The following is a 72,089-nucleotide window of genomic DNA, read 5'->3' as shown; positions in this document are numbered from 1 at the left end:
TGATTGGGCTTTGTGATTGCAATTTTAAATGCTGTGATTCTGTCAGCCTTTTAATGTCTCCAGGTGTAATGATATCACCTGCTTAGTACTTGCACGAACAGTCAGACTGCTCATTAAGACTGTGAACATATGGCTTGTCGCTGATTACAGGAAGCACAGAAATTTCCTGCATACATAAAAAACTTGAAGAAAATAAAAAAATAAAATAAATGTTGGAGGAAGATTTCCCATTATCACAGTCCCACTTTAATACATTCATTGTTTTGGTCAGCGTGCACTTTAATCAGTTAGTAGCACTTTATGTGCACCTTTATTTTCTTTCATATTCTCTATAAAACTGAAGAAGTTCTTTGTACGGCTCCACAATAATCTCCTTTCAAGGAACATAAAAATGGAGATAACAAGGCCTGGCTATTGCCATAAATCATCTGCAGTTCTTTTCCTGTCTGTGGTTGTGGCTGTGAATGTCATAACAGTATTTGCATGAAAATGGTAAACAATGAAATCAACTTGCAAACTGAAAATAGTTCTTTCTTTATTATAATACTTTGACTCTGACCCTTTATTACCAAATGTCACCAGAAAAACTGTATTTGTTAAAGAGAGCATATTGGATTAGAATGTATTGTCATGTCTTTCTTGTCATCTGTCTCAAAACCAATTTGGTTCCCACTGACCATCAAAAAAGTGCAAACAGAGAGCAAGGATTTCCATGTCAACTGCAAATGAAAGAAAGCAATCATCTTAACTCATATGTGCATACATTTCCTTTCAGCGCCCTCTGAGGGAACGGATCTATGCAAGCGTTGCTGTTATTGCTACTTTGTGCATGTGCTTGCGTATTGACCTCATAAATGCCCAATGGATTCGGGTATCTTGGGAAATTTCCTCCAAATTGCACTTTAAGCGGACATGAGGGTGCTTAATGAGGTGTTGATCAGGCACTGGCGCCCTAAGAAACAGGGGAGTGAAATAGTTTTCCAGCGTGGACAATATTTACACACAGAATTATTCTGCCCTGGTCTTGGTTTGCCATGGTGATAAAGAGGTCAGGTCCCCTGTGAGGTGAAAAATGAGACTTTGCCATGTTATGGATTGTGGGCAATTATAGCTCAAGATACTCGATTTGTGATCAAGATGTCACACTAATTGTAAATTGTGTGTCAAAACATCTGCTGTTTTCTGTTTCTATTCATGATTAAATCAACGTTGCTTACATTTAAACATAACAAATGTGCTTGAGGTCAGGGGCTTCTGTTAAAATCCAGTACAACATGCTCTCCACACCAATAGGAATAAGGTGGCGCCTGTACATCCATGTTGCTATGATTCTGGAATGTTTGTGCTTCTGCAATAATTTCTGCCATGCAGGTTTTCTCCATCAGGCACAGTCAGACGGTCCATCAGGCACAGTCAGCGATCACACATTACGGCAATCTTCTCATCAGTCTGCTGCGGGATAAAGAAAGACTCTAGATGACCATTCTTTGCCTGGAGATCAACCTTTGAGGGACAGTTAAGCATCAAGAAAATATTTACCTCTGAGAAACTTCGCCAGACGGAGCCTTCTGAAAAGTACGACGCTTGTTTTTATATTTTTTGGGGGGAAAAAAGGAACTAATTACTGAAAGCGTTCCAGTGAAGCGCATTCTTCTTCAGCGGCATCTATTGACTCAAAGTATGAAGAGCAGCTTGATTGGATGTTTTGAAATGAGCTGCTTCATTCTGATTGCACTCGCCACAGAGCTGCTTAGTTGTCATGTGACTCCTCTGTTTGATATTAAGCTATCTTCATGGTGCTTTGGATGTGTGAGTTTTTATAAGGGGAAAAAAAATATTGTATTTTATTTTGATTAATAACACTTTCTTTCTTGAACATCCTCTATGGTGTAATCTAGAAAACAATCTTGGGATTATGAGGTTCCGGCTTCCATGTGTTTCTGTGGTCAACCAATGGACAGACATATTGTTAATATTTTATATATTTTATATATATATCAATTAAATAAGTACAGCACGCAGTTCAAATTATTTAAAGGAATAAAGCCTTCCAAACCCACCTGATCCCATGTGGAAAATGTCATGGTCATCCTTTATAAATGCCAAATAAATTATGACAAGCACTTTTTCAGTTCAGTACTACTAATGGCCTGTAGAATCAAAAAGTTTAAAAACAAAACAAAACAAAACAACAAAAAAAACACCTGCCAATAGATTCAAACGTCTGGGACATTTAATCAGGGCAGAAATGCAAAAACAGCAAAGAAAATCTATAAAGTAGCAAGTCTTTTTCACCTTAATGTTCATTAGAAACAGCCTGATTTAAAATGTACTTTAAACTGTTCTTTCAGCACAACATTTAAAACAAATACTTATTCAGTGAGTACAATCACTGCCTACAAAAAATGTTGTTTTTTTTTGTTTTGTTTTTTTTCCATGGTTATTTGGAAACTTCAAGGGGGACATTAGAGTTGCCAAAGCCATATTTTACTCCTTAGGGATTGAGATTCCATTCACTAATATTTAATCACGGATTCTGGCAAGCGATCCTTTGATCTGTTATTTTTGCTCCGACAAAGAAATATTGTCAGCATTCAGTAAAAGTGGCGAGGGACGGCATTAGCCTAGAAGTGAACCAGACTTCAGAGGCCCAGACGGCCTGTCTTGACCACTCGATCATACAGGAAAAATTGTCCGCATCAAATATAAGGGTGTCAGATGCCTTTTTTTTCCTTCCATCAAAGTCCTAACATTCATTTTGACTCAATTTATGCCACTTTCTTTACTTTTTTTCTCTCCTTTTTCTGTTGTGCATTAAAGTCATTAAAGTCACTCTGTCTCCGGTCTCTCAAAGACAGTTGTTTGCTACAATCCGAGACTCTCCTCAGTCTCCAAGATGAAATGGGAAACAAAATGTTCCCAATTTTCTTCTTTCACCTATCCTGTTTCCCTTTCTTCCTTAGATTTTCGTCATATATGTCCATCTCCTTCATGCAAGGACATGAATTTTAACATGCCAGGAAACATTCTCACTTCTTTGTGCGAGGAGATGGTGTTGCTAACTCCATTGGAAATTGTGAAATGATTTATGCTTACAATAATTATGGTTTTAATCAGATGAGAATGTCTTAAAATATGGAGGCCTTGCAAATGAGTTTGCAGTCGATGCAAAAACAAACTTTGATGTGTTTTATGGGGATGATACAAAATGCATCAAAGAAACGTAGGATGAATATGACGTGCAAGACAAATCAGAGTTTAGACACCTTAATGCAACATGATGGAACCAGTTGATCCAGGAATAGCTCTTGAATGGCCCAGTCAACGTTCAGATATTTATTTTGCAGAGGATCTGTAAAACTTGACACACATATTCTCACGCCAATTTGACTTATCTTGAGTTTTCTCAATAAAGAGAGTTTCAGTTTCTAGATGCAAATGGAGATAAAAGTGATCCAAATTCATGCCACACTTTCTAGATTTTTAAGCACAAAAAAGGATTTCAATCATACCTTTTTATTCCACTGATATCTACTTTGTCCAATACATAATATTAATAAAACACACCAATGTGACAAAATGCAGAAAAAAATTCCAAGGAATTGGAATACTTTAGTAACCCACTGTATGAAATCTACATAAAACGACACTGCGAATGCAACACACAGGTTCAGGTTCAGGCATTTCCTCATGCAAAGTACGATCCAAAAGTACCAGAATGGATTTCTACACCGACAACTCACTCTGGAAGCCCAACAATTAGTTTGGCTGCAGCTCAACAATCCATTATGCATAGACCGACCCGGGGGCTGAAGTGCCCTTTTTTTTCTGTTTTTTCCCTCCTCAGTAGTGGGGCTGTTTCCCACTGCCTGAGCTGAACGAGGAAGCTGCAAGACTTCACAGAGGAGAAAAAAGTGACTTCAAAGGTTGGGGATGATTGGCTAAGATCTATACAGAGTGTGTCACAGCGACACACACGAGGCGCACGTTTGTGGGTTTAGATCTTCCACACCATGGGGTGGACGAAGGAAATGCAGATAGTCTTAATTTATTTTTAGATGATTATGGATTACATCTCTGAATATTACAGATGTGTGTTTAAAAAACGCCCTGAATGCTTATGTCTCTAAGGAGAAAAAAGGTGGTCATTGTCTAAAATAATCTTTTAAAAAAGTACATTTGCCAACTCCTCACAGAAAAGCTTCCACATGTTTAATAAATGAATATCAGAGTTTCCAGGTTCTTTGGGTGAAAAGGAGGCCCAGGTGTGACTTCTAAGTGTATTTGTTTATTGCAAATTCAAAGTAAGTCTCATCTGTTTCAGTACTAGTCAGATCCAGGCAGACTCGTGTTTACATTTGTGATGGTAGGACATGAACAAATTTTGTATGATTCAGTTACGGGGGCTGAATATCCAAAGGCGTTGCACAAATTGAGGCACATAGAACAAGCACACAAACTTAAACCTTTCAACTTAATGTTATGAGGAAATGACCCGACACACTGTTATGTTCACGCTTTAAAATAAAGTGGCTACAGCTGCGATAAAGTCAATCATGCAAATCATTTGAATAGTGAGATGAGTCCAGCAAAGCAGAAAAGCCGTTAAGGATGCTTTTCTTTCTAACTTACAGCTTGTGCATCTTTTCTCCTGTGGTTTAGCTCAAGGTTTGAGCTGTTAGAGATTACCGGGAAACATTGGAAAGCAGATAATCCAAAGAGTTTGTTCTATTTTTAAAAAATCTGTGGATAAGTGCTAATCTCCTGAGAGAAAGCAATTTCACAGAAAAATATTTATAGACGCTACAGGGCCTCGCAGGATCCAATACCTCTCATTTTTATAAAGCATTTTATCAGATTACAACCACAAATTTCAATGTATGTGTGCATGACTTTACCTGTTGCACCAACACAGAGCGCGACATTTTGCAGAGGAAGGAGGTCGCACACGAATTTCATATTGTTCTGCAAATTAAAATCGAAAAATTGTTGTCTGAATCATTCATACTTATAAATATTCTTTGACTTACTTTTTTAGGCTTTTCTTTAACTTCCCACCACCCCCGAGCCTCTTATCTGTTGCTAAGGAAGTAAAAAGTCCCCACAACATGATGCGGCTACCTCCGTGTTTCAATTTGTGGTTGAAAAAAAGTTTTAAAAAGATATGGTAAACGTGATCTGTGAGACTCTAACGTTGTTTTGAACAGGCAACGCTAAAACCAAATGTGTGCAAAAGTAAAACTTCTCAACATGTGGAAATAAATTTTCCCTGATGTATGAGACCATTAAGAATCCATTTCTCTGTCTTGATGTTTTATTTGACTAAAGTTGAAGAGGGCAGGTATACCTTAGCAAAACACGGCAGCAAGAATATCAGCCAATGTGCTCCTTTCTTTTCCTGGATTGCTGTAAAGACTTTTAAGCAGCGTTTCTACTGCTTCCTGTCACCGTTTTGTTCAAGCTCGCCTTGGAGTCCTTTCAGAATCATTTGTTGCAGTCTCTTTGTATATTTTCTTTCTTTTTCTGCGATATTTGAACCTTGGCACTGTGTTTTTGCTGAAAGCTGCTGATTGTTCTTCGCACGGGGTCACGGAGGTAAATCACACAAGAAGCAGAATTACATTATAGCTTATTTGGAGGCCACAAGGTTTCACGGGAGCCATCCATCAAATGTTTGAGGGGCTTTTGGAGCCCATGAGGAGAAGCGATTCTGCAAACACTGCATACCGCACCCCAGGTAAACCCGCTGAGCAAATCAGGAATGGATCACAAACGCTCACCTCTCTGGAAACGGACATGGCCAGAAGGCAGGGAAGGTGGATAAAATAATCCAACCTTTTTATTTATTTTTTTATTTATTTTTTCCCCTTAAGATGCAAGTGCAGCTTTTTGACATAAACGAACAAAACTTAGAAAGCATTTTTTCATAACACTGAAAGGTCCAAAATTAGATATTGAAAGTATTTTTTGTGAGTTTTTGAGCTTGTGAGTGGAAATGCTTATTTTAAAAGGAAAGTTTCACTCTTTTTAGCTGATTATTATGAAAGTTACAGAAAATCAATCTTCCCTCTCTTGGGTGGCTTTCAAAGCTGGCACATTTAAAGGAATAGTTTACATTTTTTAAGTTTTGTCTGTAAGAAAAATATATCTTTGTGTTAAAGTGAATAGACCATGGTTTGTTCACCACACAGCGATGACAGATTAACAGTAGACTACCTTTAATATAATTACGTAAAAAGTAGATGATCTATTAGTTGACATTTAATCACTACAAACTCACGACTTCTTTGTTGCTGTTTTGCAATGATAGGCAATTAAAAAGTTGTCACAACTTTGCATTTCTCTGAAAAACATTCAAATGTTGGAATTTGAACAGCAGCTAACGTATTTAATAAACTGATTGGATTTGCTTAACAAACCATTCAAGGCTTTACAGATCCCTTTTCAATTTTGCACTTTTTTCTTTGTGTAACAGTTTATCCTTCCACTTAACTCTCTAATATGCTCCTATCCCTCTATGTGTGATTTATATAGTCAAAATTTAACTTTAACTATCTAAATGAATTACATTTTTGATGACATTTTGATTTATTGTTTTTATTGACACAATCTAAGCTTCAATCATCTTTAGGTGTAATTTTTTTTTAACACAAAAGTATGGAAAATAGAAGCATGATATTTGTGTCCTTAATTTGTTTGTGTTTTTTTTTTTTTTGGTTATGTTTTACTTTTCTGTTAATGTTGATTTCTAAGCCCTTCAATATCATATTCTCTGTTCTGTAACATCAGCATTTTTCACAAGTGCTTAATTGCAGTGGCACAAACGTCTTGGCACACGCTACCTTATTAGATTTGCATGGGCTGGCGACCTGCATGTCCATTACCTTTTAAAAGTTATGAAGACAGGCTTTTAGAGAGCCGTAACCCGGGCGGAAACAGGGGAGCCTTGTGTGTGTGTTGGGGGGGTAGTGGCTTGTTAATTACAAGGTTTGTCCTCGACTGCACTCGCCTTTCCAGACGCCGTATGAGCCATCCGCCCTGGCAGGCCCAGTCATGAGTGACCTAATGGCACCGCATGATACATGACACAGGAGTCGGCATGCATTTCACACTTTGGGCTGCTTTATGCCTCCGGATGGTTTAGCGTTTGTTATCACGTCCGGGTGCGAGGCGCCACGTTTAGCACATTTACAACTATTATCCCGTTCATCTCAATAAAAGTTTCAATTACGAGACGTAGATGGGATCTGATAAATGGGCCGTGCTGCTGAAATACTGTACTCATATACAGGCAACGGGAAGGAGGGCGCAGAGGGCAAAGCAGGGAAAGTGTTTCACGTTGAATCAGGACACAATGATGAGTGCGAGTTAGACTTTGTTCATTAGGCGTATTGCTGCTAGCATTGAGACACGTGTGGGCTAAAACCACCTGAAATATTGAAGAAATATTATATAAGTCAGGTAGGATTTTGTGTTATGTGTGTTAGCTCGGGCAGATTCTCATCACCAATGTTGGAGAAAAAAAATGACATAACTATATATTTCTGATAAGTTATTCATTTTATTTTTTTTATGATAAGGTAAGAAATTGGGGATAATATACTATGACTATAATATACTTGTTACTGCTATAACAACTGCCCAGGTCTTATTTAGTCACGTGTTTTTAGTGTCTTATTTGTGATAAATCAGCAGGTGTGTCATTAAATTATAAACTACAAGTTTTCAAAGGCTGTTGTGCCATAAATAAAGCCAGGAATGTTTGGTACCCGCTTCCACTCAGTCCCTCTGAGCATCCCCACAGCATGACGGTGCCACCACCATGTTTCACAATGGGGATGGTGCGCTTAAGGCGATGTTGAGTGTTTTGCAAACCGTACAAAAAGTAGATTTTTTTATCTTATTTGGCATTTCCTTCAACAGTGGATAAATCAATTCAGGTTCTCTGAATGATGCTTTAATTACAGTTTTCCTGTACCTTAAAAAAAAAGCAACACTTTGTATAAATATATCACTTAAAATACAAGTACGTTACACTGAAATTGCTTTAAAAAAAGTACTGAAAACCTGGCAAGGCATTGGAAGCACATATTGAACAACCACAGATAGGATTTGGTCGTCTTGCAGATGCCTCTTTTCCCCAGAGATATGGAGGAGTGATATTTGATCTGAAGGAGGGATGTGAGCCAGGAGTAAACTTTAAAGAGCGTTGGCAAATGAGAATTTTGTGTCAACATGGTTTCCTTAGATAGAACTTCGGATGCTGGTGTTCAGCACTTCAGCAGCAAAAAAGGAATCAAACACAGATGTTTATTCTGATATTATAATGTTGTCAGTCTCCTGTGATTTACAGATGCACATATTTAAAACTAGAATTTCTTTGACTGAAAGAAAAGAATGGCAATAAAAATAATTTTAACATCGAGACTCAATTCGTAGGTCGAGACAGTAATGCATCTTTTTATTCATCATTCCTGCACCATTGTGTCACACTTTCTGTTCACAAATGAGTAAGATGTCATGAATGCCAAACGACGGGCAAAAGAAAAGAGCAGGAATCGGGTTGACAGGATCATTGGAAGAAGACGTTCTATAAACTCTGTCAACTTTTTGATGGGACCAAACTGCCTTCCTATGAACCCCTTTGTCGCGTCCTTTCACAGCTTTTCCCTCTTTTGAGCAAGTAGCCGCGCACTTCCAGCTTAGCTTCCTGCCATCATGCAACATGCACCAAACTCTTCCATGAGCGAGACGACAATTGTGGCATTATGAAAAGATGTTCACCCCGCGTTCACAGTGATGCAAATTATTTGTACAGCTCCCAAGCACAGAGACGTCCCTGTAGTCTTAATTCAAACAGAGAATATCAACAAGTTAGGGCTGGCCTTTAAAGAAAGGGAGATGATGAGGTAAAAAAAAATAAAATAATGTAGCTTAAGGGAGGCTGGGGAGTTCAATCAGACGATATTTTAGGGTAAAACAGTTTTAAAACCTTAGCTTAACTTTTATAGGCTAAAAAACAACACTTTGGGGGCCTTTCAGCGAGTCTGTTTGGTTTATTGCAAACAAAACACAATGCAGAATCTTCACACAGCCCTATAAAAGTGATTATACTCCTAAGACGTTTTCTGATCTTGTTGGCCTCAGTCAAAGTCTATGGAGAGCAATATATTTTTTTAAGGTTTTGCCATACCTCTCGATTTGACTGGGCCACCCTACCATATGAATATACCTGAATCCAAACAACTCAATTTTCGCTTTGGCTGTATGTTTATACACCTCTTCCTGGTTCAATCTTTGTGAATTCGCCAATTCATGGACCACTCTCTTTTGAATCTTACTCCAAATTATTTCTGGGAAATTCACTTTTTTGTACATCTTTGTTCATTAGAAGATCAACTCCCTCAATTCATATCATGCTTGATCATCAGGTAGTAGTGATCCAGCGGCACATGATGCTGCTTAATGCGCCACACGTGTCTAGTCAAAGTCTATTTTCCCATCTTCGCCACTGTTTAGCTTTCCGCACAACTGTGCTGCAAACAGCCTTTGATGTATGAAATTTATTTAAGATAAACTCAACCAGACGTGCAATTTGGCCTTATATATGAGCAGCGGGAAAATTCAGAGAAGACGCCTCATTGATGCTTGCGTCAACCGCTCACACACGAGCAGCAGCCGGATGCCTGCATGTTATATTTACACTGACTGCTGAAAATCGGAGCTGATGAGCACATTATCTAAATGTGAAAGATAGAACATGAGGTGCGTGTGCCTGTGCAAATGTGTGTGTGGGTGCGTTGAGGGGGTTGCTTTTGCAGCCGTGCCCATGCGGTTCGCAGATAAAATTATTCGGCGCGAGTTGTTGATGTCTGCGATAATTGCACGTTGCCGTGGCGACGGAGCCGCTGAGTAGTATGTGGCCTTCTCTCCGAGTGGACATGGGAGAGATGGGAGACGGCGGAGGTGAGATTAGAGCACAGGAGGACTCTGGGAAAACTTTCCACAGCTGTCCCTGTGATTGCACGCTATCAGGGTCGCTGCCTTCGGACAAACAACCATGCAATGTGTGACTTTGAGATTGCACATTATTTCTTTCTTGCTTGGATGCGCTGTGCATCACATGCTGAAACGTGGGACACAGAGTACGATTTACCCTCATAATGAGGGTACAGTAGCGGGGAGGAGAGAACAGAAACAAGCAGCTGCCAGTGTCTGACTACCTTCATTTGACATAGAGCTGAGTTGTATCCAATTGAATTGGATTGTATTAAATTTGATAGAATTCTGATGCTAAATTTGACACGAATTCAATTTGTGGCTTCGTGGAAAATTTGAAAGAACAGCAAGAAATCAGTTTGAGACTTCTAGAAGTCTGACTCAACCTTGGGTACAATTTCCAGAAATCTCAGTCACAATAGCTCTGTCAGTGGGAGGAAGGACAAAATCCATTTTGACCTGAAATTGATAATACTTGATGACATAAATAAAATTGCTTTCTGGTTTATAAGGTGGTAAAACCTCTATTGTGGGTAATATTTGGTTAAATGACTAGATAATTTCTCTTCGTGTTTTGTTTTTTTTTCCAAGTTTGACATGTTTTATGTCTGTAAATCGCCTCATCACACTGGAATATTGAAAAAGTACAAATAGAATCAGAGATCTTTTTTTTTTGATTGTAAGAAAAAAACAACAACTGTTAGGTCTGACATTGGCAGCGGCTGTGAGCTCTTTGTGCCATCAAAGTGAAGATTATTTCCAAAGAGCTATTGTGATAGTTTGAATGTGGAACATGGAGAGCACAAAGGATTACCTTGAGTTCAGACAGAACAGCCCACGAGAGTACCGAGATCTGACCTGTGGAAATTAATAATTATTGCCTCATGAACAAAACCCTTTAAAAAACACAACTCGGATATTATTACGTGTGCAAAGGAAGAAAAAGCAGGTGGGCAACTGAAGGTTTAAAAATAGCAGTGTAGTCAGAAACTGCATGTGGTATTTGTTTCAGAATAGTTTACTGTCGCTTTCTTTATATATCCAACATCACTATTTTGTTTTATACTTATAGCCTTATTTCTAACCTTAAGGCATATGTCCTTTTCATTTCCACTCACTTTCCTGCTGATTCACAGAATTTCCTTAGAAGGCGTGCAAAAATGTTTACGTACATGTGTTACCAGTGAAACGGTTTCCAATGTTAAGAGACAAATGTAAATCCTTGGACTCCCAATCCCAAAGACGAAGACAGAGAAGATTCAGAAAGCTTCACAGCCTAAAAATGCTATTTGAACAAATACCACTAAAAAGTATGAAAAGGACATGATAGTCAAATGATATGGGAAGGTTGTTTTTGCTTTAGAAATTGTGGGAAGCCTTGTGGAGTGTGATTCATCCCAGAGCAACTTGGAGATGGAATATTCTCCAAATAATAAAATAGATTTAATAAGCAGACCAATGTTTAAGGTGGTACTCTACTTTTCTTATCTATGTAAATGTAACAATGCAATTTTTTTTTTCGTTGTATTTTTCTTCCCCTTCTTGTTTTCTTTTTGATTGTTCTTTTATTATTTTATGTTTGGCTAAATTACATTTGAAACCAATGGATATTTCCATTGTTGTAATTGACTAGTTGTGTAAATCTTAGAGTTATTTCTCCCTTTTTCTAACACTTTTCTGAGTGGATAACACGTAGCTGCCATTGACATCAAAATCCTTGATCATTTATTTCACCCAAAGAAGTAAAAGACTCAGCACTGAATGGAACATGAGTTTTAAATAAAATAAAATAAAGTGACAAAGAATAGGAAGGGCAGAGGAATACGTCTCTGAGTGCAGTTGTTAGTTCAGAATGCATCAATGGACTCTTCTTTGACTCTGGCAGTAAATTAGAGGGAAAGGCCCATTTTCCTCAGTGGGAGCCTTAACAGGAAAGCTCTCATGCATGGATCTGAGAGTCCTGATGGGGTTTTCAGCCTCAAACTGTCAAAACATTGAGCCGTGGCAGACCTGGAGGGGGTAACTTTTATTGGTGCGTTGTAAATTGAACCAGGAAGAAACGTGCAGTACACATGAACATCTCTTAGGAAAATTTTGATTTTGTGTGGTTTTTGGATGCTTCCTCTTAAACTGTGGGGACATTGCTTACATTGTTTCAATGAAATGTTTTACGATATGATATGACCGACTCCAAAATTCTTTTTTTTTTTTTAGACGAATGGAGATTTCACACAAAATTGTCTGCGTCTCCCACGGCGTCCGGTGGCTGTGGATTTCTCCATCAGCTGGAGGACTGGAGACGAAAACCGGCGAGGACTCATTTGGGTGGAATATCAATTCAATGCTCAAATGCATTTCTGAAAGTGGAGGCAATTAACGGGCTAATTATCAGCACCGTGGAGAACATTTTAATCACCAGAAAAAAAGCTTAAGTGAAATAATGTCGTCAACACAGGCTGAGCGGTGAGCAGTGGAGGGAAAACTTTACCCTGCTGCAACCAGGACATGACCTTTATCTGAAACTTGAGGTGTTTTAGGTGGATTTTTATGTCTCATCGTGACATAAATAAAGAGTAACTTATTCATCTATTCGGTCCTAAAAGTCACAAATTATGTGGACGATGTATCGCACAATTATAGCACAAAAGGTAATAAATAACGGTTTCTACTTTTGATCAAATCTGATCTTGGTGGTGATTACCATTTAGTTTATGGACCTGCAGCAACAGCACCCAGCGTCTCTCATTAACTGCGCCCATCTCTTTTGATCTTCCACCAGACGATACTGAGGCAAGGTGAAAAGTTTACTTGAGGGAGGAGACTGCATCTATTAGGGCTTTAATGAAAACACTTGACCATTTCTGGGAGAAAACCAGCAGCAAACAGAATAAAATAATATATACCTGAAGGGAAAATGGAAAGTTTTACTTCCCTGTAGGATTAGTTCCGGTTCAAGGCTATGGAATATATGCAGAGGTCTTATGCAAATTGGTCTCATGAGGACAAACGATGAATTATTGCTTGTTTCAAGCCTGAAGCAATGCAGTTAAGTATTTGTATATCTCGTTCGTTAAGCAGCTGCGTTGGTATGGCTACACAGGGAGATATTTACCAAGCTCTTGGCAGTATCCCATCCCATTCCACTGTAAATTGAGTTAAGTTTGGAAGACTTGATTGTTTTTTTTTTCTTTTTTACCATAATAAACCCTGAAGAAATGGTTAAACCTGAGCCCCGGTTTCACTACAGGGTGTCGTCCATGTTCATTTCGGTTTCCGAACATGAATAGCTACAAATCAGATGTAAGCATGCATCTCCATATTATCGCATTATAAACCCTGTGTGAGTGACTCACTGCAGTTTCTCCAGATTCCATTAACTGCTCAAACATAATGTACATCGTTTAATGTGTTGGACGATTGAGACTTATGTCAAATGTTGGAGCAGTTCAGCACATAATCTACCACTGAATCAACAGGGACAACAATCTTCAGGCATGTTTAATGGAATTTCCTGCTAACTGCAGGCATAACTTCTCATAAGTAGGATAGCATGACATCAGTTTTTGTGACAATGTCTAGATTGGGCTGGTGAGATGGTAAAGCATTACACACAGCAACAAAAAAAAAGACTAAAGAGATTCCAAGGTTGTGTAAAATGTATGTTAATTGGTAAAGAGTGCTTTACAAAAATATAAATTGTCCTTAAGTGTTTCCACATTTTGTCATCTGAATATACAAGACTAATGTATATTCTTAGCATTTTATGTGGTACACCAACATCCTGTCCTTGATGTAAGAAGAAAAGGCTTATCATGAGGATCTTGCTACCCAGCTGCATTGGGCGAAATACTCATCTTAAATTATTTGATTAGTAGCATCACTAACACACTGGATTGATTTCTTCTTGCAATTTAATATTTGGTACCTTCCTTATCTATCAGTTTCATATCACCGACAAACCGCAGCAATAATGTACGACTCCTCCTGCCCAAACCCTTCATTCCCTCTTCTGACAGATTTAGGCTTCATCTTCTTACAAATTTTGCAGATAATTAAGCACTGGGGACACAATTATGTAGACAGGTACATGAGTGCCTTTGAGTTAATTGACTGATTCAGAGAGGGGTAAGGGTACAGAATGATGTTATTTGCTTGGTTACCCATACTTGGTAGTGGAAGATGTCCACCAGGGGAACATCATTTATCTTTTGACAGCACATGCGCTGACCTGTTGGGGTGCAGATAAGTAAACAAAAGTTAGAAACATTGAAGAAAACAGACATTAAACATCAGATTAAAAAATAAAAAATAAAAATTATTGTCAACTCAGAAACCAATTAAATATCCATTATTTATTCTTTGGTCTGTGTCAAGTTGTGTTTCCATGTGACTTAATTTTACAAGACATCTTAACCTTTTGTTTAAGATTGTCTTATACACAGTAAAAAAAAAAAAAAATTCTCAAAAGGGACCATGCATTTCAATTGGCAGCATCTACATTTTTTAAAGTAATTTTTGCTGGAAAGTAAGTGTAGGTCTTCTCGGAATAATGCACTCTAGGCTGCTTTAGCACGGACAGACCTTGGATCATTATTTACTGCATGTCACTGATTATTCTGTAATGCCCACGTGGACAGAGTCCTGATGTGTTTTGTTCTGAATATAGAATCGCATTTTAGTGGCATACCCTGTGATAAAGTACTTTCCCTTGTCGGGATCGATAAAATTATGCCAATAAATCTCACAGATGAAATATGTCTACTTTTCCTTATGATTTTATTATAAATAAGCCCCAGACTGAAGTCTGATGCTGCACTTTGTACATTTAAAGCATCAGTGAAGCTTGAATAGTGACAGAAATGATCCATCCACAAGATAAAAAGATACAAAAATCAATAAATAAATCAGATATTTGTTTGTTTATTTTTGATCGTATTAGTGTCTACATATGGAAATAGAAGACTTTTTTAAACAAATATTAGCCATGGTTAAACAGCAGTTGCAGGCTAATTTAGCTTGACATGCGCTCCATGTTGTCTCCTAATGCTTGATAATATTGATTGTGAATTTTTAATAAGCCCAGATAAGAACAGTGTAAACAAACACAGTTTTCGGCAGTGGAAATACAATTACAAGTCCATCATGGAGCCCTCTTCTTTGTTTGTTTCCATCTATAAATCCCCAAGTCATTAGAAGACTGCAGGGAGGTTGGGGGAGGTGGGGAGTGAGGGAGATGCACTTTGTTTGACTAAAGTCGCTATCCGGGCTGCATATGAATAAGTCCCTTTCTATCCCGATCAGCATGCCACTTGGACGCCCCCAATGCTGTCTCATCAACATTCAGACAAAGTGAGTCAGACACTTCCTCGTGAAGAAAACTGTCTGTAGCACTTAATGTCATTAAGAAGCTCACATCTGACTCAGAGTGGATGTATGCGCGATGAGAATACGGCGCTGTTGGAATTTGTTTATTCCAAAAATCTTATTACGTCTCCGCCTCCACGTTTATTGATACTGACGTATTGGCCGTCCACTATTTGGGTTTGCATGAACAGCTAATTGTCATATTGTTGGCATGTGGACATATTGTTTATCTTTTCAGCTGGAGCGCGAGCCACCGCTTCAGGGGAGAGCTCGGGCACACACACACACACACGCACACACACAACACCACACATGTTGTAAAGTTAGTTTCCCACTGTGGTACATTTGCCATTTATGAGGAAAAACAGTAGTCTTGCGCTTGTCTGATAATCACATAAATTTATGCCTATTACCACAATTTGGAAGTAAATCCAGCTTGCCATGATTTTTATTACTATCTAGTGCAAAAATGGACAAATGTGTATATAAAATATAGAAATTGTACATATTTTTTTAAATGCATTCAGATCCTTTTGAACAATTATGTGCCCAGTAGCACATAATTGTGGAGGATTTGCACAATATCTTGAATATGAAAGGAATTCTTATTTTTTTATTCTTATTATTATTATTAGTGGTGGAACTCAATTAAAAATATTTAATCAAGTTAATTGCGGGGTACGTCATTAATTATTTGCAAGTAATCACATTTTAATCAAAACATGAATCCACAAAATAAACAGCATTTTTATTTCAAAAATCCTTCTTGCTGCCAAATTAGTCAATGAATGCACTCGTGAGCAACAGGGATATTTATTGTTTTAAATCTTTTAGGTTATTCAACCATCAGATTAGTGCAAAGCTTCCGAGCTTATTGACCAGATGCAGTTATTTATATTTATCCTTCAAGTGTTTCAGAAACCTGTGATCATTTATGTGAAAAAATAAATAAATAAATTAGAAATGTGAACTGTGGAGCTGTTGATTAGCGTTGTGGACATATGTGATTTTTGCAACATGATTTAATTAATCTGGAATTGCAAAAAATAATAATAAAAAAAAAACAAACCCTGCGCTCATTTTTATAAATTAAAAATCTGAATGAATAGAAGAAGAAGGGCAAGTTTTTTTGATCACTAGGACCAAAATGAAGGAGTATTCTGATTTCCACTGTGAGAGTGTTTAATTCAGCTCATAATGAAATTCTGATTGACAGGACGCACACATAAGATTCTCAGCTTCCTCTTAACTTCTTAGAACTTCACAGTGAAAGGGACCAGCGTTCCAACGTCTTCTTTTTTTTATACCAGTGGTGTCAAGCACTTTGGCCTTTTATTTCTTTACAGAAATCCCGATCTTGGCTTTTCTTGGTACTCTTTTGAGGCCAAGTAAGCAATAAGAGAACCGCCTCAAAGAATGAACGATGTTTCTAATCGAAAGAAGAAGAATGACTTCTGAATTTAAAAAATGCGCTCATGGACATGAAGGGCAGCATGTTCAAGACGGCCCTTATGGATTTTCTGACTCCAGCCTTTTGTTCATGTCTATAAGTTGTGGAAACTTTTGTGACTTCCCTCAGTACTTATTGCCTGGGGCTCTGTAACAATCTCGCTGAGAATACTTGGGCAGCCTTGACATTTTCAAACAGTGTCTAAAAACCCGACTTATTTTTAACCTCGCTTTAAACTATTAAGCAATAATACTGTCAAAAATGGCTTTGACTCTCCTTTTAATGCTTCATTTTTTTATACTCTTCATCTCACCTTCAGCTTTGCTTTTTGTTTTTCTTTCTTTCAAAGCTATATGTTTAGGGTGGGACATTGTTTTTAGAGTTGAAGCTCCACCAGAAACTTAACCTCAAACTCTATTTCCCACAAAACACAAAATTTGGACAGTAATGATTTTTTTTTTTTATTCCACCAAAAATAAAGAAAAAAAAAGTTTCTTTATACGTTTTGAATTTTCCAGTATATTATTATGTTAAATATCTAACGCAAATTCCTAATAAATCCATTTTCTCGACTTGTCTTTTTGAAAGAAAAGCATATAAACGATAGCTTTTAATAGAACTCCAGACCTACAAAATGGAGTCAGATTTGATTTTCCTACTCTGTACAGAGAAAACTCCCATTTCCAACTAGTTCTCTCTCTCTCTCTCTCTCTCTCTCTCTCTCTCTCTCTCTCTCTCTCTCTCTCTGAAATAGAGACCATTTCAGAAAAGTTAAAAAACAAATATTGCTGGCTATATCTGTGTAAGGTCACCCTGTGGGGTTTATTGGGTTAAAACCAAGTTAATGTCTCCGGTGCAGAACAGCACATTAATGTCAATGACAAACATTTACTGAAATTTAGGAAAGCCATTACACAAGTAGAAAATAACAAAGGACTTCTCTCTTTTCCCTCCTAGCATAGTTAATAAAAGTAAGCCATACAAATGTAAGCTTTCTCTCTCTTTCTCTTTCCCTCGACCTCATTCTGGGAGTACATTGAGGCAGATTTATGCACAAATCTTGGGAGTAAAAACATCCAATTACACATGATTCAGCACTTCCTCAAGCTACACAGAAGTTCACATTCTCCCAAGTAATCATATTTGGTCTGCAAATAATCACGTCTGTGTGAGGCTTTAGAAATAAGCTGAATAAAAACCACAGGCACATGCAGAGCAGGCTTTATACCAACCCTCAAGTCATGCCCCTGGACCCTGGTGAACAGGCTTTACATGACAGAAATAAAATTCTGTGCTAAATCTTGTAAATGCGCAGTGTAATGCGAGTCGTAAAATGAGATTATGGTGCATCGTTTTATTCTCTGGTTTTCATTCGTTTCCGTCAATGTGCAAACTGAAGCGTGCCCTGGAAGGGTTTAATGTAGGTTACAAATATAAAGCGCATGTCCTGCCTTCAAATTAGGTTCAACCACCTTTGGTGCTTCCCTTCAAAACTCGAAAGTGCCGGATCTTATATCTTGTTTTTTGACATATTTAGACAATCAAAGCGATACAATTTGAATTACAAATGTTTCCTTCAGGACTGACCCTCAAGGCAAAATAAAACCCTACTTACAGTCAGTGCACTCAGCACCTGCAATCTGATTACTAGATATGAAATGTTGCAATGGGTAAAAACTAATTTACAGATAAATAAATAGGAACAAATATATGGATCAATTATGAAGTGAAAATATGAAATCACATCGAGTTGCATTTCTTAAACCAGTACTTGTACTTTTCTAATTGTGAGACAAAAAAATCTCAAGTTGAAACAACATAGGGCTTTGTAAAATGCATTAAAAGGTAAATCAACATTTAATGTGGAAAAAAGAATTGGCTGAGTGTAAAGATTTTGATAAACTAACATGCAAGTAAAGCAAGGAAGATCTTAAGGGGCAGGGTAGAAAAGCTCAATAAAAAGTTTTAAACACAGATAGGGAAAAAAACAGCAATCAATGAAAAAATAGACTAAATAAATGTGTCCTTTTCCTTACAGAAATCAGATTTTTCATCAATAATCTATTCCTCCATCCCATTAGAAAACCTAAAATGCATACAAAGAACTAAATGTGATGTTCAGTGATTCAAAAAAAATAGTTTTAACTTCACTTGATCTAATAAACAAGTGAGCAGATAAAATGTAACTCAATTGTTATACCACTAAATGAGGAAACAAAGTGAAAACAAAATGATTTATTGTGTTCACTTCATGCCGCATTTGCCTTTGTTGTCATTAAAGGCTTGCAAACTGGAGCATGTTGTTGGTCATTTGGAGACGTGGGGGGGAAAAAAGCAAAGTATTTGATGATTCTGTTCTAACAAGCACCTCCATTTGCCCCTAGATCCAGTTAACTAGAAGTGAGACAGAGAGGTCCCATGAAGGCCTGCCTGCAACACACAGGGGACTGCATATGATGGAAGGTGTATGTTGCAGAAATCAATGTTTTCTTTGCAAAACATCAAGAAAACCAAATTAGGTCCCTTGATGCTCATTCTTTGCTGCCATTGATACCACATGGATCAGAATACTGCCAAAGACCTGGAGCAAATGCAAAACAACCTACTGGTGGAAAAAAAAAAAAAAAAAAAGCGATACTTTGAGAAGCAACTATTATCAGCAAACTCACTCTTGGACTAAATGGTGAAAGATTTCCAGCTACTTTTGCACATTATGGTGATGATATTATCACCATATGTTTTTCGGCAGCGATAGGGAAGGTCACCAAAGTTCATAGGAAGGTGGATGTAGTTAAAAACAGGACGATCCTAGAAGACAACCTGCTAAAAATGTTTTAAGACTAGAGCTGAGTGTCACTTTTTCGGCTAAACTCACATACAGACTTACAATGGAATGTCTTATTTTCCCTTCACTCGACAACAATGAACTTTTTTGTATTTTTGTGGACTAGGTTAAGATAGCTAGTTTAAGGGATGTGAATAACTAGAAGATTGACAGTTTTAATCTCAACCAGGCCCTTTCCATCGGGGGTTCCATGTTCCAAATGCAAGAAGCTAGGTTACTCCCAGGGTACTCCTACTTAGAGAGATGTTAAATTTAATTTCAATTTATTGTGTATGTTGATTGGATTATTTTTCTGCTACTTTCTATTTGATGGCTTCTAAAACAACTTCTAGCTATCTTGCAATTAAAAAATGTTTCACTTATTAGCCAATTTAGCAAAATTAAGAGGCTCATGGATTTGACAACTGTAAAAAAAAAATAAATAAATAAAAAGCTTTAGATTCGCCTCGTTTCAAGACCTGACCTAAAAGAAAAAAACTTCCAAGTTTCTGCATTGACAGGTTTGCACAAACAGTTAAGCCTTTTGCTCTATTTGAACTGCATTACAGAAACGCTAAACCTTCAGCGCCAGTTGTCACGCCTTGCCAACTCAGCCCAGTGTGTGACAGGGCTTGCTCTGCTTTTAGCAACCTCCTATTTTTTTCTTTCAACTTCCTGAGTTTTCCTCACACACGAGTCAACAATTTGCAGGCTCTGCAAGTGTGTATGAGCACAGAAGGATGCCATTTTGTCCTTGTAATCGGTTAGGGTCTCGTATTTCCTGAAATAGAATTTATATGCACCATTGCCTGCTGTTTTAGGAGCATCCAGTAAACATGGATTTCAGAGCTTGGGAAATGGACAACTGGGAGTTACTGGACCAGAAAATCCACCTTACTGAAAGTTATTATTTTCTGTTTCTACTACTGTCAGAACTTCTCTTTTTTTTTTTCTAGAATCGACTGTTGGATCACTTATAAGATGATATATATATGTTTTTTCTTAATATTTTTGATATTCCCATCACATTTCAGTGAGCATGCAACAGTTTTCTCTCTGGTTCCTCAGTGTTCTTTCTTCCATCTGCTTCCCCTTCCATTTTGTCATGACACGTTATGGGTCACTGCAGTATTGCTACACTGAGCTGCCAACAGGCATATCATTTTCCATTAAGATCCTGCTCAATGGTTGCAGTGGCATTATTGGAAGAGCGAGCAGACAGAGAGTAATGGACCTCAAGTGATAGCTCTGTCAAATAGATAGTGGAGGAAAGAACCCATACAGCCCTAATAGACCCAAGTCTCTCCGACTGGAAATTTGCTCAATTGTAACGTCGGGTCAGTCAATCTTAGCTTGGACAGCCGCGACCCTAACCTAAAGCACTGAAGTCACTTCTTATTTCTTTTTTTTGTCAGTTTTATTTTTTTTTAATCATGTGATCTATTTATTTAAAGGGATACAAATAAGACTCCCGCATGAGCAAGTGAAAATAAATTAATTATAATTCTCTTGTGAATTTTGTGCCTGCGCCAGGAGAGGATTTACGTCTCAACTTTATATCAAGCTTGTCCGCAGTATCCATCAGTGATTGATCCCATCTATCATCCCTTATGGGTGAAATCATTCTTTAATTTACATCTTGCTAATCTTTTATTAGCAGACCAATGAGGACATGGTAGTGTTTTATGGACTTGACACTGGAACACTGAAAGTGCAAAAATTAGCCCAGCGTTTCATTTTCGGCAAAGATTCAGTTGATAAATATTCTGAAAATTTGGACTGTATGAAAAACTACAAAAAAATCAAATGATTAACAAGATGGGTTTTGCTTTTTGAAAAATTACCAGTCTTGCAGTGAAGTTTTCTTCACATATGAAACTGGCATAATTTCATCTCGTTTTAATATTTCAAATTAAACATTTCAATTATTTATTTTTTTGCAATGTCATGAGGGACTATGAACGACAATCCATATCAGACCTGATTCCAGATAAATCCAATTATTTAGTTTGATTCAGATCTAATTTCATGCAGCCCAATTCAATCCAAATTTTTATGCAATTCAAATTAACCCCTTAACTGGCGGTATCCCACCCATGGGACAAATCTAGTTTGTTTGAATAATCTGCCTTTTTCGCCGCCAGTTAAGGGGTTAAAAATATCGCTAAGTGATTTGAAGCCATGTCATATCTTTATCCAGAAAAAGGGGAGAGGAACCTCTCCCTATTATCAACCAGACGAGTGTTGAGACAAGATGAGTGAAGTGAAATACTTGACTTATTTTTATGGGAAAGACAAATGAAGAGCATAAATATATTGGGGCTCTTTTGCAGTAAGAGGAAAAATACAACGCTGCTGAACACAAAGGCACGGGGCTAGGAGTACTTTGTATGGAGAAAGAAAAACAAAGGAATCTATCAATGTCTCCTATAAGGAAAGAATCACAGCTTGCCACAAAACCAGGGGAATTTTCCACAGGAAAGAGGGAAAAAATAATGGTAACCATAGCTCAAGATTTTATATTAACTTAAAATGAAGCCCATGCCTCTGACAGAGCTTGTGTTTTTGACCAAGTCTGCATATCAGTAAGTCATACACATTTCTGTCGTTGCTGAGGTGGACTGCTGCAATTCCAGAAGCAACCAAATAAATTAAACATTTTAATTTGTTCTACTTACAAAAACAGAATCAGAAATTACATACTGATGGTCAACAGTCCTGTTTTTCAATTCAATTCAAAAACACTTTATTAATCTCCACAGGGAAATTTGATATTGTTGTACCTAATATTCAGGATTTTTATTTTTTTTTTTTTTTTTTTTTATAAGTTGTTGTAGATCCACAATTTCAGCACTCACAACCTCAGTCATCGTCCATTCATCCTACATGTTGCGACCCCATCGAGCATATGAGACATACTGCTGGATGATTTTAGGTTACAGTTTGAGCCATTATGCATTTGTCTGAGTGTGGTACATGGAGCGTGTAAAGAAAGTGAGGTATGATGTGGAAAGAGCGAGTAAGCACACATAGAATAAATGGGGCGGTAATTAACAGTGAGGATTCGAAGACATGCAGTCATACCCTAATTACCGAAAAACACCATTGATCAAACGGACACACACACACACTGTGTGTGCCTATATGTATAAAACACACAAATGCACACACAGAGGGCGCTCACTCTGCTTAGTGAAAAAGAAATGAGAGTCTGGGACAAATGGATCGACAGCATCTGCTTCTCAGTGTCAGGCGGCAGCCGGGTACTAATTACAAATGCCAGAAGACACAAAACCGTGGCAAAGGTCCTCTGCAAACTCCTCTACTCTGTTCTTTTTTTTCTTCCTTTCTTTTTTCCTCTCTGCCTTCATGCTTCAGGGGTAAACAAGCAAGAAAGTCCAGTAGAGAGAAGAAAACGTTCTATATAAAGCAATTCATGCTATCACTTGTTTGTATGTGTGCACGTTGTATTCATTGAATCCTAGCCATTAGGCTTTTTATTATACAGTCAGTCTTCAATGTCTCTGATGGAAGCCATCATGTGTGGAAGCATGGGGGAGGGATTTATTGAATAGTAAACAGAAACTTCACCGGCCACGTTGCTAGTGCCGAGTCGGACTCCTTTTTGGCTTCAGAACTGCCCTAATTATTTTTTGGCGTAGATTCAATAAGGTCTCCGAAACATTCTTTTTATTGCATATTGAAATGAAAGTGTTACACAGTGGCTGCAGATTTGGTAACTGCAAATCCATAATGCACATCTCTTGTTCCACCATTTAGCTTTATTAGATCGAGATCTGGTGAGTGTGGAAGGCATTAGAGTACAAAAGGACACATTGGTATGTTTTAGAACCTTGGTGAAATGTTTGATTTTCCACATAGAAGTTGCCATTTTCTATTGTGCACACAACTTCTCGCCTAACGGCTGCTGGACATCGGCACCAGGATCCCCCCACAACTCTGCAAAGATAAATAAGCGTAGACTATTTGTGTATCACTGGAGATTAAATCATTTATTTCCTTTTTGATTCTTCTTGCTGTAAAAGTTTTACTCTTTGAGACCTTGGAAACCTTGTGTTGTTTGAAGTTGCGCAACAAAATACCACTTCCAAATTTACTGATCTCACCTCAGAAAGCAGGTGCGTTCGTTTTGAATAATTGTTGTGTAAATTACATGTTCATTATTCCCGATATCCCAGGAGATAAGCAATCATCCACGATACCCTCTGTGTTCACTTGCTGTTTAATTTGATGCAAGCCATTTATCAACCAGCTGTTTCCAATGAGGCCTACGATTAAGTACCTGCGGTAATAAATGAGACTTTATCATTCATGAGAAGAATTGTGTAGTGAGGGGAAAACGCTGACAGCAAGGTAGATTAATTATAGGTCAAAGGAAAAGTCAAGATCATGAGGAAATTATTGAGGTCAATCAAGCATGGAAGAGAAATTAGAGAGAGGTTGTGTATGTTTAAAGAAAACTGAAATATATTCTCTTGATAAGCTCATTTTGACTATTGGCCAATTTCTAGGCACAACATGCATTTTGGAACAGAAGGAATCTTTTTTTTGGCGATAAGAAACCATATTAGATTTAGAACTTTGCAAAAAGAGTTACTTGAACATTGTTGTGTTTTGCAAAGTTTGCATCTTGACTTTTAAAGTCTGGAGAAATACTCTGTCCTTTAGCACACTTTTCATATTTAGGTGGACGCCCGTGTCTCAGTGGGTTGGTAGGATGGTTTGTTGTGCTTTTATTTTTGTGTAATGTACTGAATTGTTCACAGTTCATAAATTTGCCCTACTTTGTGTTGGTCTATCATGTAAACTCACAATAACATAAAATTCGTAGAACTTGGAAATTACGTGACAAAGCAATTTGCTTTTGCGGTGCTTTGTATGTTCAGTCAAAAATGATGGAATCAAATTGTTGCTACTCCTCTTTTGACTTAAACAGAATCTGTGCACACAACACCAGCAGTCGTTTCTTTAGCATATATAGATACATGTGAGATGACCTTGTGAATAAGTTTCAAGAACACAGTGGAATGCCAAAAGCCAGCTAAGTAAATTATGCATGGATCCAAGAACCATTGGGAAACATTCTGACACATTCAATGTACCGTGAATACATTAAGACTCAGCTTAAGTCTGATGAGTTGCAATAGGAATGTGAAAACAAGCAACCAAGAAATCAGGTGTTAAAAGGATGGCGAATTTCACAATGGTGTCAATAGAGATCTGCAACCAAATGCCTTAGGCAATCCAGTGTGGAGGGGAAACTGAGCTGTCAACTTGTAACTGATTGTTGGCAAGTTGATGTGATAGCATGAAAGAATGCCAGACAGGAGTTGTGCACCCAATCACCACAAAGGACAGAGAGTCCTTTCCATGACTCAGGCGAAGCTTTACTGGCATACTTAGGTGAGGGACAATTTTAAATTGTATAAACGTGTGGCTATGAATCAGTTATAGTTACATTGAGCAACTGACAGGTGGATTTAGACCAAGCAGAACATGGCTAAAGCCCTACACCACTGGATTTTTGGTTTCACTTTAACAGGCCAACTGGTAGGTAGAACAAAGATGTGCCAACACTGGCTACAGAGAGTTTTCATTTTTCTTTACAAATACTTTCACTGACTCACTTAAGGTCCTTCACTATTAATGTAATGTGAAACTAATTTGCTTTCCTTATATATAGAAGAAGCCCAAGTTTGATGTTTTTTTTTTTTTTTTAAAGTGGGCCATGCTCCTTGATTGTAGATTGCATAGAAAGTCTTTTAAAAGACTTCCACAGAGATGGTCTTGAACATCTCTGTGTTCAAGACCATAACTCAGTATGTTGTCAGTCATGAGTGGTCAACTGTAAGCTTTAGGCAGAGTAGTTTAGGAATTGTTACTTGTTAATGACCCACAGGCACTCAGGAGTAAAAGTTAATCTTTATTACAAAAGTAGTGAATGTCTTTGAGGGTGGAACTGGAAACCAGGAGCTCTGCAAGGTCAGAGATGAGGAGGAAGTGAACATGCTACATAAAAGAGCTTACTGAGGATTATTGTCAGGGAGAGGTGCGTGGAATGTGGCCGATGGTCTTCATGTTATGAAAGAGGTCTGAGATGGCCTCGGGCCGTATGAGCAGGGTTGCAGGTGTTCTTGGTGTCTAACCTTGTATTCCTTTTAAAAGGTGTGACTGATCTGTTGATTTGGAGCACAGAGTAGTTAAACCTGGCTGTTTCCATCTTCGGGTTGCCTTCGGTGTCCACTCTTCCTCCTGTCAGGCCTCAGCTCCCCTCCTCATACACATTTGAGTTTGTCTTTTCCACCTTAACACTTCCATATGCACTCAAACACATCCAAGCATTTGCATTATGCCACTGACACCGACTTCAGACTACTCCATTGTAGTTTGTCAATATTCAAACTGCACCTTAACCACTGGATGGTCTCCTATTTTTGTTGCGATGCCAGGAATGTGTGCTTTTTCCTGTGTTTGTTGTATGGACCAAAGGTCTACAACGCCATCTTAAAGTACCAGTTCCCTTTGACGTTAACAAGGCTGACCTACCATTTTGCTAAAGGCCTGATCATTAACCAGTCATTTGAATCAGAGGTTTTGGGACTCATGGACTGGAGTTGCAGACCTCTGATATAGGACACAAACGAACCCAGACATTTTTCCCACCTGACAATATTATTAGCTTTCCCAAGGAGAACACCATAGCAATCCTGAAAGAAACCCATTTATTTTAAGCAGTCAAGCCATAAACTAAATACAACTTACTCAAATAAATAAATAAATAAATAAATAAATCAGATTGTTTAAGCCACATGTGCAAATTCAGGAAGCCTGGAACTTCATAGCTGGCTGCATTCTGGAAGAAACATGGAAGTTAGAGGAAAACTGAACAGGAACAAATGATTGAAAAAAAAAAAAAAGTGTAACACTTACAGTTGCATGAAGAAACTGGGTTTTGGAGGGGGTAGGTAAACAACCCTGGTCAGAATCTAGTAGGGTTTTTGTTGGGGAATCCAGAGCTGGTACTGGATGACTTGTGAGAGGATGGCATGAGAGCTGGCAAGACGTTGCAGAGCTTCCAGAAAAACATAAAAAATAAAAATAAAAATAAAAAAGGGCTGTAGCATCAAAATTTAGACTCTGTTCCTCTGAAGACAGACATACACACACCCAGGTTGACTGAACATTAGAGGAAAAAGGATCGTCCAGCAGCTCCTTCAATTCTCCAAAGATAGTAAGTTGATTGAAGCGAGGTGTAGAAGTTGCAATCAGGTAAGAACACACACACATTCCAAACAGGGTTCTGACATCATATCTTTCCTCCATCTATGTCTAGTGACTAGGCATCATCGATATGTTTGTGTTGGTTGTAACTAAACTGTCTGCTTGATATAACAGAACAAACAATCCCTTGTCAAGGGGACTGGAAAATAAATTCTGATCAGTCCAGAGTTTTCAAAAAAATAAGCACATTTTTTGATGGAACTGTCATTTGTAGTTCGCTGACACACATTTTTAAGTTTACCAGGTGCATGAAAAGAACAGCTTGTAATACATTCATCTCTGAAATGCATATTACCAGAGTAATTCAACCAAAATCTATTCAGTCATTGTTTTAGTTAACCTGGGTGAGGGAGCAATACGGTCCTGCCATCAATGGGATAAGTCAAAGCGAAACCCCAATTTCATCTTCTCGGTTTTATTTCCACGCTGACGTTCTAATAAGTTAAACTGATGGACTCATTTTCATTGCAGTAATAGAAAAATAAAAGATCTTTTACGGCTTCTCTGAACTTTATAGCCTTCTTTCATATCTTTCTGGAGTGAAATATCAGTGGACTGTGCTATGTCTCATTGAGGTGAGCTGCATGGTGAAGTGGAAACAACTTGATTGAGGGGTGACTTTTGCCATTAAAAAAAAAAAAAAAAAAGCTGCAGTCTTGATAACACTCTAAAAAACAGGCAGTTTGGAAGAGTGATGATTAAAATTTGAACAGAGATGCAAAGGCAGAGCAGCAGTGGGAGAAAAATAATTGGAGCAGGGAGCAATGGGTCAAACACGGTGAAAAATTCACTCGACAGCCAAAATTTTTCACCTGCCCACAGACTGATGTTGATTATAAATGTAGTTCAAAGACGCATAAATCCTTAAGACTGTTCTTGATGAGAAACATTGATTATTTGGTTCTAAAAAGAAATCAAGGAAATCAAATTCCATTTTTTCTCTACGTATGAACATACATGAAAATAACATTAACAAAATAATGTTAATAAATACATTTGCATTAAGGAATTAAACCCTGCAAGAACAAAACTAAACATTTTTACTCATTTGATCTTAAGATGGACTTGTAAGTTTTCAGTCTGAAAATGCCTCAAACAGGTAAGAGAATACATTAAAAGGATTACAGTTAGTATTAAAATTTTTGAATGTGCTCCGTTTGAAAGATAGGCAAGTGAAAGCCCCATGTTAAAAGAATTAATTGCAAACCCAGTTGCAGGGTTTTGCCATTTATTTGAACTCACAAGACTTGAAGCCTTGTATTCACTACTGATTCAGGAAATGATTTGTCATACGTCATTGCCTGCATCATCATCACAAGTCTCGATACGTGCCATCCTGGACCAAGACCTCTCACTAAGACCTTATTTTTTGTTTGGAAATGTCTCAAAGGTGTATCCTGAGTGTTTGTATGTGGGTCAGGCAGCTTTTCAAAAAACCATGAACACTTCAACCCATAGGAAGCGTTTGTCAAACTAAAAAATAAAATAATAATAATACTAAAAAAAAAAAAAAAAAAACTAAGCTCCTTGGTTACATCTGCATTTGTTGCATTGATTGATGGAGGTTCAGCATCTGGTGCAGGTCCACCAGGTTCCGAAACAGCTTTTTCCCACTTACCATCAGACTGCTAAACTCTTAACTGGACTGCACTCGAAAACTGGTCTCACTTCATGTACATAGCTAAATAACTTCTATTTTACTGTCATTCCTGCACTTTATATTTAATATTTATATTTATATTTTATATTGTATTTTATTTATTCTGGAGTAACCTCATTGGAACCTCAAAACATTGTCCTGAGCCGTATGCAACGAAATTTCGTTATGTATACACCCTGTGCATACAAAATGACAATAAAGTCTGTCTAAGTCTAAGTCTAAGTTTGCAAAGGAGAACTGTGACCTACCAGTAGGTGGCGGTAATGCTTACCAGATTGTTGGTAATAAGAAATATCAGAAAAACCTGACAATGTAATGTCTGAATTATTAGACTGTTAACAGACCTTGACATGCCATAATAGTTTTAAAAGATGGTTACCCATTGTTTTTTTTTTTTTTGTTTTTATCTAAACTTTCATTCCCATAGTGTGAATATGGAGCACTATTTGATATGTGGTTCCACTTATATGTACATTTTGATCCACTTATATGTACATTTTTGATACATTTTTGATCCTACTCGTAATGTGCATTTTTTTTTCTGTATTAGACTGCAACTACCAACGTTTAGAAAAAAATGAACTTATGTCTTGTATTTCACATACATTTTGCTGACTTTAAAAAGAAAATTTTCAACATGTTCAACATTTCTTTAAAATTGTTTATTCTGACCACAGATGCTTTTTGGTCACTGGCATTACCATTACTGCAGGCAAACCTGAACATTTTATGTCCATGTATCCTGCAATTACTAACATGAAAGGGCCTTGGATGCCCCATGCATCGCTGTTCAAAGGTGAGCAGTTCACAGTTTGACATCAGGAGGTTATTACAGATCCAAACCAGAGCACAGCAGCCAACAGCTATGAATTTAAAGAAGGTAATATGAGATAAATGATAACTAATCCAGAAAAAAAGACTGCAAAAATCATATATAAATCAATACAATAATCTTAAAATCACAAACATTTCTCTTGTTTTTAAAAACAAACTGTAAGAAAAAAAAAATGTTTAGTAATTTTCATTAAATAGCTGAAAACAACCTCAGGAGTATAAAGAATCCATGTAATTTGAATTTATGTACCTGTGAAATAAATCTTGGAGTTGCTTCTGTTTCCAACATTAAACTTCTATTTAAAACATAAAAGCTGACTTAAGCCAGGCTTATGCAAGTAAGAAAAAGAGCCCTTGCCTTTGTGATTATCCATAATTCATTGTGCAGTTTTACTACACATAGCAGTGCACATTGTATTATGCAGTAAGCAGCATGCTCATGAATGACTGACAAGCTGAGGCTTTGCCTACCAGCTTCAGCATGGCCAAACACAAGGATAGCATGGCATTGCATAAGCATGGAGAACACAGCTTTGCTCTCTATCCTCGGGCAATGTGAATGCTTTCTGTTTGGTTGAGAAAGAAATAAATTAGTTGACACTACAACACAATTTATCCTTTAGAAATTTTTGTTGTGATTTGTAGGTTTTTGAAGTTTGGTTGTTGTTTAGTTTTTGCATTTGTTTTGGTATTTTGTCACTAATGGACTTCTATACAAATTCATTCCTTTGTGTTGAAATTCTCCAGCATTCTGCTTTTGTGTATTGTTTTAGATTCTTATTGAAACATTAGTCTTGTCCTCTTGAGCTTGGTTTTATTCCCTCTTTATTTTTTAAATTTATTTATTTTTTGGTAATTAGTCACATTATCTTGTTCCTGTAGGGGAGACCGGGTATGGTTGTAACATAGGGAGAGTTGTAACACCACCAGTTCCACCAATAAGGGATAAGATAGGAGTCACATAATCATTTCAGTGTTTACCCGCTTCCTCCCCAATCCCATATTGTGATTGTCAAGGCTGGAAACAGGCACATGAAGATACTAAGGAGAAAAAACTGATTTTGAGGTAAGAAAGTAAATTTTTGGACCATGACTATATTTTGTTTGGTACTTATACTGTTGCAGATAAAACCATATGACTTGCATTAGATGAAAGTGTAGTTTCTCAGGCAAAATGTGATGCATTTTCCAGTGCTAATTTCAAACCACTTTGCTACTACAGCTAGCTAAACATGGCTGACAGGGTTGGGGTGGGTTGTAACACATCTTTAAAAAGTGTTACAACCATCCCCTTACATACAACTAAGAGCATTTTGATTTTAATAATTTTACAGAATGCCTAGGCAGTGGATACGAAAGACTGATAGAGGTGTGCCTGCAGATGTTTTAAAAAAGGCATCTGATTTGGTCACAAAGAAGAGCAAGTCAGTCAGATCAGTTGCAAAGGCGCATGGGATCTGCCATGTAACACTGAGCAGATACTGCAAATCACTGCAGAAGCTGAGAGAACAGGGGTCCAGTGATCTTCCCAGTGTAGGTTATTGGAGCAGCAACAAAGTCTTCTCTGAGGTGCAGGATGAAGTGTTGGCTGACTATTTGACTCAGGTAGCAGACCAGTATTATGGACTGACCCCACGTGAGGTAAGTTAGTCACTGGAGACAAGAGAAGAATTGAATACCAGCGTAGGTGCTAGACAAATTTAAAAACTTCTTGTGTATGTACTCTAATTTTCTATTCCTCTTTCTTTTAGGTCAGAAAGTTTGCATATCAACTGGCAGTAACATATAATATCAAACATAAAGGAAGAGTTTCTTTGCAAAGAATAAAGGCAAGCAAAAGAGGAAGGAGAGAAAGCCTGCCAAGAAAATGTTAAAAGCAAATGCTGAGGATTCTGAGACCTCAGACAATGAATATTTTTGTGTTGTCTGTATGGAGCCATTTGGCAACTCAAAGCCACAGGAAGTGTGGTTAAAATGTGCCCTATGCAGTCTCTGGGCCCACCAAGCCTGCACTTCTGGGCTACCATCATTCATTTGTCATCACTGTGACTCTGATTAAGGATACACACACATAGACACAAACACACACACATTGACATTGTTTTTTGTTAGATCTACATGTTTGTTCAGTGTTCATTAAGCATACATCATGCATGTTAAGGAAGTTTGTTCTAGTAGAATAATTTACACACATGCACACACACAAACAGAGTATATTTGAGTTATGGTCAGTCACAGAGAGAGAGACATTGTTCTTGTATTGTTCTTTTAATTCAGTAAACCTCTTTTTGAAGCATATCACCTGGTGTGGCCTCTGTTTTTGCTTCTTTTGTCTAATTGTTACAACTTACCCCAGCAGGTGTTACAACCCACCTCGGTAGCGGGGTAGGTTGTAACAAAGGAACACCATGTATTTGACGTGAACTCATGAGGTTTGTGATATTCTTGCAGAGGTTTGAATTGGTGCCATTTGTAGTAGACAAATGTGGGTATTTTGTATAAAAGTTTGTAAATTTATTTATTTTTTGGTAATTAGTCACATTATCTTGTTCCTGTACTGCATTTCTTGTAGTGATAGGCAAATGAAGCCTCATGAAGCAGTGAAGCTTTCCAGCCCTTTGCTTTACCCAAAGGTTCATTACTTGATGTGCAGTGCTTGTTGGGACATTTGCTTTTTCTTGGATTTCTAATTGTCCCTTGTATTTAGCTACATGCAGAATTTTTGTTGTGTAGCTATATTAAATTTGTTTCTGTTGTGCAATACTGATACATCTTTGCTGACCAGACTACAAATAATAGTGGACATTTCCAGAAGGATTAATTCTTTTTATTTAAGAATAATTTTATTGTGGAGCATGCTGTGGTGGCGTAGGGGATAGCGCAACCCACAGTTGGAGGCCCTGAGTCCTCGACACGGCCATCGCGGGTTCGATTCCCGGACCTGGCGACATTTGCCGCATGTCTCTTCCCGTTTCTCGTCAGCCTACTGTTATATATGGGACACTAGAGCCCACAAAAGACCCCCTGGAGGGGAGGAAAAAAAAAAATTCAGCCAAATTCTTTTAAAAAATTTGAATTTTATTTCGAGCGATTATCTCAAAGTATTCCCAGATGTCAAATATTTTCCTCTTGATGGCTCCATTTCAGACAATCAATCAAGTTTATTTGTGTTTCAGCAACAATGCAGTTCAAATAGATTTACTTCATAGAACCACACAAATACAGTCAAACACCATAATCAACAATTGCGAAAACCAGTAACAAATATTACATTTTGATGAGTGCCATCATCGATAGACCTCACATATGTTGGTCATTGTTTCTTTTATTTCAGCCACTGCTGAAGGAAAATATTATCTGATGCACCACCAAATTATGTCGTACAACACATGAAGCAGCACGGCTCATCATAGTAAAGGCTCATCGCGTTTTTATTTTGAAAACCGACACGCAAAACGAAGCAGTGACGTGACCCAAGTAATGCGAGGCATCCTTTGTTGTAAGTCTCGCGGTTTTCAGAAAACAAACACAAGCCTCGAAGCGGGACTTCAACTGACACGCCCCCCTTATTGTCGTACGCCTCGACGCCCAGCTTCAGATGGCCCGTCGCTAATTTGCTGATTGGTCACACCTGCCAGGTTGTCTGTCGTTCCTCACCGGGTAATGTGCTTTGCAGTTGAGATTCCAAAATATTCTTCTATGTTTTTATTGTTCTGAGTAAATATTTTTTTTGTTTATTTATTTTTCAACTAAACTCTGTATCATTGCAAATTTTTACTGCCTTATTCATTCTTGACTGTTGAAACTTCACTCTGCAATCCAAGCATCATGGATTACAAGCCTTTCTCCTCTTCTTCCAGACTGGAGGAACTTGATTCCCAAATGAAATACAAACTGAGGACTTTGGACCACTGAGTTTTCCTTCACTTTGGCCCTGGTAAGAAATTATTTTTGAGTCAGAAACCTGAGTTCTCTTTGTACCACCACCAATATGACAACTCTTGGTCCCACCAAAATTATTTCAGAAAACTTATCTTGATAATTCCTTACTGTAGATTGATGTTAATCCTCTAAAAAACTTTTTTTTTTTTTTTTAGATGGTTATATGGACATTACCATTAATTTTTATGGGTAATTCTGGAAGAGCTTCACTGTGTCATTCCCACATTGTCAAAATTTGATGTGAATATGTGCTCGGCACATTTCAGTATATTCCCTTTGCCTTTCACTTCTTGTGCTGATGGAAGCACTTTAACAATTCATTTCCACATTCTTTTTCCAAGCTGCTTGTTTCAACCCTACAACCTCCCTCAGGTAGGTCCTTAATACCTTCATTGTCTCTCGTTACAGATGATGTTATGCCGTTATGTTCTGCCAGTGGGAGGGTTTCTGAGGAGCAATTCTTCTTGAAGGAATCCCACTCGTCCACATGATGTGTTTCAACAGTGTTTGAGCTGGGAATTGTCCTGCGATGTGATGAACTGCGGTCAGAAGAGCAGCTGGTGAAGCCTCACTATGGGTGAGTTCATGCAGTACATGCAGAATGTTAGAAGTTTTGCTTCTTTTATTTTTTTTTCCTGTAGATAACAATTTGAGACTGCTTTTGATTGAAATTTGAATCAAAGTGCTAAGTAATGCTTTTGTTTTAGAGTGAGCAAAACTAAGCTTGAACAGTAACTGTGGATAATTAAGGCGGGTGAAAAAAAAAATCAAATTGTGTTCCTCACAAATGGATCTTTTGGCACGTGAGGCTACAGGCCGCTGTGTCTGGTGGGTGGGCCAGCATTGTTCATTCATGATAAATGAGCATTACGCCTGAGCAGCTCTGAACCGAATGAACATGCGTAGAGAATGGTTGCTGGCTCCAATAGTTGTGTTCTGCCAGGGAAACAAATAAGACTAAAGAGGCGACGCACTAGTTGGAGCATATCGTGATTTGTTTTGATGCTAAAAGCCATTTTTGTGAGGCTCCCATTTGTTCACCATGAAGACACTCTTGTTGCATCAACAGTCACTTCTTAAAGTTTTTCTTTAAAAAAAAAAAAAACAGCACTTTTTAAACAACTGGCTTTTCCCTCCCACTTCTCTCTCCCCCTCTCACGGTGTTGTGCAGTTACTCACACATTCAGTGAAATGAAGTCATATATGAACAGTTTTTTTGTTTTTTTTCCCCCCAAATTGTAGACTGTCAGAGCAACAAATGAATTTGCTTGCACCCGCGAAGCTAAAACGAATGTGTTATTTTAAAGTTTCAATTTAAATTTCTTGTGTAGATTGCTGTCTGTTTGGGCTGCAATTCCCATAATTATATCCCCCCCTGATATTGTTAGCAATCAGGCATGGCTGACACAGCTGACGTTTGTCATAAAAATCTTATTTCTCATCCATGGCTGCCAATGGATTTGGCGAAGGCAATACATTTGAATTAACATTTGCAAAAATATGTATATTTTTGATATGTATTAAAGGAATCCTTGCATGCATCTCTTGATAATGTGCAAGAACAATAATAAGTAAGAAGCTCTGTGTCCCTATTTATATTTAATTAGGTTTTGTTACTTTAATGGATTTTATGTCTTGCAGTGAATAGCAGAAATATACCACTTGAGCTATGTCGACATTTTGTTGCAAATTTTAATCTATTCAAATCCATTCGAGTTTGTGATTTGTAATGTGACAAAAGTACATGTGGAGGTTTTCTGTTTCTCTTTTTTTTTAAAGAATTGCGTCATGTTGGAATGAATTCATCTGATAGATTTACTCACCTAATGGAAGAACTTTATGCAACCTTACAATCTCTTATGGAAATTTTCTAAAACAGCTTTTAATATGAAGACTGACAAAACTAACAGAACATAAAGCTTTTTTTTAAAAAAGAAAAAAAAAATCTTTCAGCAGGTTTTGTTATCACTGTCCATATAGTATATAAGCAGTGGTTTAAACTGATCTGAGTTTGTTGTTGCACAGAAAAGAAAAAGAAAAAGAACAATGAAAGTGGGTCAAACTTGCCAAGGCAAAACCAATTTCACTGTAAGATTCAACAAAGAGCAAACAATTGATTTCAAATTCTGTTATCCTCTCTTCTTTTTTCATTGCGGCGATCTCGAGCTGTGACAGTACATACTAAGTTAAGTGATCACAAGATGATTCAACAAAGCAACAGGGCAATCTTGAGCTGTAACTACTGGACATAGAAATTCTTATACAGAAGCCATTTTAACCCAAAGCAATTCAGTCTAACCCCTCAACATGTTGTTGGTTTTTTTTTTCCTCAGCTTTTCTTTCAAACAAATTGTTCTATGCATTTGCCTTAAAAAAAGTTATTGGACTTGAGGATTTGAAAATAGGCGAGGATGCAGAATAATAATTTAAACAAACATTGCACCTACGGATTAATATTTATACTAATAAAAACACAGTTGCACACAATCTGAAATTTCATGAGGTTTTTTCACTCTGTTATATATAATTATCTGTGAGTATTCATAGTCAGAAACGTATACTATAATAAGAAAAGTGAGTGGAAAGCAAGGCGCCAACACTGGGAGATTAACATTATATTTCCTTAGAAAAGCAAGAGATTTCCATTAAATGTACACTTAAACTTTGACAAATCTGATTTCAAGTTAATTCATTGCTAGCGTAAAACAGCAGTCCAAAGGAAACGGGCCCTGTGAGCACAAAGTAATTGCTCCCCATGGGGTTTTATTAATTACTAATGATTAATCAACTTTTTTTGGACTTTATATTAAAGCTGGATTCAATTAGCAAGTCAAACCCCTGCAGGCCCTATTACTGCCACTCCTTTATAATCAATAAATCACTTAAGAGGAGTCAATCTCAAACTATGGTGGCCTAGTCAAACTCCAGAATTGAAACTGATTTTGGTGCTGTCTGTTCAGAAGTAAACCAAATCAGAAACCCTCTAGTCCAGCTGTAATAATCAATCGCCACCACCACAGTGAACACAAAATCACCCCACAGTGCATTATGAATCTCATTGTCAGTTCTGACAAATGCTTGATGGCGGCAGTTACTGCAAATGTTGGCCAAACCTTTTATTAGGTTTAGGGAGGAATATGAATGGTCTGGTTTCGAAAGCTCTTTTTAATACATGAGATCAGCATTCTTTGAGGGTCTAGTGGCCCTAATTTAACTGGAAATAGGAAGAGAGAAAGGAAAAGCATGCCACAAATTTCAGGACAACAGCATACAGTGAAACAGTCTTTCCACACTGTTACAAAAACTACTAATAATCAAAGCTAGCTGATGAGTTTGATTTGCTGGTTGGCTAATCTTTAAAGAAAACCATCCGCTACAAATGACATGTTCCATCTGTAATCTTGCTGTGCTGTTAAAGGTTTCATTTCTGGCCATCTGGCCATCCACACCTGGCCCTTTCTCTGATTATTTCAGTACGAGTTTGTCACATTGTTCAGGGCTTTTTGTTTTTGTTGTTGACGCTCGATCAGGTTTATTCCACGTAGAGGTTTCAAAGTGCAGACACCTTCATAGTACTTGCACTGTAAAGACAAATGGCTTTTTTTTCTACCTCCCTACCCTCCTCATTTTGCTGAACAGTCTTTACAATGGGAAAAACAAAAGGCTTCCCTGAAGCTATACAACCTTATAGTTTCTTTGAATATATAATCTTTTCTTTTGAGATGTGCTTTCTTTGTGGTAGACAATGAAGGCATAGCGTCATGCTGAGATGTCTCACAATAGTGTCTCTATACGCGGAGATCATGTTTGAGATCATTGATATTTTCAGGGATTTATGGCAGTAAATTTCTTCTTTTCTTTCATGCATATGCATTTCTACTGTTATCCAAGAACTGTAAATAAATGGAAGGTATTAAATACATTTGTGGTTGCTAAAACTGAACAAACATGGAAAAAGCAGAAATCTTCCTAAGTACTTTAGCTGTAACACAAAACTATCATACCTGTAAATTGTCATGTAAATAATATATCCACAAATAAAAAAAAATCACACTCTTAAGAATTGATAGACGTGCCTCACAACAATATGGCGCAGAAATGAAACGACGGCTTGTGAAATAGAAGAATTGTTGCACCCCAAACCAACATTTGTAATCAAATACATGAGATTTTCAACCAAGCTTAAGGTTTAGCAGCCATTTTTGGTGTTTTGTTCTGCAGGATGGGAGCAGTGACAAATCTGGGGGTACAGCAAGAATCAATAAAGTCATTTACAATGGCGGAACCATCATTGTTCCACGCTCAAGGATGTTTGAGTCAATAAGGTCCAGGAGGTTGGTGACCAAACTCAATCATCCCTTCTGTGATACTTCAAGTGGGCATTGAAGCTCATCATTCAGCAGGATTCATTTCCTGGTGCGATGCACCCCATTTCTTTAGTTGGTCTGAAAGCCAGTCAGACTCGGATAAAGGAGATTGGTGCAGAGCGCGTCAGAAGAGTAGCATAGAGTGTGGATTTAACAAGCTGGAGTTTGAGTGTCTTCAAAACCTTTCGGGTTAATCAGTTAATCAGTTGATGGAGATTGACGATGTCATACCTACATGGCTTCTTTTTCTTATATTTAACAGTGGAATATTAAAATACAGATTTTTTTTTTCTTCTTCTTCCTTTTCAAACACTCAAATTATCAGATCATCTAAAGGTTAATATTAGATAAAGAAACTGAGTAAAAAAAAAAGCGCTATACTTACGTTTTATTAAAAATGGAGGGCCTGTTTAAACTTACCCGGAAGCAGTGATAGTTTGATGACATTTAAGTCTAGACTTTGAGTAGGCCATACAAAACTGTTTACAAAGTGGGTGCTGGTGTTTGGTTTTTTTCCATCAAAGCATATAACCTTTTCTGAAGTCTGATTGTAAATGGCTTCTATATGCTGCTTAAGCCATTAGTTGTTATTTTTGCGCAGCTGCGTCTTGGGAACACAGTTTTTAGAAAACATTTGTAACTGTTTTTGCGCTGTTATCTTTTCTGATTAATCATGAGCACTGAACTCAGCTGAGTTGTGTGAGGCCTGCTGTGATTTTTCTGGATTCTTTTGGTGACCTACTGGACTCGTAAATGTGCTCTTGGAGTAATTCCCTTAAGCTAGCCACACTCTGAATTTTACCTCTGCTCCATATTCTCTTTTTTTTTTTTACATTTCAAAATCAGAGTACTTGCACTTATAATTTGCAAACGTTTAATAGAATAGAGGAAAAAAATCTCAGCCCACCATCTTGGACCTCACTAAGACCACTTTACCACTGCTGCACATGTAAATTTTTTCTGAGTTGAAAAGAATTTCTTGCCTTGCCTGGGGCCCATGTTGGTCTTCTAGGGCCATCCACCCACTACTCGAAAGCAGCAGGGCTACGACCTGTTGAATAGACAGTTTAGCTTGACAGTAGTTCAAAGGTGAGAGGGCAACCAGCTAGAGCTGCTCCTGCTGCTCTGGGCTACGTATCAAGGGAGACGTAGGGGAGGAAAGCTGGAAAAGAACACCAAAGGGCCACGTTATAGGAGCAGCTCCTCATTTTGTAATGCGTTTCAGTGTTCCATTGTTGTTCCTTTAGAAAATACTGGACTTTCTGCACTTTCACCCAGAAGAATCTCCGTCCTGTTACTTTTTGATGATGAAACGGTTTTAGAGGTTACAACCAGACCTTTGACTTTTCATAATTAGTCAGATATGTTATCAGTTAATAGTTTGGTTTTGACTTGCCTTATGGCTGCAGCTATGTAGAGAAACTTGATGTAACAAGTGGTCCAGTAATACAGACTGTGCCACTAACGAGCTGTGTGTAGGAGGAAATCGGAACATTGGCCTTTGTTCTGTCGGATTTTTCTCTCTTTTAAGTGTCTAGTTCCCACTGTATGTGCTTCCTTCATTCACACTCATCTTCTGTCTTGCTCTGGTCAAGTTGTCTGTCAGGCAGGCACAGAGGCCCCAGAGCTTGTCCAGAGTAAACACCAGCCATGTGTCTTCGGTTCATTAGTTTGTCATAGGGAAGCAGGGGCCTCCAACATGAGGCATTAATCCTAAGACAAGTTAGGTCTTCTCGAGTTATGGTCATTTAAAAAAAAAATGGCAAAAGGAACAGTTTCATAACTCTGGACTCTAGTAAATAGCTTTAGTGTTTGGATTTATTTTTTTTTTTTAAATGGAGACCACTACCAAATGGTGCTTGCTTCAAAACTCCCATTTTGTTTTTTCAAAGAAATATTTTGAAACTGTGATTGTGCAAGTCTGTTTTCTTTTATTTGTGACCGTCTTGATGTGACTCTGATGACTCTGATTCAGGAATAATTATAGTTGCCTGGGCCGTCCATGGAAGATTCGCCACAATTAAATGTATTCTCTATTTATAGTTAATGGCTCCCTCTGTGGTTTTAAAATGGTTTTACCTTCGCCAAATCAATAAATGTCAATGACTTTTATTCCCTGATCTTGATTGATGTTTAGATTAGGGAATGAATGGTGTGTTAATTTTTAAGAGGTTTTCCCCATATGTAGTCACAGTTTTTATTTAGGTGATTTCCTGATCCTATTGGTCTGGGTAATCAAGCCTCTGAGAGACTTTTGAAGTTGAACTCGCCTTTAACTGATTAAACTCATTCAATCAGATTTAACAATAGATGAGTTACTTTTCTGATTGAGTGAGTTCAACTTCAAAAGTCTCTCACAGGCCTGATTATGCAGACCAATAGGATCAGGAAATTACCTAAATAAAAACTGTAACGACATATGGCGAAAACATCTTAAAAATTAACACACCATTCATTCCCTAAGATGTTCAAGATGTTTTCAGCAGCTTATTTGGGATGCTTTTTTCCCTCTTAATAACTGTATTGCTTCTTGTTTTTACTTTAGCCACCAAAGTTTGATAAAATTTCTTGAGGCATTTTTGTGCGGGGAATAAAAGCAAGGTGTTGGTCCGATTCAAGAATGAATATTTTAGGTTACATCCTTAAATAATTTGCAACTTGTTTAACACACTTAATGACATGTAAACATAAAACATTGATGTAGTCTTTGCTAATCTGCCTACTCACTGGGATTGATCGCCTTCACTAGCGCTGAAGTGACACCAGATAAGTTTCAGTCATACAGAAGAAAGGAGAGATTCTTTGTTTACTGCATTGCTTCATGTAATTTCCCTATATCCTAAATGATCACCGCGGAATGACAAACGTTTTCTTTTTTTAATAATTTGCTTAATTTGTGTTAATATGTGTTTGTACAAAGCCACTTGATTGGCTCCATCGCCCCGAACAACAACCCCTTTACTTATTTGCCGGTTTGTCACGCATACCAACAGGCCCAGAATCGATTGCGTCTTTTAATTGAAAATAGATGGAGATGTTTATATGCAGATTTGCTGGACCTCTAGCCCTTTTCGTCCTGCTGGTAAAGATTGCAGGTGTGTTTCCTGGTAAATGTGAACGCGTGTCAGTGTTGCCAATCCGCCGAGTGTATTTCTGAGGGGAAAGGGCGTCGATGCCGTGAGCAACCCGGAGCGCGACGTCATTAGTCAAATGTGGAATGTTTAATCACGCTTCAGCTTTGTTATTGATTTGCCATTAGTACTCAACTATTTAAAGAGAAGGCTTGAATGGAATCTGGGAATTTGGACGACAGCGTCCGTTCATCACCCATGAACAACTTTGTTTTTTTTGTTTTTTTTAATTTGTACAGTGACATTAATGTTGCAAATATTCTTGTTTGTTCTGTAATTTTAGGACTATACATGCTTGGACATGAAGTGTGCTCATTAGTTATTGTAGTATTCATAAGAAATGAAGTCACTGTGTTTTTACACACAAGGAGAAAGTAATGTGTGAACTACAATATAAAGGCAAACTATAACTTTGTTGTAGTTAAATTCAAAAGTGAACGTTTTTTAGATTTATTTTACACACAGTAATAAATCTCAGGCATTTCTTTGTTGTTCATGGCCTTGTCATTTAAAAAAAATAAATGAATAAAAAATTCAGTTTTATAAAGTTACAGGAGTAATTAAGAGAGAACTTTAGATACAGAAACGCTTTGGTCTTCCTCAACAGGGACGACTACTGACCTGAATGTTGTTTAGAAAAGAATCACCCACAGATTGTATTGATGAAAAGTTACGTGGAAGGAAAAAATGTTGCAGGAAAACACTGACAAGCAACTGGAATGATTACAGTTTTCAGAGGGTTGTGAAGAAAGTCATAATTTCATTTCAAAATGACAATCATACCTTTGGTGAGTGTGGCACCAAACTAAACTACTAAAAGCAGCAAATTTACTGGATTGAAAACCTATAGTAATATGGTATCAAACATTTTTAATGTTTAAAATTGCATGGCGCCTGAAGTTTTCACGGTTGGTGTGGAAACGGTGATCTAAACAAAATCCTTTTCAAATGATCCTTTTATATATATTTTTTTTTTTTTTCTTTCATATGTACGTCACGGAGAAATGTTCAAGCTCATTTTCGTCTTTCCGTCTCAATACAGAAAGTTGAAGACACGAAGAGATTAAATTCAAGATCTGCCGGGAATCGATCCCTGGCTACCACACGCTGTCAAAGTCGGCTGTCGTCTTACATACTGCTGCACAGCACGTCCGCCTGTCACCACTGCGCCGAGCAGTAATTATTGTGTTTGACATTTTGCATTTGTCCATGACACCTTCAGTTCCCCATTAATGTTTAAGCTTTAATGGGGAATTCAGCACAATGTTAAACACCGTCAGCATCCCGGTGAGGCTAAACCAGCTGGGCCTTTTTAATGTGAAAATAGCACAGACCTGTTTAATTGCTCTCTCAACAGGTGTCAAGCTAAATGCGTGTTTTAGGATGTGCTTGAACAAGTCAGGGTGTCTTTACCTGTAAAAGCTCCAAATTGGAACTTGTCACTTGACGAGTCTTGCAATGTGAGACATCCAGTTCTTCTTCAAAGTAAGTCAAGGTGACACAGTTCTCTTGTCAAAGATTGTTTCTCTCCAAAAAAAAAAAACATGGCATAAAGTAAATTAGTAACTTATGGAGAAAAGGGACTATTCAGTGACAAATAAAAACCATCCACCGTTCTCAAGTCTGTTCCATCTATTAGTCTTTAGCTACACTTTACCGAGGTCAGTTCGCCCGCTTAATCCAGCTTGTGTTTTTTTTTCTTTTTTTTTTTTATTAATATGAAAGCACATTTATTATTTCACAATGTAACCTTGAGATGAATAAGAGGACTATTCAGACACAAGATGGATTACCTGAGGTTTATTTCGCTCAAAGTGTTCATCAGCTTCATAAGCCTGTGGAGAACAATGACAGGTTTGTTCGTCATTGAATCTTGTGTAAAGTACTTTTTAAAAAAATTTCTTTTCAGTTATAGCTAGTAAAGAGCCACTTGGCCCTTTGTGGTTAAACGGTGTAACTATTACTGGTGTAATTGTAGATCAAAATTACTTTGATTGGATCACAGATTAACGTTTTTTAATGTTGGATTGCAAGTTGTCTTCTCAAATAATTGTTTTTCCCATTCCGCATTCCTCTTGCAAAGCATAAAGTTTCATCAGCTTTATCCCCTCCAGAGAAAATACGATGTTCATGGATGAGTCAATTGAGAGACAAGGGCACATAGATTGAAATTGTACTTGAGGCCACTGATGCCATCTGATGCAGTTCCTAACTGACACACTGGCCAGGCAGGAATTCTGCTTTCGGTAACCTGGGGTCTGTGCTGCCACGGCATTTTGAGGCGCTGACCAGGGAGAAAAATGATGCGCTCTGTAATTTCACTGATATTTAGCAAGGTCATGAGTCGAGTCAGCTAAACGGGCATTTGTCAGGATGACTATCTGTCGTTTGGGTTGACGTGATGAAGCGGTTTCTTGACCGTGAATCCGTCACTTTGTCGCTGCGGTGTTTGTGCCTCGCACATGACAGCTATCACAGCTGTGAGACATCACTGGATGTCTCAGCCTTGAAGCGTTTCACATAAATGTCATTTCAGAGTTTTTTTTGTTTATTTAAAACATTATTTCAGTTACTTGAAGTTAGCAGGTATTCTTTTCTCCACACCTGTTTTAAAAGTCCAACACAGCATCACAATGTAGCTGAGGTCTGGACTTTGTCTGGGCTGTTACAGCTGAGTGTTAATTGTCCCATTCAGCCGTCTGATGGAGATTTGTGGCTGTGTCTTGGGACCGTTTCCAGTTTTGAGACCCTATAGCTCTAGCTGTCCAACAAATAGCTTCACAGCTGACTCAAGAATATTTTCTAGAATGTCCTACATACTCTCCATGCCTTAATGAAATAGTCATTGCAAGTAGTTTTTCATTGGTGCAGTATTAATGCCAAAACTGAGATTGTCGAGTTGGATTTCCTAACGTAGCCTGGATTTCCATCAGTATCACTCCAGACTTATGGCCAACATTTATTGAAGCTGATTTTTCTTCTTTGAACCCCTTAAATTTAGCTTTTTCTTAGCTGTGATTCAGGATTATCAAAACTAACCAAAATAAAAACTTGTATACGCTTTATGTGGTGGATCTGTTTAACAGGACTGTTAATTTTTGAGTTAAACAGAGTCCATATTTTCAAAATACTCTAGTCGACAGAGATGCACTTGCATGCTTTCTAAATATTACATATGTAGCACACAGTCTAATTACAAATACTCTACATAAGTGAAATACAGTTTGAGGAAGAAAAATAAATATGATGTAAGAAATAAAATTATTGCATGCTAAGAAAATGTTATGCCCCAGATCTTGGCAATTGCTACAGGAGAAATACATTTGTCACATTTATCATCCCGCTCCTGCTTTATGCAATTCTAACAAGCTGCCTTTTACACGATGGAAGTTCTCAAACAAGTCTATAATTGCTGTTATTCAGCTTCATTTTCAGTACAGTTGATTTATTTTCTGTTAAAGTAGTCTTGATCCAAATGACTTTGCAGTGTGGGACTTTTTTCAAGCCTGCGATTAAGGTCCCACACATGGAGGCATAAAAAACAAAAACAACAAAAAAAAATGCTGCATCGACATCTCTTCTGACTTCAGTTGCTGCAACACAAGCATTAACATCCTCGAAATGTCCAATGACCGCTTGTCTCCAAAGACAAATGTTTGGCCTCGTTTCTTCTATTTTGTTTTTTGTTTGCCAGATCGATAACAATTTAGAGGTGCTGTCACCGAGACCAATAAAAATCAATGACAGAAGTACATTTTAGATGTTGAACCTTCTGTTGCAACCGAGAGCCGGAGCTGCATGCACTACTTTACATCCCCTAGGTGCTCTTCACCTTTTTTTTTGTATGGGAATTGCCCAAATTAAAACGGAAATCTATTTTGATTTATGTTTTCAACTTGTCAAAATAGATTTTTGATCACTTAAAGCCTGACTCATAACTCCTGTAAAAAAATTAGATAACTGTGAGTATCTTTATGAGTCTGCTTTACAACAATGGTTTGAGGCTTTATCAAAGTCTCTTTAAGATAGATAGGAAAATGAAATTCTTATTGATTTCCTGTAATTCTAAAACCCCATGCTTTTATTTAATAACTAGAACATTTTTATCCAGATTGAGACTTTTCTCTCCTTTTTGCCATTGCAATGTAATGTTTTTCAAGGCATGTAGATAGAGCTATGATGCAAAGACAAATTTCCTTTAACATGCTTTTGATATGCACAAAACTTTCATATCTTTCATATCTGCTATAAAATGACCATGTGCTGCAAAACACATGACGCCATTGATAGATAATGATAAAATTAAACAATTCATCCAATATTTTCAACAAATTGAAACAAAACTTGCAGACGAACGTTCAGTTTCAAATTTGGAGAAAAATTTTGCACTTCAAAAATCTGAAATTTGTTTTAGTGACAATCAAATTGAGTTATTGTAACGGCAAATATGTTGCATGTAAATGGAATGCGTTTCGAAATCTTCGGAATGATTTTTGCCTTCTGCTGTCACACAAACTCCACAGAGGCTACACCAAGCAGAGATGGTCATCTGGGAACAAGATGATAATTGATGACAATGAGTTGCACGACAGTGGGGGAAAGAAAATCAGTCACAGTGTGACAGCAGACCAGCTGTGCGTCGGCTTCCTGATATAAAAAGAGCCGTTTATTTCCACCAGCAGGACTGAATGAGCGAGATAGGCACAGAGACGGGAGGCGTGGCTGGAGAAGCACGAAGGCAAATCCACTAGTCTGCTTTCTGCCCCGCTTCCCCATCTGGGCTTTACACGCTGCAGCTGGTGGAGTTGATCAAAGCACATTTTTGTCATACAGCATGTTTTAGCAAGTGAATGCTAACAAAGGGATTATGAGCCAATCGATCTGTAACTCAACAGTAGTGTATTGTGCACTTCTATGGCAGTAATATGGGAATGTGATTACGTTTTACTAAAACTTTTTTACCTATAGTTTTTGACCTGTTGAAGATATTCTTATTTACTCACTAGCTTACAGGTGCATCAACAGTATACTGGCACAATCCTCCCAACCAGACACCAGGTTGTCATAATAGTGGAACTGATGTGTGTCAATCTGTATTTTACTATAAATGCTAATATTCTAGGAGAAACTGTACTGACGGAACAGAAAATCATGCAAATGTAGTTTATTTTATGGAGTCCGACATAATTCTTCATTGATTCCAAAAGTAAATGGAAGCCAAATGTTTTTTTTTCTTCTTTTAGAAAATTTTGCTTTTATCTTCAGCATTTCTGAGTGCAAACATGTACATTTGTAGTAGGAACATCAGCCAATTACATCTGCAACATAAAGTACAGTTGAGTTGAGAAGTGGAGGGCCTGATTATGCCAGTCACATTTTCTTTTTTAATTGATAAATGTCAAGATCCACAAAATTAATATCCACAAAATATGAACAATGCCCAACTTGAAATTGATCCCACTTCGACAAACAACCATGATGTATTGAAGTCAAACGCAATAAAATCCAACTGAATGAAAGTTCATTGTAAATCATTTTTAATCCTAAACAAAAGGCTCTACCCTCACCGGCAAAAACACTCCTGCTCTTTGATTTTCCATCACCCAAAGACCTAAAAAGATAAACCTCATCTTTAACTGGACTCATTTAGGAGAGATGGGACCATGTTGTTAATGCAGCGGTATAGAAATGTTAAATATTAAATTGGCAAAGGGCTAACTAGCTGCAACGATAAAAAGGTAAAAGCACTCAAGCTAATGTTACTAATGCTCAAACCTTTTTACACGACTTTGAAATGTATGCATGCATGCTGGAGCAACGCAAAGCCCTTATTACCAACCACATTCGCTAATCTGATTTATACAATGCATTTGATTAGAGAGGATTTGAGAATAATTTATATAACATGATTTTTATTTTATTTTTTTGCAACCGTGCATATATTGTATGTGGTAGATCAGTGTAAAATCCCAACAAATGAAGCAATTAGAGAATCGAAACACACCAGTTATGTGAGGGATTCACTTATGAAGTATAGTTTAGTTCATTTGAATCCAACTTTGTTTTTTTGCCTAGAAAATCTGGTTCACTTGAGGCGGTGCAATCGAACTCAGAAAAGCAAATTCTGGGAGAACATTTTTTCAAAGCATTTCTTTCAAGGCTTTTGGCTCGTTTGAGAAGGTCCGGTGTGAAAGTGAAATGCAACTGTTGCAACTTTGGTCTCCAATTAAACCAACTCCATTGGACTATCAGGTGTGAAAACACCCTAAATCACAGTTGCACTTAAAGCAAAAAACATGTGAAGTTTTGGTTTACTTAAAAAAGTTTTCATTTGATCTTATACAGACTAATTTGATCACTAGAACAACCAGTATATTGTTGCTTAACTCAGCATGCTACGTAGAGGTAGAAGACATTTCTGTACATTGCACACTCTACAGCAAAACACAAAAAATGTGTTATCCAATAAGAAACCCACTTCCATTCGACGCGTGTTGACATGTCACTCACTCACCTCTGATTAACAGTAGCCTCTAAGTGGAACCATCTAAAAGCTCGACATTCAGTGACCACAGCTTTTATATTTAATTCCTCCACAAGGGTGGGCTCCATGGGAACGTTAATGCAATCAACTGTGTGTTTCCACTGCAGACAAGAACCTTTTGCCACAAGATAATCCCCCTCTTGTGTGTTTTTTTTTCTTCCTTTCTTTTTTCTTGCTGTCAGTGGAGTGATGGCAATTACAGGCCTAAGGGTGCCAGGCAGGTGGCCTTTGAGTTTTAAATCAGTCAGTCAGTCTTCAGAGGCCATTTAACCCAGCTTACCTGACTTTTTCTATTCTGACTACTATGGAAGTACCTCATGGAAAGTGGGGAGGAGGGGAAGAAAAAATGATACCTGCTCAATACTTTGCATAGCCATAAATATTCTGCATCTACTGCAGATCTGTATGGCATAAAATCAAAAACCATCAAATTCTTCTGCACAGCTCTGATGTGCAAATGTATGTTATGTGAAACATATCTTTGGACTGGCTGAGGTGCTGCTTTTTTTCCATTTCAGGAAATCAAATTAAACTCATAGAATTCCTCGCAAGGGAAACTAAAGCAGAAATGTATCTATTTTATGTTCATGTTCTTGAAAGATGTGCAGGTTTCAGTGCAGTGCGAGAAATGTGGAAAGGTGTTGTTTATGTAATATAATACAACATGTAAACAAACTTTTTCGATGTGGGTTTTTTTGTACGCCTGAGACAAATAGATCTTTTGGAAAATTAGAATTCAGGGAACGCAATTCCTTTCTATGCATACATTAACTCTACAATTTAGATATTGAATAAATGCATTTTATATCTGGAAGAAATAAATGTAAAATGATCTAATTGATATTTCAGAAAATGTGTGTGCTGCTTAATCTTAATAATTAATGGAAGTTAAATATTTTATTTTTGGGAGGAGATTCTGAAACCAATTAAACTGCTTTCATCTGGGAAAAAAATAATTTTTCTCTCTTCATAAAACTAACCCAAAAAGGAAGAGGGAAAAGAAATAAGAGCACCGACTCAGAAAGCAATATGCGTCTGTGTTATTGTTTTCCCGATTGCAAACTAACACCTGCTACCGTTCACCTTGACTTTTCAGCGTGAACCTGGTGTGTACCGAGTTTTCTGTGCGAGGATCTACATAACCTCTCTTGTGAGTTTGTGAATGTCAATGCGCACCACCTGCCCTGTCTCTTATTTTCCATTGATATGCAACGTCTTAACAGTATTTGCAGAAGCAGGAAAAAAAAAAAAAAAAACATATATATTTTTTTTTTATTATTAATTGCCCTTAAGATGTTTTTTGACTTGCACAAGACCAAATGTTGGATGTTTTTCACCAGTGTGTCCTATAAGTGCATGCAGTCATAGACAGCTTTAGTGTTGGCAATTATTTTCTACATTTCAGTTAAATATGAATTCAGTGTAGGTGGTAAAGCTATTAAATATTCATAGACACACAATTTTAACTGAGGGTTTTTTTTTTTTTCGTTTGTTTGTTTTATGTATTATATACTAACTTGTCAAATCTATAGTGGTGACTATCCACAAATCAATTAGTCAGTTGTTACTGGTTCAATACTACGACGCCTGTGTTTCACATAAGCAGCTATTCCAAGTAATTGTCTGTAAATCCATGGCCTACTCCCCTGCACAGAACTGCTACTTTCAAATGCGCGATCAATTTTCTTTTCATGGCCGACATTGTGCGATGTGCAAACGAACATGAGCTGTTAAGAGCAGCAGGCCTCAAGCTGAAGCCGGTGAAGCCCAGAACAAACGACGCCTAACAAGCACTCACCGCTGCTCGGGATGATTAAATGCCGAGTCTGCGTACCAAAAAGTGAAAGCAACTCGAAGAAGTGTGTTATGTACTTTTAATAACCTTTTTTTTTTTTTTTTTTCGTTTTTCATTGGCTGCATTGACAAGATAAATTAGGCTGGCAGCGCGCAAGTTCAGCCTTCACCAAACTACTTTTAAGTTAAGCTTTCTGAAATTGAATCAGAATAATTCATGTTTATAGTTCAGCACTTAAGATTCCAAACTAAATTCATGTGTCCTCACATTACAAAGTACTTCTCACACTGTTTTTATTTCTTTTATAATTAAGTCCTACAGTGATTGCTAGTAAAACTTGATTTGATTTTCTAAGTTTGACTGATCCTGATTACAAACCCATGGACCACAGACAGACTTATCAAAAAGTGAATCTAAGAAGAAAATAATCTCTAGGGTGTAGACAGTCATCGTGTGTAGAGAACATGGAATAGGACAGCTCTTAAAATAATGAAAAGTGGGAAGAGAACTGCTCAAGGACAATTTTTTTGTTTTTTTCCAACTGTTATATTTATGGGTGATTTTGACTATTTTATTTCCAAGTCGAGCCAAAACAACATGACTTTCACCAGGGCCAGCTCAAACCTTTATGGGGCCCTGATTAGATTTTAATTTGGGTCCCCTTGTACCAATATGTCAACACCAAATAAGTCCTCATTCCTAAGCTACTCTATGGGTAACATGCCTACTCTCATTGGCATAATTTGACATTATATATTAATTATTCACATATCATTATTATATATCGATTGCTTACAAAAAAATATTTTGATTTTGAACTGCAGAGTGGTATTTTAAGTTTGACATATTGTATTTGACAGTCAGAAAAAGGGGAATTTAGTTACGTTTAGTATCTCTTGTTTTTGACATTTGCATCAGATGTTTAAAATGTGCAAAACGTGCAATTAATGCAAAATAAAAAAAAATCAATTGATATTCATTCTTGTGTTGCTTAAAAACAGTATGGAAAATAATTAAAGCACTAAAGTCAGTCGTTACTTGCCAAACATTTCTTTAGCTCCTTTGATAGAATAGAATAGAAGTACTTTATTCATCCCAGCAGGGAAATTACTTTGCAGTTTCAGCATAAAGACAAGACACAGTAACAACTAGTTGTAGATAAGATAAAATAAAATATAAAATATAAAATGCAAATGTGGAGCTTCGTTGTGGTCCCTCTAGTTCCCCCCTGTGTTCGTCATGCAGACCGATGTGACATGACTAAATGAGATTTGATATGTTTGAACAGGGCATAAGAGGCGAGCTGTGAAACTGGTCCGGTGGTCGCCGGCGCCTGGGTCAAATAATGAGGGGTTATTCAATTGCCTCTTATTAGTGCTAACTACACCTGCCAGTGGTCAGAGGATTTATGAAAAGAGTATAATTGTTACAATTGATTTAAATACATTTTCTATCCTTAGAAGTCCACAGACTCAAATTTTAAATTTTAACTTTCTAAAACTTTCTTCTTTCCACCAACACAATACTTTTGGGATCATCGTTATGGTGTCTACCTTTACAAGTAATGCAACTTTAGGGACCCAATGGAATTGCAGAATCTGAAAATGGAAGAGCTTGGTGCTGGAGTTGCCGTTGGCAGATGGAACATGCAGGTTTCTCCTCTGCCCACAGCTGCAGAGCCGGAGCGAGCCCTGGCCATCTTGGAAAGAACATAAACAACAGCCAGCAGTGATGACTGGCAGCTCCACAGGAGTTTTCCTCCTGCCTAGCAGCATAAACATTTTATAAGTTTTCCTTTTTTTTTCCTTTTCACATAACCCTGACCACTTCAGAGAAATTATGTTGGGAGACAGCAGGTCCCAGAGCTTTAAATGGTACAAAGTCAACTGACATTCAGTCTTGGATCAGAAGTCAAATGCATCACTAGCATTTTATGTCAGTGTAAATTAATGCCCCTCTCTGGGTTTGCTTCTCACAAAGACATTTTAGAAAACAACTGACCAAAAGAAACTTGTTCTACAAGCCAGAACAACAAAGGTGTGTGCACCATGCATGAGTAAACAAACAAGCCGCTCAAATAACTGATTTGATTTTTGTTTTTGTGACTAAACTGACTTTCTGCACTCTAAAGATACTTGAACCAGTTAATGCAGTTCTGCAGGGTGAGTACAAAACTTACATTTGATTTAACAGCATATTGAGTTATGACTTGTGATCAGAAATTGACTGAGTTTCTGAACTGAAGTGTGTGTCAGGAAGCGGAAGTTTATGAGCATTGTTGAGCATAAGGTCCCAGGACTTGTGACTCTTAAGACACAAATGCAAAGATTACAATGACAAATGAATACCTTACTCAGAAGCTTGACATATAAATACTTAGTGCCACTGTTCTGGCTGGCATAAAGCTGCAAAGAAAATGCTGCCAAACTATAAAAGAGACTAAATAGTTGATCTCTGAGGATGACTCAGTGTCTTCGAATGCAGTTTAAATAGTCCAAATATTTAAGTCAAATATTCCCAGTTGTTGCCTTGGCACTTAATCAATATCTCTGCTTGTCTCTTCACAATACAACTCCATGCCTCTGGATGTTTTACCACTCCAGCCGTGAAGGCAATCAATTCAGAAAGCATGGTCACGCACATTCACTAAGACGACACTGGAGGAGTGCGATGGATGGAACAGAATCTGACAAATCAAACTTTAATCTCATGTCCTGGCAAGAAGCAAATGTGTGAAGCTCTGCATGTAGACAAACAGGGAAAATGAGCCTGTTTTCTGATTTTAAATGTCACAAGGTTGAGATTAAACTAGTCAGATTTTTTATTTTTTATTTTTTTTTTATTAGAATATAAGCCTTTTTGTAATTTCAACCACTATACATTGAGCCTGAATCAAGAAGTAAAATTCAAGAGATTTTCTAGCAATTATTTGAAAGCGACTCGTGACGTTGGGTTAATTGTATGCTGCTTGTAATAACTCATCTTTAAACATCTTGCTGTGTAAATTCTGTTGCGATTGTAATGAGCCAAAAATCTGCTTGAAATACAAATGAAATGTTTATGCATTTCCGTTTTATCTTAGTGGATAGGCTGAGAAAACATAGAATTTTCTGATTTCTTTTTAAAAAAGGTTTACTTTGCAACCTTTTTAAGTAAAATGCACTAATGATTTTTCTTTTTATTTTCCACTCATAATTTTAGCCCATTGTACACTAATTGCAACAGTTCAAAGTGACCAACAAGGTGAAGTGCTTCCACCAGTCACACCACAAAACAAAGCTTATTGGAGTCCAGTAAAACAAGCTGAGCCATAGCACAACATTGATTCATGACTTTTCATCTATGAAGCGGAAGTAAAAGGTTATTAAGTCATAAAACTGTTTTCAATTGACTGCCCCCCCACAGCGGACATGGGTCATTGGAAAGCAAACACACCCAAGCTGAGATTTTATTTAGCTTGCTGTTAGCTTCAGCACATGCCGGATTGTAATCCTATCTGTGTAAGAGTAATTTGATGCGATCTTGTCAAAGGAATTTTTTACAAGATTCCTTGTACACACACGCGAGTCCGGACAGTATAGAAAATCCCCTGTGGGTTTCTGCACTTCAACACAACCACTTTGTTTCTGTTCATGTTGTTTTTATCTGGTTCAGGAAACGACCGGGGCCGATGAAGATGGAAATCTCCCCTCTTTGTTTGACATTTCCATCTATATAAAGGCAGGTACAGGGAGCCCTTGGCAGGAGCGGGAATGATGCTGTATTGATGTTTTCTCCAAGTGGTTAAATGTTGCTATAAGTTTAGCTGTCACTTCACAAACAGAATAAGAAATTCTGTTAAGATGAGCCAGCCCTGGCAGCTTGGGCGACTGAAAGAGAATACATACATAGGAAATAAGGAAAATGTGCTTGTGAGTATGCCGAGAGCATTATTGCATTACCTTGAGCTGTGTCTGGAAAAAAAAACAATACGTCAACCAAATACTAACCCCTATTCAGTGCCTTGGAAAAGTATTCATACCTCTTAAACTTCCTTACCCATTCTTTCTAAAAAAAAAAGCTCAAAGGAAGGAAATGTTTGAGTGGCACATTTAGAGTCCTCGTTTTGACACTCAATTGAATTTTGATTTGGTCTTTGAGTGTTCCATTGACGTTTTCCTAAAGTTTTACCCTGTAGGTATGGTCTTAGAGTGCATACAAAGGTAACCAAAAACAAAACTCTGAGTCAGTCACAACAAATATTGGTTTTCAAGTAATGTTGCAAAAGTTCAGCATTGGACAAAATATCTTAATGCTAACATCCAAGAACTTAACTGGATTATTGTATCACACTTGATTTAGGGGCCAACATGTAGGTTTCCCTACCCTCTCTGGTATATTTCTTTATTTTATTTTTTGTCCCTTGTTCTTAACGGATGAGAATACAGATGGTTAGCATGTATTGTATTTAGGTGTTTAAGAGTAGTGTATGCAATGCACTTAAATTTTTATATGTAAAATATTTTGAATTTTTTTATCCTTTACTTCCCATTTCACAATTACTCACTATCGTTAGTATTTTACAGAAGAACCCTTGTGATCGGAAGCTAATTTTAGAGTAAACTTATCCCTAAATATTACCCAACTTTTGAACACGGTGAGAGATGACTTGTAAAGGGGGAAAAAAAATAAAAAATTAAAAGAACCCTACATCTTCACGCAGTGGTGTGCATTTTCTTTTCATCTCGGCCTTTGGGTTTGCTTGAGTCTTCGTCTTCCCTTTGAAAATACATTATGGAACTGCAGCTGCCCAGGACACAATCAAAGGGAAAATGCACATCAACCCTTGTGTGTACCGTGCTCTCTTATTATAAGCATGAGAATGTGCTCTTAGAGATACACACTTCTGTCGGGGCTTGTGATTATGTGTCAGCGGGAGCGGGGCAGTCAGGAGGAGGAGCATGGTTGTTATCTTCACGGCTCAACAAGAACTAGATGGAGGAGAGGGAACATCTTAAAAACTCTCGCCAGGCCTCTCGGCGATAAGAAAAGGACGCTCTATTTGGTGGCCATTGTGTAATGGAAAATTGCAGCAGGATTGTCACAAAAGAGGACCAACTCCCCTGCAATTTACTTGCCTGATAAGGAATCATTGTAAACCATCTGTTAAACACACAAAGTGACCACAGCTGTGTAGGTAAATGCCTTTGCCACGTCTGATGTTTCTAGTCCTAAACATGCCCTTGCGCTCCTTCAACATTGCTGCGTGTGTGTTAACTGTGTTCTTGCTTTGAGATCAAATCTATGATTCAACACGTGCATTCATAATGGAAGGAAAAAAAAATAGAATTTTTCTTAACCGAGGCTTGACTTGATGACATTGCCACGGCTTGTTGACTTTACATTGCATAACGGAAAATCAGCTTTTTTGATGAGCAGAGGAAAAAATATGTTTTCCACACTTCACACTTTGGTACATTTATTGATTGGTGTGTTGGGGCAAGTATCCAATGATGTCTTGGTAAATAAAGTGTGCGAGCTTGACGCAAAACCCAGCAGTGGAATGAATTGCTAGACATCGACCGTCGAATGAGTTCACCCCGATAGAACTGTGCTACGAAAAAGTATTTGCTCTCTTACAGATTTCTTCCATTTAGATAGGAAATTGCTGATGTTGCCCTGCTTGATGTCTTGCTACTAAGATGAGTTTAAATTGATACACATTCTTCCACAGAATTCATAGTTCTTATTTCCTGCAAGTAATGTTTAAAATGTTGTACTGGGTTTCTTTAGTTTTCTTCAGAATTAATCATTGTTTCACTCTTAGAGTAGCAAAGTTTATCACTCTCCCTTGTTTGAAAGTGAAAATCAGTTTGGAAAATCAATATTTGTAACCTTACTGTATGACTTCCTGGATTCAACAAAAATGTTTGACCACTAATTTAAAGGGCTTGTTTAGTTTAGAACACCATCGTATCAGGTTCATGAATTGTACTCGAAACGGTCACACAAATGGGGCCACTAAGGTCAGTAATGGGGCTGTTGAAATTCACATTTTTGTTTTGACCATGCCTCGAATGTACACTAGTGAGAAATGCATCTGGTTATGAAATGAGTAAATTGCAGCCTTGCCGTTAACACCATATTTGCCACACCTATTACCAGCGTGGGAACACATTTTGACTCACAATCCTGCTAAGTGTCTATTTCAGCTCGATAGCGTCTCTATTTGAATTGAATCCCAGCACCCATCTTCACAGTGTGAGTTTGAGCTTAGTCCCACATTCCGCCAGTCAGCTGGGTATCGCTCCCCGTCGATGTAAACATTTGAACGCTCGGCTGCTCCCACTTCTTGGCTAGAGTGCTCCAAAGACTCCAAGCTGACAAGGCTGTGAATAAACAAACAGGAAGTCTCTGCCACGCCGTACATGCCCAGTCAGAGAAACGCTGTGCTGGATTCACGTTTTACTTCCAGATCTTGGCGTCGCTGATGGCTCAATTCAAAGAAAAAGTACACCTCTGCATGCACTGACACAACTGACTTTGGCAAAATGCAATTTTCCATATCAATTTAGAGTTTTTCTTCTGAAAGGTGGCCGTCATTGCATCATTGTTGTAATAAACAGAATGCAATTTCTTTAACATCCTGATTAAATTTAGATCTTAAATTTGACTGATCAACTCTCATAATATTTTGACCAAACACTAAGACATTATAAATAATTGCTGTTAATGATCCACTTCTGCCATTCAATATAAGAAAAATAAAACAAATCTGTGCAAACTGCTTAAATTATAAATCCAATGTGCACAAGCTCCAGTTATTTTTAGGAATTGGGTCTACTTAAATGCTAATTGAAAATGAAGTTATCAGACAGAAATTGAAATGGGAGCAGTCCTCTGTGGGAAGTGAGTAAATTTTTTATTCTTTTCAGAAATTGATTTGTCTATTTGCGTCACTGATTTTTTTTATTATTATTTTTTTGGAGGGGGGTTGTACATATATTAGGACTCGAAGCACAGTCAGTAATTCCCAACATACTTATCGTGCAATATTCAAAATGGTGCTTTCAAGCCACGATCTGTCAAATCCCTCAAACTCTGCTAGCCTTAAAAAGCCAGGCTACGCTAATGCTACACTCCTATTCAACAAAAAATAGTCGATGCTTCAGCGTATCACTGTAGCTAAGATGTTTGTGAAAAATGAACAGAAAGAGCAGATATTGATCAATTTAATTTGAGCAAAATTTGAACAAAATGTGACAAAAATGCACATAGCATCAGCCAAGAAAAATGAGTTTTCAGTCGGTTGCTGTTTTATGATTATTTGCTTGATGAAGTTTGGGATTAATTAAAAATAGATTGGTTACAGCTGTAGACTTGTACGATTTTTACACCCTTCCGTTTTTATTTTACCCATTAGTGAAAACTTCACGACTTCATGACAGTATAACATGAAAAAGATAAAAAAAAAAAAAAAAAAAGAAAATATATATTCAAAATAAATATTTCTCAACTAAATGTATGGGATTTCAGTTTGAACTTTAATTTTTTTTTTTATAAATTAAATGTGATGTGAACAGGATTCAGCTTTTACTGTACAACTTTGAATTTCAGAGGATCTTCGATGCAACACGTTTTGATTTGCAATTATGTATCTTAAATACTGTTTAATTCTCATAGCCATAACTCAAAATGGCTGAATTTCACACTCACCCAGTATAACTAAAAATTTCAAATACTTTTAAGAACCATATAGACAGTGAGGGGGGGGGGAGCAGTAATAAGCTTGAGGTGAGTCTTCCATGAGTCCAAAGTAAACATCAATGAATCCTTCATCACATTCGCCCACCTTCAGAGCAGACCAGCAGACCAGACGCTTTCAGCACACACATCTGCACATCCGTGTCAACAGTCCTCTGTAAAAAGCTTATCCACATGCTACTGTTTTCTCAAAAGATTGAATCATTACCGTTAGCCTTCAGATGGTTGAATCCTCAGTAAGGAGCAGTGGCATAATACCACACTGTTACAAAAGATTAAAAAAAAAAAAAAACAACCCTAAATGATACACTTGTGGTGAGGTGAAATGGAAGAACCACCACCACCATGTCAAACCGACTGAGCTGAACACATTTAAAAGTGGGTGAGGGGGCTGCAATCATGCACTATTGAGTTTCTGTTGTGCATCTAATTACAAATTACATTCCAGGCAAGGTGATGCCTTTGGCCCAAACTGCAGCTGAATTAGACTGTCTGCGGTTAGACGTCTCTACTTGCTCTGTTCTCTGACAGCTGGGCTTTCATGCAAGAGTCTCATTCTCCGATTTGATGGAAAATGCAGTGAAAGTGCACTTTCTACAGGAAATATCCTGAGAGTCAGTCGCACATGAAAATAAATGTGGAAAAATTTAAAAAAAAAAAGTTATCAGAGTTCATTATTGATGAAGAATAAAGCAGCTCCAGATTTATTAGCATCTTATGTTTTCAGTTATTTGGGATCTTATTTTTATCAGCCTTGTATTTTTTATTTATTTATCTTTTCCAATTAGAATAACAAAGCTTAACATTAATTGTTCATTGCAACATACATCTCTGGTGTCCCCCTAGATTCCTTTAGGAACACTAAGATCTTGTTATATCACTCTGTTTTGCTCTAATCTTCTTGAGATTTTCTGTTGGAAGAACAAAGATTTTTTTGCAAATTTTTAGGACCACTTGGGTCATTTTATTCATGGCCACAACTTTACAAGGTGCTTTGAAGAAGAGTACGACGCCATAAATTGTCTCTTTATTGTCAAGTTTTAATCAGTTTCCTAACAGGGAGCATTTTACGAGGCCGTAAATGAAAATCAAATTGTTGGTAAACTCTGCAGTCTTACAAAAAAAAACAAAAACAAAATCAATAACTGCCCCAAGTCTGTCCACATTTTCCATGATATTGGATCATATATTTAAGGATTTCTGCATTTTTGTTTATAAATTGCTCCTGTTTTCTGGCTAGGAAATTAAAAAACATCAACATATTCTGCAGCATGCTGTCACTTTTTTCTGATCTGTCTTCACACCAGTAGCCATGGGAAACAACGGCATCCCATACTGTGCTGCTCCGCAAGTTGAACTGTGCGCCTCCTAATCGTTGTTTCGGCTAAATAATACTTTAATTGTAGTAACTGTGGCTGCAGCAGAACTAAGCTCCTTAGGAGAGCTATTTGGGAGCTATTTGGATTGTGTCTGTTTTTGCTGCCCCATTATACAACAAGAGGAGATCAATGTGGAGGCCTAATGGTGAAGCTGGGGTAGTGGGAGCCCCTGGTATATGAATATTACAGAAACGTAGCTCAGAGGCCCACACGCTCTGCAGCAAAGCCCCTCAAGGATCTGCGTAGCAATCGTAGTTCTCCATCAAAACCAAAACCACCCAGGCTACTTTTCTGAGCATGTTTTCCTTTCAGTTTAAATGAAATATTCTGTCCAGGTAAAAATACATGAATTACAAATAGCTAAATGCTATTTGAAACACCTTTCTGGTTCTGCTCCTGTAAGTGGATTTGAAGGTGATGGTGTTAAAACTAATAAAAAGGGAAAATCTTACTTTTTAATCTTTTTTTCAGGTCAGAACGAACAGCATGTATGATATATGCAAAAACCAATTTGCATGTAAGTGATGGCTGTGGATGATATGAAAAGGCTAATCGTAATACTGCTATATAATGGATTGTAGCCGTTTTGTTATACATACTGAGTTGTCAAAAATACTCTACAGGGCAGATGTTTCCATTTACCAGATGGTAGCCCACCTAGCATTTAGTAAAAATTTTATATAACTTAAATATTCATCCTAGATTCTCTTCACTAACAGCCCTATTTAAAAAAAAACTCAAATAAAATTGTTGCCCATTATGTGATGGCTGGAGGGCCTGATTGTGGACCCCCCTCTACTAAGGGTCCAAGACAACTGACCCATTTTTCTTTTTTCTTTTTCTTCCCAGTCAGCAGTTTGAGTCTCATTATCCACAAATAGAAAAATCATTGAACAGTGATGAACCTTCCCAGGTGTGGTGGCCCCAACACAATTACTCCACAACCAGATACTTCAACCTGGAAGTCCAAATAGAATCCGGAGCAGCATGTTAAAGCACTACAGGCCCCAGTTAAGGTCAACACGATTCAACAATACAGAATATAGAAAGGCAATGCATTCCAAAAACCCTTCAACGCCCTGTCTCACATTAAGAAAACAGCTTGATAATTGACAAAAATTTTGCTAAAACATTCTGTGGTTTGATGAGTCTAAAGTAAATTGTTTTGCTTTCTGTTACGTCCAGCATAAAATGACCACAGGCAAACTGCCAAACTTTTTTGTTGTGGTGTGATTGTCTGTTACCGCTCTGCTGCTTCTCCGTCAAGGCCTTAATTGATGGCGCCTGGAACTCGGGTCTGACCCGAAAGTCCTGACGGAGATTCTTCAGCCGCGTTTGTGACCTTAAGTTCAAAGACTTCTCTGTTATGAAACAGAAAAACGGCACTGGTGCAATGTAGAAGTCTGTCTTTGAATATTCCGAGATTCTGTTTTCTCTCTTCAAAGCGATGCTTTTCAAGCAAGCTGATTGTTGCTGTTGTGTATTTTTTTTTCCCACTATAATGAGAAGGTGTTGACTATTCTCTGAGAGCATTCACCAAGCCGATGGAGGCCCAAGTCTTGAGTGCAGCCACATTACCCTGTTTTCCTTTCGAGACGCCTACATACATCAGGATGATCCATCTCTAGAGTCATTAACAAAATCACTTTAGTGCGGTTCTGACAAGCCTCAGTGATTGCGGCTAATGAACTTACCACATCACAGATAAATCAAGGCTAAGCAAAAGAGGAAGTTCATGCAAGGCTTGATTTGGCAAACCACAAAGCCCTTCTTTTAAAAATCAGATCAGTAAAAACCCACGTTCACAGAAAATATTTCCATTTGCAAAATCATGCTTGGATTCTCTTTACACACACAAAAATAGACTCCATCTATTGTAATCTGCTCACTCAATTTAATGATATTTCTTGCTTGGTTTCTTAGAAACCATATGTTTCTGTAGAATAGCTCTAAGATACGTCCCTCCAGCGTTTCCAGCCTAATTTACATCTGTCACTGAACTGACGGCAGAGAAAAATGCTTCTGAACATTGTGATGGTTGTGAGCGCCGCGTGTTGGTTTAATAAACTCTCACCACAAACGCCCTCGGCAAACGTACACAAGGCTTTTCTGCATAAGTCGAGCGGGTCACGCGACATCTTTCTGGTGTGATTTATCTCATCCCGGAATCCTGCTGGCCATTAGTATTCCGTGTCGTCAGCGTCTCTGGTGTGCGCCCGATTGCTGCAGCAGATATCCTTAAAGTAGAGCGTTGGTGTAAAATGGCCGAAGCGTTTGGCGTGCGCACGCCCGATGAAGACAGCTGGTTGGAGAGGATCGCCCCGACTGTCTTCTTAATACCTCCACAGATATTTGATTCCCAAGCTCATGCAAATTTCATGCCGTGCTTCCTTTCCGCCCTCATCTATATTTCAAATCAGCCCTCCCCTGCCGGCTGGGTGAAGCGTGTATAAGTTTGTTCATGATAAATGATTTGTGTGGCATTTAGAAGGTTTTTTTTTGTAGCAATGTGTGCCTGGGTTGTTCCACCACAGCTTTGATTTCTATCCACTTTTTTTATTTGAAGATGGCAAATGAGTCACCGTGCCGGAGATACTGTAGAGAAATGTGTGGTAAGGACCTGCAAAGATGTCAGGGTTGCAAGGTGAAAAGCAGGGCCACAACTGAAGCTGGCTCATTAAAACAAAGTTGTGGAAGCGACACAGAATGGAAATCATTATACAGCAAGAGCATAGAGTCTCGGTAAAAACTTGAAAACCTGAAAACATGCTGCTGTTTTAAATAACAGCAGTCTAACACCAATAGCAAGATCACTCTCTGTGTTTGGTTTGAAATTTACTCCTGAGTGTTGTAAAGCGATGGAACAACAAGAGACCAAACGTCATGGCTTGGATGCTGCCGTTTTGTGACTGGATCAGAAACCAAAACAGAGGTGTTTGTATCAGGTGTGAATTAAAAAAGTTGATTTTAGCGGAGAAAACGGAAACAGCAGAGCAAAAGCTGAGAAAACACCTTTCTGGTTCTGGACCAACAAGGATAACATAACGGCGTGTTGAGCACCTTACTCTAGTAGAAAACTAGTGGAATGACATCGGACACACTCTATATGAGGTAAAATAAAAGAGCAACTGTGTAATATGGTCCAATTGTCTTGGCGCGTAGCTACAAATTCTGAGTTCTAGAATTTGCTCGACTCCTTGGAAGATTGATTTGGGGAAGTTCTTAAGCTGTGATTTTGCAACTAAATATTACTTTAGGGATGTTTAAGAAACCAAAGTTTTTCCAATGGAGGTGGTTGTATTGATGGAAAAACCAAGAATTTTGCTATACTGACTTTCTTTTTTTTTTTTTTTTTATACTTATCTACTTGCTGTTTTAGAACAAATTTGCTGAAAGACCTCAATAGAACATGATAGTGAAAGTTTTGACTGTGGAAATATTCCATTTGAGGGTACTTTGGTCCTTCCTGTGAATAGCTAATTACATCCTTGCAGGGTTTTTTTTTATCCCTTCTTGTTCTCTTTAGCTGTGACTATCTGCGGACTAGCAGTTATGTTTCTTCTCTACTCAATCAGCTGTTCAATTTGGAGGAATTGATGGCGTTTGTCTCTTCATTCCAACGTAACCCTTTGATGTACTTGGATTCCTGCGCAAAAAAAATAAGTCTTGGAAAACTGAACTGATTGCTGCAATTCAAAACAACTCCTTAATGAGCAAACTTCCTTGTTCTGAACTAAGCACAACCAAAAAAAAAATAAAAAATGAGAGAGAAAAAAACTTGTAGAGATGACTTCAAATGTATTCTTGTACGGATCCAAGTTCCTCACTGGATAATTTCTTGGTGCAGTCTGGACTCTTTAAAGCTTCACTGTTGGATTTCAGAAAATCAGAGAATAAAACCTTCACACCGTGTCTTCCATTATAAATCTTAATATCGAATGAAAATATACAAACAGCCGTCCTTGTGCAATTAGTGGAGACCAAATCCAAATGAACAATGAGGAGACCTGAAGGGCAAGTTCACAACGTCTTACCAGTTTAATTGGAGCTCATGTTCTTCACTATATATCAACACACCAGTTTCTTTCCAACATGGTTCTTTTAGCCTTCATCCCAATTATACATTTAAAATAGGAAATTGGGGCACATAATATTCAATAAGTATGTTCTAAAGCATGATAAAACCTGAGGTTGTGGAAGATGTGCCTAATTTCCACATATTTAAACTCACGTTATGCATGTTTTTCAAAAATTCAACTGAATATTTATATGCAAGAGAAGATGGATATGTTGCGTTCTGCTGAGTAACAATGAAATGTGCATCCTTTTGTCTTGCCAATTAAATACAGCTCGTCTCTGGTTTATCAAATTTGTGTCCAACATAAATCATTGTCATGAAAAACAAAAAAATAAATAAACAAAAATTATGATGACACGTGATCCTTTTCCTTTTACCTAACAAAGCCGGAGCCCACATGGTACACTGGCAGCCGAGAGATCCATCTCCCTGCTTGCATTTCAAACAGAATTTGTCCGGCGCACAAAGGCCCGGTCCAAAAATCGCAGCCTAATGAGACACAAAGGATTTTAACACAGCTAGCGAGAACACATCAGACTTGTAAAGCAGACGCTTTGAAGATCTTTCACTTCTCTTCCGCCTCCGCTCCAAGCTTGGCTGTCCCCGCCGCCACCTTCCCCACAGCAAGGCCACACGTTCCACAATATGCTGATTTGGTGGAGGAACAGCAGGGAATGATATTGATTTCTAACAGATATTGCCAGGAATAGAACTGTTTGTCACCTCTGACCTTTATATGAACGACATGAAGGGGAAAAAAAAAAAAAAAATGATGGAATTGATCTGAAAATCAATCGGTTAGTAAAAAAAAAAAAAGCTATTGTAAAACTTTCTAACTTACATTAAATCTTGTAACACTTTAAAGTACATCTTGTAAGGGTTCATATTTTTAGAGAAAGAGAGAATGAATATGAATCCTAAATATTATAACACAATAAAATATACAGTTCTGTCTGAATAGCTAAAATTGGTGTGCATATAGGATAATGCATCTTGTTCGTATATAGAGAAGACAAAAAGAAACATGCCTTAAGCTGTATTGAGGTTAAACAGTGTGATGACCTTTTGTCACTAAATTAGTTGCGTAATATTGTGAAAAATCGTCGAGAAATACCTAAAATGAAGACTTACAGTTTAAAAATAACATTGTGCAATATAGCTTACAATGATTCAAAAGTCCATTCATTGAAGTTGCATTAAACAAAAATGTCATGTGGGTTTTAAATTGGCTTAATATTGCACCACCACATGAGCTGATTTCCCATCTTTTGTGCAAGTTAATTGAATTATGACTGGACAACTCGTATGCTACGTTAATCTCATGTTACCGGGGATGAGTTATGCTTTGCTGAATCAGATGGGTCTAAATATAAAACTAACAATGTTTCCTTATCTTGAACTGAACTCCCAGACAGCTGGCTAATGGTCCATGTACTTGTTTCTTTGCTTACACAAAGATAGCTTGAACTGTTTGTCTCTTTTTTTTTTTTTTTTTGTTATGAAAGAAATATTGCCAGTCTTGACATAGAAACTAAAGCAATGGGGACAAAAAAGGCAAGTTGGATCTTTGCTAATTATCAAGGTAAAGCCATTTTAAAGCTGCAGTTGTGGCAAAGAGCGAATTTAGTAATATATATATATATGTAAAGTGCTATTATAATATTTTTAGTACTAGAAATAACCAATATTTCTAGTTGGTAAATAATTTTTCCTATGACCTTTAATTCAGCCAGATTTACTGTCACACAAGCTACGTTACAGAAGTTTATTTCCAAAGGTTTTCAAAAGTTAGGTGAGTATAAACACAGAATTTGTGTCCTCCAAGCAATATGTCTTTAAGTATTCATTTTATTAGGAAAATAATGACTTCTGGGAATTGAGAGTCTAAGATTTGGATTAGAATCATTGAATTTCACAGCGCAAACATGTAATCTATTGGCAGGGCATGAGTTTGAACAGTAGGAATAACTGTTGATTTTCTGCTGGTTCTTGTTAAATATTTCCTTGATATGGTTGTGTAAATGTGTAGCTTTTTAAAGGTTATCATACTGATCAATATTGTCAAGAAAATAAAAACAACTAGTTGCCGTTTCCGGCAGGTTGAATTTTTTTTGGTCATTCCAGTGCCAATTGGTCTTATCTGTTGTAATTTCTGGGAGAAATACTGATTGTGTCCGACAACTTACACTTGAAATTAAGTCCAATTGGTTATCATCGGCCTCCTGCCACTCATTCTCGTACTCTTGATTCTCTCGCTTTTGCTTTAATCAATATTTCCTGTGTGTGTAGCCACAGGCCTTATTGCGGACATAATGAGCATGGGTGAAAACGGAAGGAAGGCAAATCTTTCAGCAAAGAGAGCCAACTGGAAACCGGGGGTGCAACAATGAAGGAACAGGAGGGGGTGTTGGTGGGGAAAAAAAAATAAAAAAATAAAAATCGACAGCTCTACAAGTTGTTCCCGAGAGAGAAAGGCTTCCCTCACTTCAAAAACACAGCTGCAGTCTTTGTTTCGAGCTCTCGTTTCACAAGTCTCTTGGAAATTTTGCAGCTGAGGCATTCATTTCTGCGCGCCTGGAAGACAGAAAGCGATCGGCAGCGAGGGAGTCGACGAGAAGAAGAGGAGACAGCAGGGTAGCGAAGACGAGTGCAGAAAGTCCAAGCGGCGCGTCATTATTCATGCATGACAAGATGCTGACCCATTTGTTCCAAGGATTTTCAGGCACCCTGATGATGTTTTTGCATCAGTAATTGATTTTTGTTCTTTGAGGAGGAAGTCCAGGCTGCGTGTTTGACTTGATTTAGAGGATTAAATACCTCAAGACGACAAAAATCTGTTCTTTCCCATTGTCGTGTTCTGATATCTTTGGGATTAAGCAGTTAGTACGACTTGGTTCCATTTTCTCTCCTGCAAATATTACACAAAGTTCCTCCAAATTCATCTCCGCCGAGATCATCAGCAGGGCTAAATTCTGTGTTATTACCTTACAAAGTACATCAGTGGTCCTCCTACCTTTTCCGCTCTGAAGCTGGCTAAACTCACAATCCCTAATTGGTTCCCTAGCCTTGTTTCACCTCAAAAGGCTTAGCATCATTACTGCTAAGAAGAGGAACGAGAAGCAAGAAGAAGGAGCAAGATTCCTTACAATTATTTGTCCCCTGGTTAGCAGGGCCCGCAAAAAAAAAAAGAACTAAGAGAGAAATTCATAGATAGGAGAGGAGTATCTATAAGACCCTATGTTTCCTGTTTTTTGTCATGCAAATGTTCTAGTGTCACTTCAGTGGTTGCGAAGGGAGAGCCTTGCAGCAACGGGTGTAGCTGGGGCGGAGAAGAAAAACGGTATCACATTTTTCTGCTGGAAGGAAGATTTCCTTTCATGCTGCAACAACGGGAAAGTGAGTGAGACAAACTGAGACAACGGGCCTGTTTAGAGTCATCTACCTGCTTACCATACACATGGCCTGTTATAGTGCTTGAACTTTTTACTTTTTTTTCTCTGTTCCACAAACTTTTGCTTCATTGTGACTGAATGCGACAGGAATGCTTTTTATGCAGCAGAGACAAGCAAACTAGTGACACAACCACATTTAATCATAAAACCAGCACTAGAGTACATTCAAAGGCTCCCAATCAAAGTCTCTTTCTGGAAATTGATGCATGTTGGAGACAAAATAAATCCTGTTTGGAGGTTCTCTCCACTCAATCCATTTCAGAATTGGATATTTTGCGAAGGACAAGCAGACATTTTTTTCTTCATTAGCCAAACTTGTAGAAAGATACGCTGCTGCAAAGTCTTGACAAAATTTTGATAAATGTGCACACTTATAGGTATATTTTTTGTCCCACAATAACAGGTACTGCTTCCCCCCCCCTCAACTTGCCATAACTGATCTGCTAAATGTAAGCTTCCGATTAGTATTCGCATGAGCAAGCGTAAAACTCGTACATCCTTAGGTGGCACGATGATGCTTCAAGTGTGTTCTCTGCTCCATTTCACCTGACAGATCATTTGCTGTTCCTGTTGTTTACCTGTGATGCATGTGGTCATTTAGGTTAGTTTCATGTCTAAACACTTTGCTAGGAATCAACAGTTCAGAAAAATAACAGTGTTTCTGAAACTCTTGATTGCCTTTTGCTTTCCATTTGTGAGCTTATTGCAGATTTAGCTGAATATAATTAAACATAAAGCAGCCGTCTGGATCTGTACCTTCCATTGCATCTAACCTATATTTTAGCAAAGGTTGGTAACTCGCATGGGTTTTGCTTGTGTGTAGAACCTGTGGTGAAGTTAGCTGTTTATAGTTAAACATTTTCCCCACATTCAAGAATATACAGAAGGTTGTAAGCAACACTGAGTTCGATTTGAGTCTGAATAATTATACTGATAAATTATACTGTCTCTTAACATCAATTTATGGAAAAAAGTAAGAATTTTAGAAAATATGTGGCAAGTACCATAAGCTTTTCTGCTCAGTTCATTGTTCTCGTCAAGTATTTTCGAGGTTTGCAAAATAACAAGCAATGGGTGGTGAGGGCGCTTACCAACAATAGCGAGAGGGCCTTGAGAAAAGAAAACAGAGGAGGTGCAAAAAAATATAGACTTGGCTGAATTCAAAGATTATAGAGAGAAAACAACACTTGAAGAAATAGGAGTGGAAATTCTATACAAATTAGAAGCAACTTTGAGTATTTTGGTTTCTTTCTATAGCCATCTAAGCAGAATTCACATGATGATGTTGAGTCAGACGTTGCAGCAGCCACTGCAATACCTCTTTTAATGTTAGTCTAATTGGAAACAGGAACAAATAAAAAAAAAAATAAAATAGCTAACAGGCTAGTGGCAGCTGTAATTGGCAATCCCGGTGGTTGTAAACGGCATCATTGGACAGCAGTGTGGTGACTTGCTGAAGGCGGAGTGTCTTAAAGAGACAGGCCAGTTTCAGGGCGTTAAGTATGGCAATGATGTGAATCCAATTTTCTAACTTCATTTTTGATATACAGGATTTTCATGACAACAGAAGGTGAAATAGTAAATTATTTGTGCTATAAATGGCACTATGTGGAAAATATGTAATACACCCCATTTAAATGATTTCTAGTGATTAGTTGTCAGACAGTTACAAAGCATGTGTTGAACGGACAAGGCTAAGCAGTGACTCCGGTCCTCATTCATGACATACTGCAGAGACACAACAGAGTCCTTGTACTGAGCCATTCATTTGATTCAGGTGTGTTAAACCAGGGGAACGTCTAACTTATGCAGAATACTGGCTTTTAAAGACCGGATCTGGTCATCCCTGAAATAGACGGACTCAAAAAGGACAAAAGTGAATTATACTTCATTCAAGCTACGCATTTGTAGAATGGGGCCACATTTATAAGCCTGAATGCAACTAAAATCTAAGAGGGTGCACAAGCTTTGCCATTGAAGATATTTTTACAAAATAAACGGAAATGCACATTTACACCTACAAAACCCATGTAGGTGGGTTTTGTAGGTGTCTGATGGGATAATTTACAACTTGTGTGTCATTTAAAATGAAGGAAAGTTCAGTCTGATTTAATCAGGGAGAAAAATGTTTTTTCTCTTATGAAGCATGTGTGATTAAATGTCTAAAGTGCTACAATTAGTCATTTTATTTTTTCAAAGGCAATGGTATTCGATGGACGTGAAGGAAATTAAAGACTGTCTACAAGCAGAATGTTGGGCATCTGATTAAAACGGTATTCCCCGAGGACACAATCAGTCCCTTCAATGAGACTGACAGATGCAGTGTACTGCATCAAACATCACGTGCAAACTGGAGTGCAGAGCTGAATGAACGCCAAACAGGAGCGACAGCTAATGCCCACAATGGATGAAAGCGACCAAAACAAAGTCTGGAGGCTTTGTGTTTAGTTTTTTCCAAACCCCAATTTGTAATATGCTTCAAGGAATAATCAGGTCCTCTTTAACTCATGTTGACATGTACTTATCAAAGTTATCGCAAACGTCAAACAAGTACATTTCCATGACAGAGGACGTTGAATTTTGTTGCTCCTGTATTCGTGCAAAGTTGCTGGTTGACATTTTCCGAGCTTGACATTTTAATTCACAGCAAAATCAGGGATTTGTTTCTATTCTAATTTACCTTAAAAAGCATTTCATATGAAATAAATGTAGTTGGAAAGGAATGAGCCGGTCTACTTTTCAGGTCATTATTATTTTATTTATTAGAAAATGGTGGTAAGATCTGTAGCGGTTGGTTAGAATAAGGAGTATTTTTGGCCACAACTAAATAGTTTAAGTGACCAAGGAGGGAAATGGTAACACAAGTGAAATCACCACTGTGTTGAAATCTCAAAACACAATAGAAGGAAATCAAATTTACCAGGAATCAATGTGGATTTATTTAATTTTTTAGGCAAGAAAGGTAACAACCGTTCAGCTTGAGGCTGTCATCGTCACACTTAATGAACAATGGCATTAAAAACACCTGAAAAAGCCAGGAAGAAAATAGGCCAATCAACTAACAGATGTTAACCTTCTTAGACAATTACTTATTTTACAAGGTTAAGGAAAATGAGAAAATAATACAAACCAATTACAATAGAAGGAAATCAAAATACTTAAACACATTTGCATTGCTTTAGATTCTCAAGAATTACTCTTGGATACTTTTTTGTTCTTGATTTGTTCCTCTATTTGACAATAACTTGAACAGTTTCATTATTCCATATGCAAGCATTTTTGGACGTGGATCCTTTAATAGATTTTAGTAGCAACACTCTGCTGCCTTCTTATGCAAACAAGAAGGCTCACAGGAGAAGAGTAGCTTCTAGTTACGAAATATAAAATATCTACTTCATGTGGACTCTGCTCTTTTTCCGTTTAAGGAAATTAATTAAACATACATGGCACTGTATATTAAGCGCCAAGTATGGCCTTCCAGTGTTTGGCTGGGGGAAATTTTCACACAGTAAGACAAATTCTGCAGCACTTTCAGAGTGTTTCTCATTACTAGAAGGCAGACATAAGATGTCTTGGGTTGCCACAGATAACCAGAACAAATGCTCGAGACTCCACACTGAAAATTACGGGTTATTTGGGGATTTGGTCAGGGATCACTTCCAGGGTGGACTATCCACTCTGCAGGATGTCACACTGCATTGTTCGAAGCAGCTGTCACACTGTGAGGGCACACCATTATATTTGTGTTCAAGATCTCTTTAAGTGTGGCGAAGAGTTCTATGTACACTCCAGTGGAGAAAGAAAAAAGAAACGAAGAGTTTTTATTAAATCGGTTTTGAGCCCTAAGAGGCTTTCCACCCTCCCCCCTCTATGATGGAGAAAATAGGGTCTAAACTCTTATGTGGCAGTCAGCACCTCTGCTGCTTTAAAGTCCTCAAACGTTGTAGCAAAATGGTATTTTGAACAGGTTCAACTTCACACAACTTCTCATTTTAGAATTATTGAGTAAAAATTACAAATACATCAATCTGCATTTATCAAATTTGCAAACTTAAGTCTCGCGTCCAGCTATAATTGACCTTGTGCTCAAACCCCTTAAACATTCAGAATTTCATTCATCATCCACATCTTGACAGGCTTAGGAAAACACCACACACACAGACTCACAACAGCCAACTATTAACCATTGCTGCTTAACAAAGTAGAGAAAAAAAACACATAATTGCCTACTGAAATATACATATTCCAATTTACAGAGATTTACCTGCATTTGAATGTACAGCTTGTCAGGTGATAAGCTTAAAAATAGAAAAAAATAGGAACCATTTTGTTGTAAAACTTCATCTAAAATGAAATGGTGGGCTTGTAAAGATCCAATCTGGCTTTTATTTTTATTTATTTTTATCTGCATTCACATTGTAATGACTTGCTGATGGCAAAGGCCAAAAGGAAGGCTTTCTTTGAATGTGGCAGGATTGTTGACATGCAAAAGCAAGGCGTTGGACATTTGTTTTGGGAGGACTGCATCTCCCATCATTCATAGTATGATGGGAGATGCAATTATGAAAATTATGAAAAAGAGTTGTGGTATTATTATAACTCAATATTTACTTGATTAAATCAGATGTCTACTGAGACATTTTAGCTTAGTTAAGTAGCATGTTAGTAGTTGAAGTATAGGGTTTAGTGGGTAAATGTTTTGACTTTAAGGTTGCTTAGTAATGCAAATGTATATCTGACATTTTTATATTTCAATGAATATAACATCATGTTTTTGGACCATTCTACGTCTTCCCCTGATCTGAGTCGAAAGACAATATTTGTGTCTTGATGGCAACAGATATTTACTAAGACTGTTTCGGTCTCTGGATGCCCTGTGTCGAGCCATTTTCACAACATGGAGCAGTTTTCCCTCCAGCCGATTAGAAGCACTTGCATAATCAATGTTTAAGCAAATTTCTGAATTGATCAGCAAGAGCAACAAGGGCTACTCACTGAGTTAAACCTCAAACTAGATGCTGTTACAGCAGAAAAAAATCATGGTTCTACAAAGTATTAATTCACTCAAGACGAATTGAAGTTAGATTTGGACACCGTATTACACTTTATAATTTTACACCACTGTGGGCTTGTGCATACCATATAATGTCAAGTGCTGTGGAAATATTAAATGAATGTGGACACTTTTGCCAAGCAATTTCTTCTACATTTCCTACAATATTGACAAACTTTGAAGTTAAGGGCATAAACTTGCAAGAGAGCACAACAGAACAATTTAATATAATTTTTTTTGTTTGTTTTCCCTGCTTTCATTCGATCCAGTTATGTGTCGCTCCAGAAGTCGAGTAATTTGCCGGCGAAACCATTCCAAGAAAGCATCATGACTGAAAGTGCTCCACTAAAGGCATAATTGGCGTTATGAATGTGCCACGAAAGAATCGCCCGCCGCCAGAGAAAGATGGCCCTCGCTATCCGAGGCTCAAGCAGTAATTTATGGTGTTAATCCAGTGTGTCACTGTGAAATTTGTGTTCTGCCCTGTAATCACAGGCGCTGACAAATCTCATCTAAAAGGGTGTTTATCTTATCACCTTAATCAACAGATATATGATGTGTTTATCTGTGCGGCCTCGTAACTCCCATGCATTAATTTTTGCCCTCCGTGTTCATAAAAACAAAACAACAACAAAAAAAAAGTAGTTTTAATCTCCACTGTCCATAACGCAGTTTCCTGGTGCGCGGCGTCGGCTTCTACCAGGTAACGACAATCCACCATGATTAAAACACAAGATCGTCCTCCCATCGGAGTATCCTCCCCCTCCCTGCCCGTCATTCTCATCTCATCTCCTCTATGCCCGGGCAGTCACATATTCTTTGAAGGAGAGATTTAATTGGATCTCCTCAGAAGGTGCTGTCGGATTAACCATGCAGAAAAACAGAGTTTGGCTGGTCATGCTTTCCATCTGGGTCCTCAGATTGCCTCCGACAGACAGTGATCCCAATAATCCTGCCGAAACATGATAAAGGGGCAGAGATATTGGATCAAAAGCATATATGCATTTTGATCGGGCTTTGAAGGCTTCCCGCTGCAAGGCGATGACTAGATAAGCTCGCGGTAATTATATGTGGCCTTGACATTAAACATTAAATTGAAGGGGATGTGATGGTTAGACTTTTTTTTTTCATTGTCCATTTGTATTACAGTACCTGTTTCGATCAGTCTGGGG

General features: G+C 37.7%; 2 long non-coding RNA genes across 2 annotated transcripts; both read left to right on the top strand.

Annotated features, from left to right (window-relative positions):
* Window positions 1-9,919: 9,919 nt before the first annotated feature.
* On the top strand, window positions 9,920-13,245 carry LOC122827177. Its single transcript, XR_006369983.1, has 2 exons — window positions 9,920-9,966; window positions 12,214-13,245. It is a non-coding gene; the product is annotated as an uncharacterized LOC122827177 (long non-coding RNA).
* A 19,754-nt stretch (window positions 13,246-32,999) lies between these two features.
* On the top strand, window positions 33,000-42,906 carry LOC122827363. Its single transcript, XR_006370051.1, has 4 exons — window positions 33,000-33,093; window positions 33,294-33,370; window positions 33,784-33,952; window positions 41,916-42,906. It is a non-coding gene; the product is annotated as an uncharacterized LOC122827363 (long non-coding RNA).
* Window positions 42,907-72,089: the final 29,183 nt, after the last annotated feature.

This window comes from Gambusia affinis, linkage group LG24 (assembly GCF_019740435.1).
Source record: "Gambusia affinis linkage group LG24, SWU_Gaff_1.0, whole genome shotgun sequence".
Taxonomy (NCBI): domain Eukaryota; kingdom Metazoa; phylum Chordata; class Actinopteri; order Cyprinodontiformes; family Poeciliidae; genus Gambusia; species Gambusia affinis.
The sequence above is the reverse complement of the archived record's forward strand: the minus strand, read 5'-3'. Positions and strand labels throughout refer to the sequence as shown.